Genomic DNA, 72,089 nt, shown 5'->3' with positions numbered 1-72,089 from the left:
GAGTTCTCTTTCCTCCACATCCTCACCAACACCTGCTGTTTCTTGATTTATTGATGACAGCCATTCTGACAGGTATAAAATGATAGCTCATTGTTTTTTAATGCACATCTCTCTAATAATTACTGACGCTGAGCATCTTTTGGCCATCTGTATGTCTATTTAGGTTCTTTGCTCATTTTTTAATTTGTTTTTTGGTGCTGAGTTTTATAATTTTCTTGTAATTTTGGATATTAATCCCTTATCAGGTGTAGCATTGGCGAATATGTTCTCCCATATAGTAGGTTGTCTTTTCATTTTGTTGATGGTTTCCTTTGCTGTGCAAAAACTTTTTAATTTAATATAGTTTGATTTGTTTATTTTTTTCTTCTGTTCCTCTTGCCCAAGGAGATATATCAGAAAAAAAAGAAAACTGAATGTTTGAGATTTTGCTGGCTATATTTTCTTCTAGGATTCTTATGATTTCAAGCCTAACATTTAAGCCTTTAATCCATTTTGAGTTTATTCTGATGTAAGAAGTGGTATAAGAAGCTGGGCTAGTTTCATTATTTTGCCAGTATCAGTCCAATTTTTGCAACACCATTTATTGAATAGGCTTATCTTTACCTCATGATATGTTTTTGCCTTTTTTGTCAAATATTAATTGTGTTTATTTCTGGGCTCTCTATTCTGTTCCATTGACCTATATGTCTGTTTTTATGCTGGTACTATGCTGTTTTGATTACTATTGCCTTGTAATATAGTTTGATATCAGGTAGAATGATTCCTCCAACTTTGTTCTTCTTTCTCAAGGTTACTGTGGCTATTTGGGGTCATTTGTGGTTTCATATACATTTTTGGAATATTGTTCTAGTTCTGTGAAGTGCACATTAGTATCTTGATAGGAATTGCATAGATTCTATAGATTGCTTTGAGTAGTATGGACATTTTAATACTGTTAGTTCTTCCTATCTATGAACACAGTACAGTGTTCCCTCGTCTATCATGGGGGTTAGGTTCCAGACGTCCCCCCCCCCCACAATAGGCAAAAGTCTATGAAGTAGTGACCTTATATTTATTTTATTATTTATATATATTTTAAGGCTTTATAAACCCTCCCCACACTCTTATAAACCATTCCCACACTGTTATTAACCTTTCCAACACTTATTTTGCAAAAATAATTAAAATAATAAATATATAAAAATACCTATATACTGAAAAATCCTGCAATACAGCAAAAAATCCGTGATACAAAATTAGACATGCAATTTAAAAATCCACGATACAGTGAGACTGCGAAAAGTGAACTGTGATATGGCAAGGGACAACTGTATATACTTGCACTTTATCTTTTAAATTTTTTTTTCTTCAGTGTCTTGTAGCTTTTTGAGTATAGGTATTTTATATTGTTGGTTAAATTTACTTCTAGGAATTGTTTTGAAGCAATTTTGAATGGGATTGTTTTCTTATTTTTCCTTTCTGTTAGTTTACCACTGGTGTACAATCTAATACTTTTTGTTACCATTGATATTTATATTTCCTACATTTTTGTGAGTCTTACAGTAGAATTTTTATTTTTGCTTTAAGGTCATCTTTATACATTAAGAAAGGAGAACAAATCTTTAAAAATTATTTATCTACATATTTTGCATTTGTAGCATTCTTTATTTTTCTCTATGGATCCTAATTTCTATCTGGCACAGTATCTCCCCAGCCTAAAAACTTTCCTTTAACATTTTTTTAAAAATATTTTATTTATTGATTTTTAGAGAGAGGGGAGAGAGAGACAGAGAGAGAGAGAGAGAGAGAAGGGGGAGGAGCAGGAAGCATCAACTCCCATATGTGCCTTGACCAGGCAAGCCCAAGGTTTCAAACTGGCAACCTCAGTGTTCCAGGTTGACGCTTTATCCCACTGCGCCACCAAAGGTCAGACCCCTTTAACATTTTTTATAATCCAAGTCTGCTGACAACATATACTCTCACCTTTTCCTCATTTAAATTTTTCTTTAATTTGTTTTCTGTTTTTGAAGAGTATTTTTTCTGGAGAGTATTAGCATTCATCTTTGCAGATAGTAAAATACATTGTTTCACTTATTTTCTGGCTTGCTTTGTTTCTGATGTGCGGTCAGCTTTGAGTCTTATAATTGTGACCTGCATGTAAGAATTTTTTTATTTTTGAGTGCTCTTAATATTTTCTAGTAAGTATTAGTTTCCTGTAGTTGGCTATAATGTGCCTTAATGTTTTGTGATGTGTTTATTCTGCTTAGGATTAATTTAACTTCTTGGATCTGTGTTTTATCGACTTTTGAAAATTTTGCATCATTTCTCTAAATAATTTTTTTGCTGTGTTTTTCTCTTCTTTTTCCCCATATTAATGCATACTAAATAGACAACTTGGTATTATCCCTACCAAAGTTCACTCATGGTCTTTTTTTTTTTTTTAAAGATTTTAATTATTTATTTTAGAGAGAAGGTAGAGAGACAGAGATAGGGAAGGACAGAAAGCATCAACTCATGGTAGTTGCTTCTCATATATCTCATATGTGCTTTGACCGGCCTAGAGTTTTGAACCTCTGATCTCAGCATTCCACTTTGACAATTTACCCACTGTGCCACCATAGGTCTGGCTACCAGCCCGATGTAGATCTCTTTTTTATTGGATAGCTATGTTCACATTGGATTCAAAGCATAAAACATAACATCAGTTAACGTACTGTTTCTAGAGCTTATTTCAAAATATGAAATTTTACAATGAACTTTAGAGAGTTACTTAACTTTAGAAAGACTGCACAGAATGCACACTCATGCTATTTTTAATTATTCAATCTTTTTTCTCTATAATTATATTTAAATAATTCATAATAACCTGTCTTCAGTTTTATTAACACCTTTTCCTGCTATGTCCAACTTTCTGCTAAGCTCATCTTATAAGTGAAATTTATACTTTAACGTATTACATTGTAAATTTTTGTCTTATTTTTTCTTAGATATTATGTTTTTTCAAGTCTACAATTCTATTTGGTTTTGTTGCAATTTTTGATATTTTTTCATAGAAATGCATTTTCTTACCCATGATATCATCTTTTTAAAAAGATTCTTTAATATACTTCTAAAAGTTGCTCTAAAGCCTTCGACTTCTAACTTAATAATGGAGTCTTATGTAGGCTTGCTGTGGTGACTGCATGCATTAAGGGTTATATTTACTTTATTCTTTATGCATTTTATAATTTTGTATTGTATTCCAGACTTTGTATATAAAACAACAATGGAGGGTTATATTTTTTGTTTGTTTTACAGAGAATGCAAGTCTTTTATTTTAACTTGAAGGTAGACCAGAGGCTGATTTCACTTGGTCCTCCTAGATTTGAATTTAACTATGACTGTTCTCTGGTTTTGATTATACTGAGTTTCACCTATGAGTAGCCCAACTTCCATTTGACAGCTTTTTGATTTTGTTAATATTTGGACTGGAATATTTGAACTGAAGCCTCAGATATTTGTATTTTAACTTTGAATTAAACTACAGAAAGGCCCTGGAATGTAAGTCCTGTGCAATGCGTGAGTTTCTGAAATAGTTCTTAGATTTTTCGCCCCTCTCTCACTGCTACTTTTTCAGCAGAGTGCAAGGAGGAGCACTAGCAATGTATATGGGTGAACTGTCAGGCTTTGATTTTCATTTGGGACTCCCCTAGATTTGAATTCACTGCTAGCTTACATGGTCATTTAAGGCTCTGCTCACTTCCCCTCAATGCTTCAGCACCTTTCTTTGGCAGAGATGCTCTTCCATCTGATCATATTTAAGCATCTCCCATGTATCAAAGTTGCCATAGCTTTCTGCTAACCTTTGAAGAGCTCCTTTCTCTCTTGAATTTAGAAGGCTTCATTGTCTCACTTTTCTTTACACTTCCCATAAAAAAAATACAATTTTGTTTTGTCTGGGTTTTCTTTAGTGTCCTAATTCGTAATTGGGCTTAGAATATCTTTTAATAAGAATTATTACTTAACAAAAAAATATAAATTCAAAACCTAAGACTCATGTAAATGATTATGAATTCTCAGGGAAGACTTGTTTTTTTTACTTAGAGTTTAAAGTCAAATTTTATTGTCATTTCTTTGGGTTTGTTGGTAGATATTGCTTCCTGTGAGTCCTGAGCTTCTGGTTTAGATGGAATTCTCAGCTGTAACCACACACTTCTGGATGACCCTAAATCTTATAACCTATTTATCTATGGCTTGTAAAAATACAGGCTCTCTGGTGACTGAAACTGACATCTGATCTCATCTCTCATCCCTAAATGTTCACAGATTCAAGCTCTGGTGCTCTCTCTCTTTCTTCTCTGTACTTTTCTTACTTTGTGTGTGTTTGTGTGTGTGTTAATTTGTTTATGTACTTTAGAAGTTATTTGTTATATTTCATCTATGACTTACAGGGTTTTCCATAGCTGTGAAATGTTTGGTTATTTCAATCATAATATTATTGAAATGATTTGGTTTATTAATTTTTCCTTCCTACCTGTGGTAAACAAATTTAGATGTTTACTCTAAGTGGTGTTGGGGCCAGTGGAAGTGAATTTTACCTGTGTGAACTTCATCTGTGTGTAACTGTGAATAAGTATCCCTGGTGATTTTACAAAGAGAATATGCTCACTTTGGACTATCCTAGTTTGAAATCTGATGAGAAATGTCCCAGCTGTACATCTTGGCAGTGTATACTTACTTGGTCCATCTGAACCCTGGACAAGTCTTCAGGGGTGATGGCCAAGTCAGATAAGTAAGTATGTGAAGGAGACAGCATGGTTCACTTTTTTTCTGACTTCAGAAGAATCCATAGCTGATATCTTCTTATACCCAGAGCACTGCTTATAGTCTTCTCCCTCTTTCTACCACTTACAGGAGGAATTGTGAGGAAGTTTAACAGTAAAGTCTGGAGTCAGATTGGCTTGACTATTTACTTAAACTCTTTACGTCCTAGTTTTTCCCCTGACCCCCAGCTTTACTGAGGTTTAATTGACAAATAAAAATATACATATTTAAAGTGTACAATGTAATGATTTGATATACATATACAATGTAAAATATTTGTCACAATCAAATTAACACATATTCTCACATATTTACCTTGATTTTAAATTATTTTTAGTGAGATCTACTCCTCTAGCAATAGTAACTATCAAGCATACAATACAGTATTATTAACTACAGTCTCCATGTTATGCATTAGACCCTTGGAACTTACTCATGTTCTAACAAAAAATTTGTACTTATTGACCAATATCTTCCCACTTCCTCCACCCCCAACTCCTGGCAACTACTATTCTACTTTCTTTTTTCATTAGCTAATAAGTCCTAAGTTTTTTTTATCAGCAAAAAGAGAACAATATTAATATTTATAGCAGAATTTCCCCTTTTTATGAGGATGAAGTGAAGTATAAGATAATGCTTGCAAAGTACTAAGTAAATAAGCCCAGCATATGGTAATCTCTAGGTTGATGTTAGTTTTTATAATTTGTTATTAGTATTGATGTCACAAGTAATTAGTATGTAACAAAACATTTTGAAATATTATGTTAGGTTACAATATCAATACCGACATCTCTGATGCACAATGATTGTAAATAGAAGGCTTATGCTTTTGAAACCCTATTGTGCTCCCATGATAGCCAGCCAACCTATTATCACAAGTCAGACTTTTATGTGTGGGAAGACATACAGTTGTTTCTCACTTGGAAATTATTTATACTGTATCTGGAATGTGGGTAGATATCTTTAAATGGCTGCAGTCTACTATTTATACACAAGTCACTATGGAAAAAAATTGCATTGTGTTATAATAAAAGAACCCTTTCAACCAGAACTGAAGTGTTGTTTCCACAACACTGAAAAAGCTACTAAGCAAAGCAAACTGGAAAAGCTGCTTGCTGTTGTGTGAGCAGTTCATATTGTTTTCCTTTTTATTGTACTGTTTTACCACTGGCAATCAGTGTGGGGCCTTTACTTATGAAAATATAACTGTTGGCAGTTTAGGCTCAATTTCATTCTCAAGCTGTCATAAATGATCACATGGGAAGATGGAAATTTTGTTTTCGTTCCATTAAAAAAATTTTTTTTTTTCTTCGAGGCAACTTCTTAGGAGAGCCGATAAGATTGAGATCTATGGTATATACTACAATGCTTAGAAAATATAATCCATTCTCAGAAATTCTGTTCACACAACAAAAAGATAGAGGCAATGCTCAAATTGAATTAAAGCATTTTCAATCATTCCCACTTGTTACCTTTATTGCCAAAGACTCTTGAGGAACTAACATATAAAATTCTGTTCGATATATTTAACCTTGCAGCAGAAGATCTATGGTTTTGTTGACCCATTGTATAATAAAGACTATTGTCATGTATTCTTGCCACAGATGATTAATCTGAATTAAATGGAGATTTAACCCTAAATTCTGATTTATAGGACATATATTTTAAAAGAGGAAGCAACCAGGTATAGTAAGTAAGGTATTCTAAAGGACAGTTGGCTTGATCTCTTTGATAAGTCTTGTCATGAGAATAATGAGGGGGAAGAAAGAGAGGGCACTCTCTAGATTAAAGGAAATTTAAGAGACATAAAAACCAAATTTAAAGCAAAATGTGGTACTTATGTGGATTCTATTTTGATGATATCAACATTTTTAAAAAGTTGTAAAATTTAATACAAACTGGGTATTAGTTTTTATTAAAGATTTCTTGTGAATTTTGGTAGATGAGATAATGTTGCAGTGATTATAGAGGAGAATGTTCTTATTTATTTATTTTTATTAATTAATTAATATATTTATTTATTTTAGGACTGCATACTGAAGTACATAGAGAAGAAATGTCATTATGTTTATTATTTACTTTACACTTTATACTACTTCAGCGTTACAGTACATGAAGCAAGTAATACGAAATGTTAAAAAGTGGTTTGGTGTAGGCCTTGAGCATGCAGGATTCATTATATCATGCTCTGCTCTTCTGTAAATTTGAAAATTTTCTCAATAAACTGTAGCAAAAAAAGAAACAACAAAACACCTTCATGGTACAACTCCTCTTAAGAACAAAGAGTTCTATTTATAATAGTATTTTCTGAAGAGAATTTATAATGCATAAAATGAAGAGTTACAGAAGTAGACTAAAGCAAAAGTTAACAGAATGAAAAATGTCCTTAAAGCAGAACCCTCCAATACACGGTTAAAAAAGAAGGTATTTGCCTTTTTATTTTTTAGAGGAGTGATGCCTTTTATAGATATGGAGACTAGTAATATTTATTTGATGCATCCCTTGTAATAAAAAGAATTGTAGGGAACAGAGAATTTCAGTACTGAGCCTGGTGCTTTAGTAGAAGGAGCTAACCTCATGCAAAGGGAAGAATACCTGTTTTGCCTCCATATGGCACTGACTGTTATTTACTAGCAGTGTGGACTGTAGCAAGTTTCCTAGACTGAGTCTCAGATGTCTCCTGTGCAAAATAGGGATAATCACATATATCTTGTAGGAACTGTTTTTAGTATTAAATGAGGTAATTTGTGGAAAGAGTTTAGCACAGAGATGTGTAAAATAGAACTCATCTGTCTGTGAGACTGTCATTAGAGGTTCAGGAAAGGCAAGTAGAAGAGGAGTGGTCAGGAACTCAGAGGAGATAAAATTTGAGCTGAGCTTTGAACAATGAAGATTTCCAGACATGAAGATGGCAGTGGAGGGAGCATTTCCGGTACCTTGAAAAGATGAAGCTGGAAACAGCAAGTGGTTCAGTTTAATTTCAGTATAGACTTATGGGAGTGTAGTAATGAAAAACTAGGGTGAGGCCTGTTTATTAACGCCTTTAATTCTAGTTTTATTTTGGATGCCCTGTAAAGAAGCACTGAGTGATTATTTTTTTTGTCTTTTTTTTAAATTATTTTTTTATTAAAATTTTAAATTTATTGTGTTAACATGGATTCAAGTGTCCAACTCACTATAACACCTTCACCCCCAACAACATGCCCCTCATTACACATCCCTGGTCTCACTCAAATCCTTCCCCCCTTCCCTCTGCGATTTGCTGTCCTGTTATCTGTATCTATGTGTTATGTATATATAATTTCACTAATATATTCACCTTCTCTGATGACATTCCCTCCTCCCCCTTCCCTCTGACAGTTATCCCTCTGGTCCCTGTGACCCTGCCTCTGACTCTATTCCATTCCTCAGTTCACTGTGTTCATTAGATTCCACATATAAGTGAGATCATATGATATTTGTCTTTCTCTGCCTGGCTTATTTCATTTAGCATAATAATCATCAAGTCCATCCCTGTCATCACCAAACATTAGATTTCCTTCTTTTTCATGGCCATGTAATATCCCATTGTGTATAGGTACCACAGCTTTTTTATCCACTTGTCTACTGATGGACACTTGGGCTGTTACCAGATCTTTGATATTATAAACAGTGCTGCAATAAATATAGGGGTGCATATCTTCTTTTGAATCAGTGTTTTGGGATTTTTAGGATATATTTTAAAAAGTGGTATAACTGGGTCAAAAGGCATTCTATTCTTAATTTTTTGAGGAAATGACATAATGTTTTCTACAGTGGCTGCATAAGTCTGCATTCCCACTAGCAGTGCAGGAGAGTTCCCTTTTCTTCACACCCTCACCAGCACTTGTGTGTTGATTTGTTAATGAGAGCCATTCTGACAGGTGTGAGGTGCTATCTCATTGTGGTTTTAATTTGCATTTCTCTGATGATTAGTGACATTGAACATTTCTTTATATGCCTATTGGCCATCTGTATGTCCTCTTTAGAAAAGTCTCAGCCATGGCCAGTTTGCTCAGTGGTAGAGCGTCAGCCTGGCGTGCAGGAGTCTCAGGTTCGATTCCCGGCCAGGGCACACAGGAGAAGCGCTCATCTGCTTCTCCACCCCTCCCCCTTTCCTTCCTCTCTGTCTCTCTCTTCCCCTCCCACAGCCAAGGCTCCATTGGAGCAAAGTTGGCCTGGGCACTGAGGATGGTTCTGTGGCCTCTGCCTCAGGCGCTAGAGTGGCTCTGATTGTGGCAGAGTGACGCCCCAAGATAGGCAGAGCATCGCCCCCTGGTGGGCGTGCCAGGTGGATCCAGGTCGGGTACATATGGAAGTCTGTCTGACTGCCTCCCCGTTTCCAACTTCAGAAAAATACAAAAAAAAAAAGTCTCTATTCAATCCCTTTGCCCGTTTTTTTAATTGGATTGTTTACCTTCCTGTGTTGAGTTTTAGAAGTTCTTTATAAATTTTGGTTATTAAACTCTTATCAGATATATTTGTGAATATGTTCTTTCATTATGTGCATGGTCTTTTTACAATATTTCGTTAATGGTGTTTTTTGCTGTGCAAAAGCTTTTTAGTTTGATTAGTCCCATTTGTTTATTTTGTCCTTTAAATTCACTTGTCTGTGGAGATATATCAGCAAAAATATTACTACTAGAGACATCAGAGAGTTTACTGCCTATGTTTTCTTCCAAGATTTTTATGGTCGTGTCTTTCATTTAAGTCTTTTATCCATTTTGAGTTAGTTTTTGTGAATGGTGTGAGTTGGAGGTCTAATTTAATTTTTTTTTGCATGTACTAGCCCAGTTTTCACAAAACCATTTATTAAAGAGACTGTCTTTACTCCATTTTGTACTCTTGCCTCTTTTGTCAAATATCAATTGACCATAAAGACGTGGGTTTATTTCTGGGTTCTCTGTTCTGTTCCTTTGATCTGTATGCTTGTTCTTATGCCAATACTAAGCTGTTTTGATTACAATAGCTTTGTAGTATAACTTGATATCAGTAAGTGTGATACCACCCACTTTGTTCTTTGTTTTCAAGATTGCTGAGGCTATGTATGTTTTTTTTGTTTCCATATAAACTTTTGGAATATTTGTTCTAGATCTGTGAAGTATGCCATTGGTATTTTAATAGGAATTACATTGAATCTATAGATTGCTTTGGGTAGTATAGACATTTTAATGTTTATTCTTCATATTCATGAACAAGGTAGATGCCTCCACTAGTTTGTATCTTTCTTGCTTTCTTTTTTCAATGTCTTATAACTTTTTGAGTACAGTACAAGTTTTTTATCTCCTTGGTTAAATTTATTCCTAGATACTTTATCTTTTTGTTACATGAAAGGGATTGTTTCCTTAACTTCTCTTTCTGACAGTTTATTGTTGGTGTATAAAAATGCAACTAATTTCTGAATATTAATTTTAGATCCTGCCACCTTGCTGAATTCATTTATCAGGTCCAGTAGTTTTTAAACAGGGACTTTAGGGTTTTCTATGTATAGCATCATCTCATCAGCAAATCATGACAGTTTTACTTTTTCTTTTTCAATTTGGATGCCTTTTATTTCTTCTTCTTGTCTGATTGCTATAGCAAGGACTTCCAGAACTATGTTGAATAAGAGTGGTAAAAGGGGTCACCTTGTCCTGTTCCTGATTTTAAGGGAATTGCTTTTAATTTTTGCCCATTAAGTATAATATTCTGTCAACTTGTCATTGATGGTCTTTATTATGTTGATATATCTTTTCTGTATTCCCACTTTGCTGAGAGGTTTGATAATAAATGGGTGCTGAATTTTATCAAATGCTTTTTCTGCATCTATTGATATAATCATATAATCATATAATTTTTATCCTTCATTTTGTTTATTTGATGAATCACATTTATTCATTTGTAAATACTGTACCAGCCTTGCCTACCTGGAATAAATTACAATTGATCATGATGTATGATCTTTTTAATGTATTGCTGGATCTGATTTGCTAATATTTTATTGAAAATTTTAGCATCTATGTTCATCAGGGATATTGGCTCATAGTTGTTGTTTTTTTTTCTTTGTAGTAGATTTACATGGTTTTAGAATGAGGATAATGCTTGCCTCATAAAATGATCTTGAAAGTTTTCCCTCCTCTTGGATTTTTTGAACTAGCTTGAGAAGGATAGGTATTTGTTCTTCTTTTAATATTTGGAAAAATTTGCCCATGAAGCCATTCAGTCCAGGACATTTGTTTGCTTAGAGATTTTTGATGACTGTTTGATTTCATTTGTTGTAATTAGTCTGTTTAGGTTTTCTAATTCTTCCAGATTGAGTTTTGGAAGATTGTATGTTTCTAGGAATTTATCCATTTTGTCTAGGTTGTCCAATTTTTTGGCATATAGATCACCATAGTACTTTCTTACAATCCTTTGTATTTCTGTGGTGTCAGTTGTTACTGCTCCACTTTCATTTCTAATTTTATTTATTTAGGTCCTCTCTCTTTTTCTTGATGAGTATGATTAAAAGTTTGTCAATCTTGTTTACCTTTCAAAGAACCAGCTCTTGGTTTCATTGGTCTTTTGTGTTGTTTTTTCAGCTTCTATGTCATTTATTTCCACTCTGATCTTTATTATTTTCTTCCTCTACTTCCTTTGGAATATATTTTTTGTTCTTTTCCTAGTTTTTTTTTTTTTTTATGTGCAGGGTTAGGTTGTTTCTTTGAGCTTTCGCTTTCTTCTTCATGTATGCCTATAATACTATATATAAACTTCCCTCTCAGGACTGCTTTTGCTGTGTTCCACAGATTTTGGGTTGTTGCATGTTCATTTTCCTTTGTTTCAAGGAATTTTAAAAATTTCTTCCTTGATCTCATTATTAACCCGTTTGTTATTTAATAACATGATATTTAGCCTCCAAGTTGTTTGAATCTATTTCAGTTTTTTCACTGTAGTTGATTTCTAGTTTCGTGCCATTGTAATCAGAGAAGATACTTGATATAATTTCAATCTTCTTAAATTTTTTGAGACTTGTTTTGTGTCCTAACATGTGGTCTATCTTAGAAAATGTACCATGAGCACTTAAAAAGAATGTATATTCTGCTGCTTTGGGGTAAAAAGGTTCTGAGGATATAAATTAAATCCAGTTAATCTAGTGTGTCATTTAAAGCTGCTGTTTCTTTGTTAATTTTCTGACTGGAGGACCAATTGATGTTAGAGGGTTATTGAAATCCCCTACTATTATAGTATTGCTGTTGATTTCATACTTTATGTCCATCAAAATCTGCTGTATATATTTAGAAGCTCTTATATTAGGTACATAAATATTTACAATAGTTATATCCTCCTGTTGGAATGCTCCCTTTATCATTATGTAATGACCTTCTTTGTCCCTTACTATAGCCTTTGTTTTAAAAGTTTTTTTGTCAGATATAAGTATTGCCACCCCAGCTTTTTTTATTTTATTGCCATTTGCATCAAATACTTTTTTCCATCCCTTCACTTTCAATCTATGTGTATTTTTTGTTCTTATTTGGGTCACTTGTAGACAGCGTATATACAGGTCTTTTTTCTTTTTCTTTTTTTTTTAAAGATTTTTTATTTATTCAATTTTCAGAGAGGAGAGAGAGAGAGAGAGAGAGAGAGAGAGAGAGAGAGAGAGAGAGAAAGGCAGGGAGATAGAAAGGGGAGGAGCAGGAAGCATCAACTCCCATATGTGCCTTGACCAGGCAAGCCCAGGGTATCGAACAGGCAACCTCAGCATTCCAGGTTAACGCTTTATCCACTGCGCCACCACAGGTCAGGTTGTCTTTTTTCTTATCCATGCAGCTACCCTATGTCTTTTGATTGGAACATTTAATCCATTTACATTTAAGGTTATTATTGATATGTACTAATTTATTGTTATTTTATTCTTTAAACCTACAATCCTCTTTCTCTTGATTTTGCTTTTTCTTTGCTCTTTTGAAGCAGGCCCCTTAACATTTCTTGCAGTACTGGTTTGGTTGTAATGAATTCCTTGAGTGTTTGTTTTTTGTTGTTGTTTTTTTTTTGTCTTGGAAGCATGTTATTTCTCCTTCAATTTTAAATGATAGCTTTGCTGATAAGATAGTGTTGGTTGTAGGTTTTTCTTTTGCATCACTTTGAATATTTCTTGTCAATCTCTACTTCCTGAAATGTTTTTGTTGAGAAGTCAGGTGTCATTCTTATGGGGGCTTCTCTTTAGGTAATTAACTGTTTTCTCCTGCAGCTTTTAGTATTCTTTATTTGTCTCTTAAGTTTGGCATTTTAATTATAATATGTCTTGGTATAGACCTCCTGTGTTCATCTTTAATGGGACTCTGTGCTTCTTAAACTTGTGTGACTTTTTCCTTCTTTAATCTAGAAAAATTTTCAGCTGTAATTTATTCAAACAGATTCCTATCCCTTGTTTATTCTCCTTCAGGAACCCCTACAATGTGAATATTGTTTCTTTTCATGTTGTTGCAGAGGTCTCTTAGAGTTTCTTCAGTCTTTTTGAGCCTGTTTTATTTTTTGCTGCTCTGCTTCTGTGCTTTTGTTTGTCTTGTTCTCTAAATCACTGATTTAATCCTCTGCTTCATCCAGCCTGCTCTTGATTCCTTCTAGTGCAGTCTTTATTTTTGATATTGTATTTATCATTTCTGACTGGTTATTTTTAATGATTTCAATGTCCTTTTGATGCTTGCTATCTCTTTGTTTAAGTTTACATTGTGACCATCTATTGTTGCTCTAAGATCCTCGAGCATTCTAAAAATCATTATTTTATACTCTGCATCCATTATTTTGGTTACTGCTGCTTTTTTTTTGTTGTTGTTGTTCTTTTTCTCAGGATTTCTCTTGTTGATTGAATTGGGTCATATTTCTTTGTCTGCCCATTTTGTCTGTGTATTAGCTCTGTCTTACTTTGAAATTTGTGGTGATATCTTTATGCAAATGATGGGCTCAGTGGTACTGACCTCCAGGCTACTTGAGTTCCTTGCTCTAGGAATGCTTCTTGTGGGAAGAATTTACCCTTCTGCTGTATGTGAAGATTGAATGCAATTGGTCCTTTTGTGAGTGTGGTTATTCCTTCAAGCTAAGTAGCAGTAAGGAGCAACCTTGATGATGTATATTAGACACTATGCAGTGTCTGTTCTATTCAGCATATTTATTCTCTGCAGTGTCTGGTGCCTGCTGGACTCCTCCTTTTGACGTGCTGCTTGTGTAGCAAGCTGAGTCCAGCATTGGTGCTCTCTGCCACCAACTACTGGTTATGTTGGTTCTGGGTCTTCTTCGAGTGGTGTTAACTATTGTTTGTAACCTGCTATGGGCTACCTGTCTGGAGCTACTATGCTGTTCTTTGTGTTTGTGTTTCTTGTGCCTGGGTAGTATGGGAGGAACCAACCTGTATATAAAGATTATATAAAGCAGGAGGTCCTGCTTAGAGATGACAGCAGCTCCATTAAAAACCCCAAGCTCCATAAGATTTGCCTCTACTTTTCAGCTCTTCTACCAATTCTTACAGCTGCTTGGTCTTCCCACAGAGTCTTTAGTCTCAATGTGGCTTATTCTGTCATCCTTGGTCATAGACTCCTTTTTGTTTAGTTCAAAGTTGGTTTTTCCACATTGAGTGGTTCTGACAGGCTTTGACATGGCCAGAGTTGTGCTTTGGGAAGGTCACTGGCAATCAGGTTCACGTTGCCATGTTCCTTGGACAGTCTGAAGGCAAGGGTGCTATTGCAGAGTCTCCTGATTTTCTACCCAGTAGTCATCTTCCTCCTTTTTCCATATAGGGTTCTGGTTTTACTGGAGAAGAAGACACAGCAGCTTGAAATGGAAACAATATAAAAAATGCAACTGCATTTGCTATTTTTCTTTGAAGTAAGTGGTGGCATTATCAAGTTTTGGCCATGTAATATAAGCTGATGTAGTAAGGTAGGTCTTCTGAGAATGCTCTTTAAAAGTGTGAGACAGCCTTTTAAATGTGATTAAATTGTCTAAGACCCTAAGAATGTAACTATAGAAAGCCAACATTTTTGTGTGTGTGTGTTCTTATGATTTTCTGGAATGGCCAGGCTAATTTTTATGTGGGGAAAGGAAGAACTATTTTTTTCAAAGTGCTGTACATATGGGTAAAGGTTTGTGTTATGTGCAGCTGAATTCAATCTGCAACTGATGTAAGCACCAATTAAAAAGTCTGACAAGGGTGAGAAGCAGTAGGGAGCTGGACTGTGTCAGGGGCAGCATCAATGGAAATGGAAAAAAATGGTAACTAGGAGACACATTGGAAATAGACCTAAGAAATGACTGATTTGATATGTGCCTGAAGGGAGAGGAAGAAATCCAGTATGACTTTAAAGTTTAAGCTTGGGTGATCAGGAAAATGGTAACATTATTAACAGACCAGAGATAGCTATAGGAAGAGAGAGCCCAAGTGACATGTAAATGAAGATAAATTAAATTCTAGATGAGTGAGTTTGATTCAAGAAAGCAAAGTCTAAGCAAGCTGGGAGCTGAATTGGTCATCTGGACTCTGATAGAAAGAAAAAATTATGGTATGATAGCAGGTCTCCCAAAGATTTCAGGGTAGAAAATATGATCTGGTAGGAGATCTATTTTTATTTATTCTTCCCAGTATGAAGATGGGCTGTTCTTATTGGTCAGAATTTTTAAACATGATTTTAAACTATCTTTGGAAAATACATAATCATTTTCTCTGGGGCACAGCAGCTAGAAAAATTCCTTGCTTAGCCAAGGCATAGGTCTGATTTGAGAGTAGAATGTGAGCCAGGTGACCTCTGGGTATGTTTTATGATTCTATGGTTCTATAATTATCACAGGCTTCAAATCACTTTCTAGGGAACAGCAAATAATTCTCACTAATAAAACACAATTTGAAACTTGGAATTGAAATTACACACTTTCAATAAAGTGTTGCAATAAAGTTAGCGACTGGAGACTCCCCTTAGGAATAAAGAGCTAAATGTATTGGTTGGCCACTCGTGCAAGGCAAGCTAAAGTCTACACTGATTCATCATGTGGCAGATGTGAATGCTTTATATAAGATTTAAATACAAACCCAACAGCAAATGAAAGAACTAAAGGGATGTTGTTATTTAACCATGGAATCTGCAGTTAATATCGATAGGTGCTATAAAGTCTAAATTCTACATCAACCTTCCTGAAAACCTGCAGCTTGATTCTAATTCTTACATTTAGTTTTTTTCTGAAAACTTTTTAATGGTAATGTGGATGGAAATTCATCTCTGGGTTCTTTATAATTTTGCCAACAATAAGGGACGTATGTTATCAGAAAAAGGTAGGAAGATATAGAGAGCTTTATACTAATAAGGGTTCATTCTAAGTTCCCACAGATTCAGAAAAGCAATTATTTGGGTGATTTTGTTTTTCAGAGACTTCAGCATATGACCGAGAAAACTTCTTAAGTTATTTATAGTACAGTTATTGTTTTCTTAAAAATTGTATTTCCCTGAAGCATAGTGCTTTTGTTCTGAAATGTAGGTTCATACAAATAGTAAAGTGCAGTGATTCCCAAACTATCATTAGGTAATAGGTGTTCCTCCAAAAATAATTCCATGGTTAGATAAGTTTGGGACATTCTTTTTAAACATAATCACTAAGTTTCTTGCAGTTCTTCTTATAACCTTTATAAAGTGCTCTGACTAACCAAGAAAGGAATAGAAGAAATAGCATTTTTCACCAAGAAAGGAACAGAATAAGCAACATTTCTAACATTACATCTTGTAATTATTTTTATGAGATTATTAGGAATAGTTTTTATTTCTGAGAGATTGAGAGAGAAAGAGAGAGAGAAAGAGAGAGAGAGAGAGAAAGTGAGAGAAAGAGAAGCATCAACTTGTTCCACAGATTTCTTCTTATATGTGTCCTGACCAGGCTTGAGCTGGTCATACTGGCAACCTCAGCACTCTGGGCTGACCTTCATCCACTGTGCTACTAGACAGGGAAGGGATAGAGCAGGGGTCGGGAAACTTTTTGGCTGAGAGAGCCATGAACACCACATATTTTAAAATGTAATTCTGTGAGAGCCATACAATGACCCACGTATGTTACGCATTATCCAATAAAAATTTGGTGTCCCGGAGGACAGCTGTGATTGGCTCTAGCCACCCGCAACCATGAACATGAGCGGTAAGAAATGAATGGATTGTAATACATAAGAATGTTTTATATTTTTTACATTATTTATTTATTTTTATTAAAGATTTGTCTGTGAGCCAGATGCAGCCATCAAAAGAGCCACATCTGGCTCGTGAGCCATAGGTTCCCGACCCCTGGGATAGAGTCTTACTAACATTTTTTCTTTAAGCAAATACATTTTGGAAACTGCTCCTCTGTAACCTTCCTCCCATTTCAAATGGTTACATTGATGGCTCATTCATTTGTATAGCATGAACCCAAACTTCTTGCCAGAGTGTATTGGACTATCTGTGAGCTCCTTATCCAGTTGGCCTAATTGAATTTCTTTTCTTGGAAATTTGACATTGAGATCAAGAGTCTCCCTTTCTCTCTCTTCTTCTTCTTCTCTGAGGCTGGATGTGTACATGAAAGTTACACGTGACCATGTTTTCGGTGTATGTAAGTTAAAGAGGCAAAAGAAGTTGTCTGGAAACACAAAAGAACAGCACCCCCTCCCCCATACACACACAGAAAAAGAGAGAGAGAGAGAGAGAGATATCTCTGAAAGTGCTTTACGTCTCTCTTTGCACATTTTCAGCAACATCTTCCCCTAGAGGATGGACTGCTTTTCTCTTAAGGTGAAAGCATTTCCTGTTTACTCCAACAAAAGTTAATGGAATAATTAAACCTAGAAAACAGGTCACTTACAACCAGCTCAATGCCTTTCCAGTTATAAGGTTTGTACAAGTCTTGAATAACACTTTACAGATATTAGCTAGTAGCTAATTCTTTTTTAATGTTAGGAAATGAAAAAAAAAAAACACTAATTTATCCATTGCAATAATATATAAAAGTTACTCATATTTGCCTATATCTATGCATTGTGTTTAGTTTACTTAAAAATTAATAGAGAAAATTACAAAATAAAAATGACACAGACTTACCTACTATTTCAAATAAGGAGTAAATGTCATTGCTCATAATACTTGCTTAAAATGTTGATTTTTTAAGAAATAAAAGATAGATAAATTTTCTATGTCTCCTATTTCTGATCCAGTCACTTTAAACTCTCCACAGCAGCAACTCCTCCCATGAGTTTAGTGTATATCCAAATAATATTATGCTTTTATGGTCTAGGAATCTCTAATATACAAGTGTTTTTTTAACAAAATGAATTTAAATGGCATTATGTAATTTATAACACTATTAAATTGTCTTTTTTTTTTTTTTTTTTTTTTGCATATTTCTGAAGCTGGAAACAGGGAGAGACAGTCAGACAGACTCCCGCATGTGCCCGACCGGGATCCACCCGGCATGCCCACCATGGGGCGACGCTCTGCCCACCAGGGGGTGATGCTCTGCCCATCCTGGGCGTCGCCATGTTGCGACCAGAGCCACTCTAGCGCCTGGGGCAGAGGCCACAGAGCCATCCCCAGCACCCGGGCCACCTTTGCTCCAATGGAGCCTTGGCTGCGGGAGGGGAAGAGAGAGACAGAGAGGAAGGCGCGGCGGAGGGGTGGAAAAGCAAATGGGCGCTTCTCCTGTGTGCCCTGGCCGGGAATCGAACCCGGGTCCTCCATACGCTAGGCTGACGCTCTTTAAATTGTCTTTTTACACTAACATTATGCTTACATATATATTTATAATGTTTTTCTATTTTATTTTTATTGAGCAAGATATAGCATTATTTTATAAACATCATTCTCTCCTTGAGTGAAATTTTGCCATATTGTTGCACGGTTTTAGTATTTATTGTTTATACTGTCTGGATAACCTCCCACTGAGCTGACATATGATAGTTTGCTTTACTCTTCTCATATGGTTTGAGTAATTACATATATCTTTGACCATTATAAATAAGTAACAAAGTAAGGGTGTGATACAATTTAGGATGTTTGTATCTGAAACTAAGAGGAACCCTCATTAACCCTGGCTTAAGCCATATTGATATTTGTTGTTTACATAACAGGCCAACAGGCTGCTGGCATCTGAGTCAGTTTTTCTGTCATTCTTATGCTTCAAACATCACATCATGACAGACGTAATGCTCCAAACCAGATGAAATAGAGTGGGAGAAAAAGGGGCTTTTTCTTCATGTTTCTCTTTTATCAGAGAGAAAATCCTTCTCAGGAACTCCCAGCAGACTTCACTTTAGGTTTTAATGTCTGGAATCAGGTGATATGTTCAAATAAGACTCAGTTCTGCAAGAATTGTTATGATTGACTTGGACAACCATTATTTCATTCTAGGGCTGGCCCCATTACTCCCCAAACCACAATGGGTTTCATCTGGTGAGGAGGCGGTAGAAATGGTGGTATATTAGTTAGGTTTCTCTAGAGAAACAGAATGAATAGAAGGTTATCTCTCTGTCTCATCTATCTATCTATCTATCTATCTATCTATCTATCTATCTATCTATCTATCTATCTATCATCTATCTATCTATCTATCTAGTCATCATCATCATCATTTATGATTTATTATAAAGAATTGGCTTTCATGATTACGGAGGTAGGCAAGCCCAAAGATCTGCAGGGAAATCAGCAAGCTGGAGACCCACAACAGCAGATTGTTTAGTTCTGAGTCCCAAGCCTGAGAACCAGGAGAACCAATGGTGTAGTACCAACATGAAGACCAGCAGGTCTGAGACCCAGACTTAGGAAATACCGATTTTTCAGTTCAAGTCCAAATGCAGGAAAGAAAACCAATATCTTGGTTTGAAGGCCATCAAACAGAAGACTTCCCTCTTACATGGAAGAGAATCAGAATTTTTATTTTATTCAGGCCTCTCTCCACATTATAGAGGGCAATCTGTTTGCTCAGTCTACTGATATAAATGTTAACCTAATCCAAAATCACACTCACAGAAACATCAGAATAATGTTTGCCCAAATACTAGGCATTCCAAGTTCCAGTTAAGTTGCCACATAAAATTAGCCATTCTAGGTGGCCACCTATAACAGTGGCTGCTTCAGAGATAAGGAACATCACTATATATCTTTTTTGGTGTTTGAAGTAGGACTATTTTTCCAAAGATAGGTTACTGTGTTACTATTGTTTAGAAATATTTTACCACTTTTGATATATATTTCCCAAAAGCTTTTTTAAAAGACTTTTATAATTTGCATAGTCTATAGCAATGTTTTAGAACATAAAATTCTGGTGTTAGCCCTAGTATTAAGTTTTTTTTTAAAAATTGTTTATTAGGTGCAAAATATTACTTAGTATTGCTTTAAATTTTTGGTAAGTGTAATACAATTTTGTTATATTTGTTAATTCATATTTATACTTTCTTTAATATGCATTTTTCTAATGGAGTCTTAGTGGTACTTAAGCATTATATGGATTCCTTATGTCAGGGGTCAGGAACCTTTTTGGCTGAGAGAGCTATAAGCGCCACATATTTTAAAATGTAATTCCGTGAGAGCCATACAATATGTTTAACACTAAATACAAGTAAATGTGTGCATTTTAGGTAAGACCAACATTTTTAAAGTACAATAAGTTTCTGAATTCTTTTTAATAATGTTGTTATGCTGTTGCTAACCAATGATGAATAAAGTATTTCTTACTATTAATGCAACTTCTGGTGCTGCATGGTTTTGCTGATGGCTTTGTAATCTGGTTGATACGTGGTGAGGTTAAGCTTCATGCAGGCTTTGAGACTTCCATCCGTTAAACGTGATCGTAGGCTGGTCTTAATGTTCTTTAGATGTGAGAAAGACTGCTCACATGCATACGTATAGCCAAACATTGTCAGTACAGCAATACTCACATGCTGCAGTGTGTGGTATGTGACAGGAAGCATGTTCCAAGTTTTGACAATCAGCTGGTCCGTGGGTTGAAGTTTTTTCATTTCTCCCCACTTGTGTTTGCTCGCCAACTCTGCTTGCTGTTGTGCAAGTCTTTCCAAATCTTCATTCAGTGACTTGAACTTATTCATCCACATGTCTGAGGCCTTCAGGTCAGCAGCTTGTAGCTCAAAATCTCTGATGGAGACACCGGGGATGTAACTCAGGTCAGCACTGTCCACTGCACACTCGTGTGGATGGGTGATGAACTTAAAAAGACGAGTGCACTCACGAAATTCTCCAAAGCACACTATGAATGACTGCAGGAAATTAGATGTGAAGCTCACTAGCTGCTGCAGATCAAGATGTTGAGCAGGGTCACTCGCTGTGCATGCATCTTTAAACCCTCCCAGTTTTTCAAAGTGTAACAAATGACCTGTTTCAATGTTGGTGATGAAGAGTTCCAGCTTGTTTTCAAATGCAAACTCTACTTGTTGAAGGAATAAGACTGTATTTCCAATGCCTTGCATTTTCACATTGAGCTGGTTCAGATGTTCTGTCATGTCCACAAGATAGTAAAACTTCAGGAGCCACTCAGTGTTAGCTAACTCAGGATGCTCAACATATTTCATTTCAAGAAAAATCCAGATTTTGCTCAGACAAGCCGTGAAATGGCTGAGCACCTTCCCTCATGACAACCAACGCACATTGCTGCGCAGAAGCAGACCAGGATAATTTTCCCAACTTCACCCAGCTGTGTTTTAAACTGGCGATCATTTAAAGCTCGAGCAACAATAAAGTTGACCACCCGAATGACCAGTGACATCACCTCACCAAGCTACTCACCACACATCTGAGCACAAAGCTCCTTTTGATGTAGGATGCAGTGAAAACTTAGGATGGGTCTCTTTTCATGTTCATGAAGAAGCGCTACAAATCCTCCTCTGTTCCCCCCCCCCCCCCCCCCATGCACGGAGCACCATCAGTACACACCGAAATAAGTTTATCCATCGGTAGATTTTTTTCTTTAGTGAACTCAGTGAAAGATTTAAATAAATCCTCCCTTCTTGTTGTCTCTTTCATAAGCAAAACAGCAAGACTTTCCTCACATAGTGTGTCACTGACAGCATACCTTGCAATCACGCTGAACTGGGATAAATGGCTTACATCTGTTGACTCATTCAAAGCGAGAGAAAAGAATGGTGCTGCATTTATGTCCTTCACTTGTGTTGCCTCAAATTGATTTGCCATCATGATGGTACAATCGTGAACAGTTCTTGCTGACAGAGGCATGTCTTTTATTCATTTGATTATCTTGTCTTTATCTGAAAAGTCGTCAAAAAGTTCATTGGCGACATCAAGCATGAATGTTTTGGCATACTCCTCATCTGTGAATGGTTTTCTGTTTCTCATAATTGGTAAAGCACCAGCAAAGCTAGCCAAATTCTAATTACCTTGTTGGGTCTAAACACAGAGTTGCTGCTGACTAGCTTGCACTCTGCACAGTAGCTCTTGACATGCTTTCTTCCTACTGTCCCCCGCTGAATATTTTGATGCAAATGCAGTATGGCATGTGTTGAAGTGCCACTTTATATTTGACCATTTCATCGATGCAATTTTATCATTGCATATTAGACACACTGCAGAACCTGCTCTCTTCACAAAGGCAAATTCCTCTATCCATTCCTGCTTAAAAGTATGATACTCTTCATCGTTATCCTTTTAGCCGCCTTCCTCGTCAAAAGGGTTTCTGCAATTAACTAGCTGACTACTTGATTAAAAGGAGGGAAGTTTACTTACTGACCTCACAATGACCCATGTACATTAGGCATTATCCAATAAAACTTTGGTGTTGTCCCGGAGGACAGCTGTGATTGGCTCCAGCCACCAGCAACCATGAACATGAGCGATAGGAAATGAATGGATTGTAATACATGAGAATGTTTTATATTTTTAACATTATTTATTTTTTTTTATTAAAGATTTGTCTGTGAGCCAGATACAGCCATCAAAAGAGCCACATCTGGCTCATGAGCCATAGGTTCCCAACCCCTGCCTTATGTTATGTATAAGCATATAATATATAAAAGTATATATTTATCTCTATTCTCTTGCTATTCCTTTTCCTATTTATGTCATTTCCACCAACATGCTACTTTCCCCTTTATTGAAATGTTACCCTTTTTATATAGGTGTTTTACTTTTTGTATTCTTATCTGAAAGGCAGAAACAGTGGGATAAACCAAAAACATGAGGCCAATGTTTTCCAAAAAGAAAGTTTATTTTAAATGCACTTGGGTGCAAGTGAGCTGAGACCAGCAAAAGGGTGTCAGCTTCAAGCTGGGGGAGGGAGTGGTAGGTATAAGGGTTCATGCATTTGCAGGCATGGGATTATCTGCACCTGGACATACTTAGATTAGCATATCGGGCTTGGCTGCCTTGATTACAGACTGTCTCCTTTTCCCAATCCTCAGGCCCTTCTTGATAGGCTTGTCTAAAGGAAATTTTTCAGAACCTTCCCAGGTCTGGGAAGTGGAGGTTGGGCAAGGGAGATATTTACTAAAGAAGTTACCCTAATGAGAGTTGAATGAGGTGAATTTGAGTTTTAAAGGAGCCAATTTAACCCTAACATTATCTATTTTTATCTTTTATAATTTATCCTTTTATTTTAATCCTTTTAATTATGATAAATACTGTTTCCTCTTTTATAATTTTATGGTTTAATTTTAATCTGTTTAGCATTTCTTATGGTATAAAACATATTTTTCTTAGTATTACTTATTAAAGAAAGACTCCCATTGTTTTTAAATACTTATTTTGTGATTTATAAATGGTATGAACTAAATTGTGCCCCCCCTTCCCAATTTGTATGTTGAAGCTCTAAACTCATGTGACTGTATTTGAAGATAGGATCTTTAGGGAGGTAAAGTTAAATGAGATCTTCAGGGTGGAACCCTAATCTAATATTCTTTATGAGAGCATGAAGAAATACAATAGATCTCTCCTTTCTTGTGCTCTTAGAGAAGAGGCCACATGTGGATGCAGAGAGAAGTTGGCCATCTAGATGGCAGAAAGAGGGGTCTTATTAGAAACCAACCCTGATCACACCTCAGTCTTGGATTTCTAACTGCTATGGTTATGAGAAAGTAAATTTCTTTTTTAAGCCACAAAGTCTGTGGTATTTTGTTATGACCACTCAATCAGAATAATACAGTAACATTCTCAGATTTATCGGGATTTTTGCTTGAGATCTATTGCGGCTTTCATTAATATATTCAATTAGTAGAAATATCAGTTTACATAAGTATATAGGTAAATACATAGTGCCAGCACAACAAATTTTGGGTATCATTGCTATTTTATATTATGTTTTAAGTGTAGACTGTCCTTTCTTACTCATTTTATGCAGACTATAGAATTATACTTTAATGTATGGTATTTTAGTCCTTCTAGGTTTCTCTGTGATATCTAGCACAAAGCCTCATGTAATAGACTTTAAAAGCATTTACTGATGCATATAAAATGTGCCAAATACTAGGCATTCCAATAAAATCTTTTTAAAAGATTTTATTTATTGATTTGAAAGAGAGAGAGAGAGAGAGAGAGAGAGAAAGGCAGGGAGGAAGAATGGGAAACATCAGCTTGTAGTTGCTTCTCATATGTGCTTTAACTGAGCAAGCCTGAGGATTTGAACTAGTGACCTCAGCATTCCAGGTCAATGCTTTATCCATCATGCCACCACAGGTCTGGTGCATATAAAATATAAGGGGTCAACATGTCTGTCCTGTGCTAGGGAGCTAGAAAATGTAAGCAAGAGCTGATGCAGAGGGAGGCAGAATTCCCTAGGATCATCTGAGGCAAATAAGACAAAGCTAAGACGGAGGAGCTAAAATTTGCAATTGTTATCATTCTATGTAAAGCCAAGAACTGAATGCAAATACTTAGCATTTTGATTCTGTAAAACATTTAAATATTTTCTTATTGGGATTTCTACCTGTGAGTACACTATTTAGATAAAACATTTTATATAACTTTTAAAAATGCAAATGACTTTTAATAATTTGTTTGGCATTTACCTAAGGTCTTATGAATGTGGGGTTCTCTGGGAGATAAAAAGTGACCTAGATATTGTGCTCAATGAGACTGCAAGAATAGTATGTAATTAGAATATCATGTCATGAAGATCCTGCCTCAGCTGTCCACAGAATCAACTCCTTTGTCTGAATTGATGGGACAGTTCAGCTCAACTGCAGACTTATTTTCTAGTTTCTTCAATAGCTTTGATTGAATAATCAATTAATTTGTTGGCATTATAGAGATAGGGCCCAAAATAACCAATTTCCTGCTCTGCAAAAATTGAGTTTAGGCTGTTCATTATCATTTAGGAAGAAAGAGTTTCTATGAGAGAATAGAGACCCTGGCCAGTTGGCTCAACAGTAGAGTGTTGACCTGTTGGGTAGAAGCCCCAAGTTTGATTCCCAGTCAGGGCACACAGGAGAAGTGGCCATCTGCTTCTCTACCTCTTTCCCTCCCCTTATCTTTCTTGTTTCTATTCTCTCTTTCTCTCTTGTCTCTTCCTGCAGCTGTGGCTCAAATGAGCAAATTGGCTCTAGGTGCTGAGGATGGCCCAGGCACTAAAGATGGCTCCATGGCATCACCTCAGGAACTAAAATAGCTCAGTTGCCAAACAACAGAGCAGCGGCCCCAGATGGGCAGAGTATTAGCCCCAGCTGGGGATAGCTTTGTGGATCCCGGTCAGGGTGCATGTGGAAGTCTATCTCTCTGCCTCCTTGCCTCTCACTTGATTAAAAGAAAGAGAGAAGGAGAGAGAATAAAAATGACTCAATACTTATGAGTTTTATTTAATAAATGCTATGATAATGAAAAAAAGGTTAGAAGCAATTGGGAGATTTGCCTCAACTCTGAACACTTCTTGGTGACTCTTCAGTACTGTAGAGGGGTCCAAAAAGCTCGATGGTTGGATGAGAACCTTGGACATGCAAGGACCATGTTCTGCTGAGAACATTCCTGGAAAGAGGTCATTATTTCAGCAGTAGTACCAATCTGGCTGCTCTTTTATCTTCCTCTTTCACCACACAGAGGATTTCTGATACTATTCTCTGTCCAGATGATGTTCAGCCAATCCCATTCTCGAGTCTGGTCTCTAGGTCATCTGATACCTCCAGGTCTATAAAGCCTTTTTCACTAGGGCTGAGTAAGCACGCCTTAATTTTTTATTTTGGACTCCAGAGTAACTATACCTTGAAAGACACCAGGTTCAAGTATAAAAAAATTAATAGGGCTCAATAGAATTTATTTGTTGGTCAGAATTTAACTAAATTTATTACTGATCCCTTGAGAAAGAAGAAAAATAACACCCTAATTCAACACCCAATTATTTTTAAAAAATCAGATCTAAAAACATAGCAGGAAATTAGACCAGTCAGTTTGACATCAGTTAAGTCTCAGAAGCATTTTAAAAAGATCAAATGCTGGAACATTTAAAAAGCACAGCTTGATAACAGTCAATTAAGGTAGCCTCAGGATGTGGCCAAGGAGGTTTTAGTAATTTGTGTGTGTACGGCATGGATGGAAATTCTAAAAGGCATTGCCGTAAGAATAAAAAAAAAATAGTAAAAATCATAACACAGGATATAGCTATTTGACAAAATCTTTTTTCCTTTTTACTTAATAATGGAAGCATGAAATCCTGGTGAACAAAAAAGCCTGGCAAGTTGAATTAATAATTGAGTAAATTTAGGTATAAGTCAAATTTAATGTCAAAATCTTAGAAACTTAGTTTTGTTTTCAAACTGCTATTATTCAGAGATACTAAGGTTTAGGGCCAAAGGGATCTGGTTATGGTGGAATCACCTAGGACAGTGTTTTTCAACTGCTGGTCTATGAAAGAGTTAACCACCCTAACGTATGAAGATTACAGACTCAATGATCTTAGTTGAATTCACTTATGCTCAGGGTGATTTCTCCTTAATGGTCCCTGAAGTAATTCTCCTATTTTCACCGGTCCCCAAGTGTAAAAAGACTGAAAACTATTGTCTAACAGTGATCGGCAAACTCATTAGTCAACAGAGCCAAATATCAACAGTACAATGATTGAAATTTCTTTTGAGAGCCAAATTTTTAAAACTTAAACTATATAGGTAGGTACATTCCCTATCGAGGTAGTGCCCGCACATGGTATTTTGTGGAAGAGCCACACTCAAGGGGCCAAAGAGCTGCATGTGGCTCACAAGCCGCTGTTTGCCAACCAGGGATCTAGGACATGCTTTTCAAAGTGTGATCCATGGGCTAATCCTGTTCTATAAACTGTTAATCTTAAGATAAGGACAAAAATTGAGAGAATTTGGAAACATATACATATATGACCAAGTACTTTCTTAAAAACATGGGCTTGAATTTATATGGCTTTATTTATTAAAAGAGTCAGTCTTACGAATTTATTTTAATCTTTTATGAAATTATAGGTCTATGGCTTGTTGAAATAATAGAAAAGCTCTCCTCCCACAAAATAGTTTAAGAAACACTGATCAAGATAATTTTTTAAATGTCATTTAAAGAATGATGTATACCATGTTATTAGAAAATACCAACCTATTTTTCCTGTTAGTGAAAATACCCAAGCAGAATAAATGACTTTCCAAAATAGACATTTGAAGAAACTGATTGGGTTGAAAGATTATAGCATCTGAGAAAGGTCTTTCGTTGTAAGCTGTAGCTATAGCTAAAGCTATATAGTATGAGTTGAAAGGTAGAAGGGCTTGTCCCAATTTTTCAGGCTCTCCCTGTATTAAAAATACACATGCCATGTGATTTTGCCTTTCCTGTGACTATATGTTAGATATGTTCCTCTGCCCCATTGATATTGGGCTTTAGCAGGTGACGTGCATTGGCCAATAGAATATGAATGGAAATGACAGCATACCAGGTTCTGTCAAAGCATTATAAGGAATTGCATATTTCCTCTGGCTTTCTTAGGTTCTGTGGTCATCTTGGTAAAGGCATGTCCCAGCTATCTGTTGTCCCCTCAGCATAGATCCTGGAATGAGACATTCAGGACAGAGCTAAACCTGATACAAGGCATAGAGCCAAGCCAGCCACATTACAGACTGGGGTCATCCTGTCAACCCACAGCCCTACAAGCCAGAAAAATACCTGCTTTCTGTTGTAAGCCACCTAGTTTTGAGATGGTTTATTACATAGCATTATTGTAGAAATAGCTGGCCAGCAGAGTTGGATTATGATACATTCCATAGTCAATTAATGGCATTCAATTTACCTTTTGAGCCTGGGAACCTCTTCCACATATCAACTTCACATATTCAACTGCCTTTTTGATTTTGCAACTTAGCTCTCTAATAGGCAACTCAAATGTAATGTATTCAAATCTGAACTCTTGAGTCTCCTCCTCAGGCCCAACCTACTCCACTTCTTCACAAATGGCATCTCTGTTCTATCAGTTACTCAGACTCAGCTTCTTTGTGTCATTCCTGATTTCTCACTATTTTTCATATCCCACATCTAGTGGGATGTGAAATACATTGAAATATATTCTGAATCTGACTCTTTTTCCCCCCTCTATTGAAACTTCCCTAAGAAAAACTCCTTAACGGTTTTGGGTTTTTTTTTTTTTTTTTTCATTCTTGGTTCTGAGATCTATTTCTCACAACTAGAGAGGTGATCCTTTAAAATAAAAATCACATGGTCTCACTTTTCTTTCCCAAGCACTGTATTGCCTTCTCAACTTACTCAGTATTACTTTCAAAGTCATCCTCATGTCCTAACTAGCCCTACATGTGCTGGTGACCGTTTCTCAGATCTCACTCTCTATCCCGTGCTCCCTGGTCACTTTACTTTAGTCCCCTGCCCTCTTTGCTTTCCACAAGTACTAAGTGTGTTTCTGCTGTGGAATTTCTCCCTGAAATGCTCTCTTCGCAGATATCTTCAAGTCTGGCTTCCTTATTCCTTTTAGCAATCTCCTCACATATCACTGCTTCCTTTCAATAGTAACTCCCCCTACATCACTTTCTGTTCTCTTCCTTGAACTTGTTCTTGACCTTAGCACTCCCCGTCTGACATGTTACAGATTTATGCATTTCTCGTCTACCTCTGCTGAGTAGAACAGAGCTCTAAAAGCAGGGACTGGCATTCCGTGACTGTATCCTCAGCGTAAAGGACAGACAGCACCAGGCACACAGAAGGCTCTAAGTAAACATTTGTCGGTGAAAACATGAATTTAATGTCTTTGGAAAGAATATGGCCCTGTTAAGCTTTGAGTTTATTAAGAGTGAAGCAGGTATTCAAATGCTAACTGATGATTGTAAAAGTAAACAAACAAACAAAAAGACTCAACTTCCTTTTTTTCAAGAAGTTGATGGCAAAATAAGCAGGATAATGTTTTAATCATCGATTTTATGGAATAAAAGCACTTGGTTAACATTAGTATGGGGGACATGCTTATTTTAACATTGAAGACATGAAAGTACATTCAATACTTTTAATTTGCATGGGACATTCTATGAGGGTTTTTAGTCTGTTTTTGAACAAGGTCAAAGAGAGAAGGTAAGAAAAAATCAGGGAATTCTAGAACCATTTTTATTTTAGGGGGAAAAATAACACTCCCTCTAAGTAAACTTCAGGGGAACTATGGGAAGACGAGGTTGGCCAGGTAGGAGGTGGTGACTGTCACGCGCAGATTTTGCCCGCGTTAGCAGCTTCCTGGCATTTCAGCGGCACACCGATTTGGTGAGGACTCTATATGTTATTTCAGCAGCGAAATCTCTGCCAAGATCATGAAGGGAGTGCCGACTCCAGGAAATCTTGTAAAAGAAGTAAAAATGTTGTCATATGCTTGGATATCAGAACAGCTGAGGCAAAACGCAGCATACCTAGACTCACATCTTACGAAGTATGGTAATTTCTGGGGCTTCCATCGAAAATTCCTGCTCAGAGATGACAGAATTTTTTTTTTTAATAATTTTATTTTTTTAATGGGGTGACATCAATAAATCAGGATACATATATTCAAAGATAACAAGTCCAGGTTATCTTGAGTTCAATTATGTTGCATACCCATCACCGAAAGTCAGATTGTCCTCTGAGAGATGACAGAATTTTTAACAGTAGTTGACAATCTACCTCTTTGTATTAGGCTGCTAATCTCCAGATGTGTGTACCTATATCAATCAATCCTTTAGTTATTTCTGTCCTGGTGAGCGGGATACAGGAATCTCTGCACGGACATAGGTTACAAAAAAGCAAAAATAAAGGGATGTGTGCTACTATGCCATTAGAGAAAAAAAGCTTTTAATTTTATTCTAACTTTTTTTTGTCTTCAGTGAACACAAAATAATGTATGCTTTTCTCTGGTGAAGAAAGGAGATTAACTAACACTTGTTAAAGAACTAGGGTGAGACAGGCCCAATGCTAGGAGCTTCACATAGGTTTTCTGCTTTAATATATAAATTCATATCTTATGAATAATCTCTTTTTAAGGATTAAAGTGTTTTGGAGTGAGATATTTTCATTATTTCTTAGAATGAAGCTGAAATAAATGCAAGTTTCCCCAGGCACAGCAATATTAAGTATTTTGCTTAAGACCACACAGTAAGTCTGGAGCAGGGCAAGGGAAATATTTCACTCTCATTAGGGATGACAGTCACCATGGAAGTTTAAGCTGTTCTTGTAATTTCCGTGGACAATTAATACTCTCATACTGAAGCAATACTACAATGTAGTAAGTCGTTCTGTGTGATGAATATTCAGTAAAACAGTCATTCCCCCTCAGATAAGAAGCTGCAGATTATTCAATAGCTTTACCTTCATTCTTTTCTTTTGTCTTTTTCTCCGTGCCTTCAGAAGAACTCCTGGAAGCAAAATCCAGTGCAGTTTCTGGCCTTGGTCAATTTAAAATAGTGAAATACGGACATAAAATGTTGTTAGAAGTGTGTGGCTCTTGTCCTGACTTTGGTGTGTTCGCCCTGTTCAGTAGCCATGCTCTTTGGCCTTGCTGCTTCCTGCTTCCACACTGGGGAGCTCCGGTGCCTGATGCCTGGGGTGGCTGTTGGCTGCCTTCAATCTGAGCAGCAGCAGGACACAACAACCATCATCACAGGTACAGAAGGTGTTGTCAGCCCCCTGCTGGGACTGGGTTGGGGACTGTGTTTAATGTTTGTTTACAGGAAGGGTGAAAGAAAGGTTCTTATTATGGTATGTTGAAAAAAAGGAGAGTATTTCTTTCTCCAATGGAAATGCCATTTTTCTGAATTTTTTCTCTTCCACCTGCTTCACCTACACACAAAATTCATGCAGTCTTTTTCTTAAGTACGGTGCAGCATTTGAAAATGAATTGAATACTGAAAGTTTTTTCTTTCTTTATTCTAGTCTTGGTAACGGCACAAATCCATTAGGCATTTTATTATTCCCTAGGGGCTGAGTGATTTATTATTTTGACCCTGCTGGTCAGATAAACAAAAACCTAATTCAGAATGAATGACTATCTCTGTTTCTTTGAGAGATGGGCAGGGAATATTAAATAATGGCCCGTGTTTTGAAAAAAATGGGGCAAACACAAGAAAAAAATGCTTGATTTTTTTCACTTGACAGTATTTACAGGGAACTATAAGCTGAAAACTTTGTTTTTCCTTTATTCTCTGAAAATATGTTCTTCATTTATTTTCTTTATTGGAAATTAGGAACTTTTATTAAGGAAATACATTAAGTTATTAAATAATACAGTTCTCTAATACATTTTCACCCAGAGTTTTTGTTCTTTCTTTCATTTGTTTGTATTTATCTTGTCTGGTCTTAGATTTTCCTGACTTGGGGTGAGTATGATTAGTAAGTAGTTTCTAGTTTGATTTGTGGGTTATTCATCAGTGGCTTTGATTATTTACCTACACCCACATTGATCCTGATACTCAAGAAAATGATAAAATAAGCTCTTCCAACAAAAACAGGGCAAGTGACTCAGCAATGACAGACTCATACACAGTCACACACTGTGATTGGAATGAATGGAGACAGAGGCAGTGCAGTGTGGGTCAAAGATCAGAGAGCCTCAGCATGATCAGGTACTAGGCAAGGATTCACAGAGGAAGTGTTACTTGATCTGAGAGTTGAAAAACGTTTGCATAGTGTTAACACATAGAGAAAGTTGTTGCTAACTAAGGGAAATAACTATACACAGACTAACTAGATTTGGACTAGGGAGAGTACCATCTAGAAAGTACTAGAAAGGCAAGTACCATCTGTCTGTCTTGATTTTCTTTCTACTTCTCTGAACATACCTTTTAAGTTTACTTGTGAGCCTCTCTTCTCATGTCCACTTGCAATTCTATCCCCTTGGTATACCATTTTAGCTGTCATGTTCTTACTCTATACAATGCTCACCTCCCAGTCATTGCACTATATATAGACATTGTATAGAGTGAGAACCTGACAGCTAAAATGGTATACCAGAGGGATAGAACTGCAAGTGGGCATGAGAAGAGAGGCTCACAGGTAAACTTAAAAGATATGTCCAGAGAGGTACAAAGAAAATCAAGAGTGATACTACAGCACAATAATTGAACTTTCTATCAGAGAATCTAGATGGAATCATAGTCTATGGTATTATCTCCTAGGTTGCTAGCTTTCTAAATAAGACAGATTATTTAATATGAAAATACAAAAGTACATGAATTATTTAACACTATTTTATTTATAATTAATATCAACAATACCAAAAATAAAAGACACCTGTACAAATATTTAAATTTAGGAAATAGTTTAAGGGCTTTTATACACCTATCAGATTAGCAAATTATCTATGTATCAGATTAGCAAAGATTATAAAGATTGATACTATTTACAATTTTGGAAGGGCACCTTGAAAAGTACATAAAATATAAATGTACCTGAAAAAACAATTCCAGGAAGACAAGATGGTGATGGAGTAGGCAGACATACCAACTTCCACCTCCCAGAACCAAAGTGGATTACAAACTAATTTTAAAAACTATCATCTTGAAAAACCAACTTTAGACTAAACTAAGAGTTCTCTTCAACCAAGGAACACTGAAGAAGGCACACAAAGACTGGTAGGAAAAGCACAAACATGGAGAGGGCTGCCCAGCTCCTCGGAGTGAACGGCAGCTGGGAGAGACTTGTGTGGCAGAAAGTGAGTTTAGCAGAGAGGGGAAGGTCCTGAGTCCCAGGAAGAAAGCTCCAGCCTGCAGCCTCAGAGCCTAGAAGAAGTGTATGGACAGTATTTAGCTGGAAACAAGACAGGATACTGTTTGTGAGAAAGAGACTGATTTCTCGGACCCAGGATTCTTCTTAAAGGGACCACGCAGAAAACCTCTCTCACAACCACTCACTCGGGGTTCCGGGGGACAGGGAGACAGGAGAGGTCTAGAGTAGCAGGAAGAGAGTGTAATCTAGGAGGCACAGGGAGAAATATTTTGAGAGACAGCCACCCTAACCTCTGGGATGAGTTACTCCCCAAATCTGAAGTGAATATTTCCCCTGGAAACAGAAATACTAGCAAAGGGAAGCAGGACACCAGCCAAACAAGCTTTCCCATGGCACTCAGAGCAGAGTTGCTTAGAACGAGGGAGCTTTTGGGACAACAGTAGTGAGTCTTAGGGTCTGAGCTATAGCGCCCCCACCCACATGGCTGAGGGCTCACCCGAGGTTGAGTAGTGGTGGGACACAGAAGTACAGTACCGTCAGCAAGGGCCGAAGCCAGCTGGCCACCACTGAGGCCCAGGTGTGATCTCAGTCTTGCCTGGCTGGGGAGGAGGAGACATGCAAAAGTGGTCAAGCCCAGCTGTGGGCCACCTGCAATCCAGCCTGCGGGGGGAAGAGCGTGAACCCTGGAAGGGGTGGAGACCTACCCTTGAGCAAGGGTGTAGGAGCACAGCTTTGCCCTGCCCGTGGAACTGAGGTTTGTGGCCTGACTTGGGAGCCGGCTCCTCCCACGGGGGTAGAGCCAAAAGCCCGGAACAGGAGGAGTCCTGCTACTGAGTGTGGGCATGCAGTCCCACCCAGCCTGTGGGGCCAAGACTTGTAGCTGTCCCACGAGTGGGCTCCTCCTGCAAGGGCAGGGTGAAAGCCTGGAATCAGGCAGAGACCCGCAGATAAACAAAGGTGCTTGCCCCTGCCATCAGGGCCGAGCATAACACTACATGTGGGGGCAGGGCGAAGAACAAGGCCACTGAGGCTTGTACACCCAAGCACGTGATCACAGCCACTCCCGAAAAGGAGAGGCAGAAACCACAGCAACAACTCCAGTGGGCAGGCACCGGCAACACCCATACCCAAAGCCTTAGGCAGCAACAGGAGAGGGAGTGGCGGGCCTGAAGACAGACCACATCTAGGGAACACAGAGGCCACAACCAGGGGACTCTAGTGGCCAAAAACTTCTTTTACACAGACAAAATGAGAAAGGAGAGAATTGCAACACATATGAATCAAAAGAAACCCCCAGAAAAGGACCTGAATGAGTCAGATATAACCAAATTACCAGATGCAGAGTTTAAAATAACAATTTTTAGGATGCTCAGAGATATTAGAACAACAATAGATGGTCATTACCAACACCTAAATAAAGAGATAGCAAATATAAAAAAGGACATTGAAATAATAAAAAAGAGTCAGTCAGAAATGACAAATACAATATCAGAAATGAAGAACACAATGGAAGAATTTAAATGCAAGATAGATGAAGCTGAGAATCAAATCAGCAAGTTAGAGGACAAGATAAATAAAGGCAAGAAAGCAGAGCAGAAAAAAGAAAAGAGACTCAAAAAATCTGAGGAAACTCTAAGATATCTGTGACAACATGAAGAGAAATAATATCTGCATCATAGGGGTTCTTGAAGAAGAGAAAGAACAAGGGATATAAACTTTGTTTAAACATATCATAGCTGAAAACTTCCCTCAATTAAGGCAGGAAAACATCTCACAAGTTCAAGAAGCAGAGAGAACTCCATTAAAGAAAAACTCAAAGAAATCTACACCAAGACACATCATAATTAAAATACCAAAGCTAAGTGAAAAAGAGAAAATATTAAAAGCTGCTAGAGAATAAAAAGCTATCACCTACAAAGGAACCCCCATAAGGATGACTTCTGACTTCTCAACAGAAACAGTTGAGGCCAGAAGGGAATGGAAAGGAATATTCAAAGTAATGCAGAACAAGAGCCTACAACCAAGACTACTTTATCCAGCAAGGCTATCATTTAAAATTGATGGAGAAATAAAAAGTTTTCCAAAAAAAAAAACAACTCAAGAAATTCACTACAACCAAACCAAGACTGCAAAAAATGCTAATGGGCCTGTTGTAAACAGATCTAAGGAGAAAAAGAATATAGCAAAAGAGGAATACAGCTTTAAAGAATAAAATGGCAATAAACAATTACATATCAATAATAACCTTAAATGTAAATGGATTAAATGATCCGATCAAAAGACATAGGGTAGCTGCGTGGATAAGAAAACAGGACCCATACATATGCTGTCTACAAGAGACACACCTTAAAACAAAAGACACACATAGACTGAAGATAAAAGGGTGGAAAAAAATATTTCATGCAAATGGAAATGAAAAAAAAGCTGGGTTGCAATACTTATATCAGAGAAAATGGACTTTAAAACAAAAACTATAGTCAGAGATAAAGAAGGTCACTACATAATGATAAAGGGAGCAATCCAACAGGAAGATATAACCATTATAAATATCTACGCACCTAATATAGGAGCACCTAAATATATAAAGCAGACTTTGATGGATTTAAAGGGCGAGATCAACAGCAATACTATAATAGTAGGGGATTTCAATATGCCACTAACATCACTAGATAGATCCTCAAGAAAAAAAATTAACAAAGAAACAGCAGACTTAAAGAACATACTAAATCAACTCGATTTAATAGGTATCTTCAGAACCTTCCACCCTAAAGCAGCAGAATATACATTCTTTTCAAGTGCTCATGGTACATTCTCTAGAATAGACCACATGTTAGGGCACAAAAGTGGTCTCAACAAATGTAAGAAGATTGAAATCATATTGAGCACTTTCTCTGATCACAATGGCATGAAACTCGAAATCAACCACAACAGAAAAACTGAAAAATACTCAAACACTTGGAAACTAAATAGCATGTTATTAAATAACAAATGGGTTAACAATGAGATCAAAGAAGAAATAAAAAAATCCTAGAAATGAATGATAATGAGCATACATCAACTCAAAATTTATGGGGCACAGCAAAAGCAGTCCTGAGATGGAAGTTCATAGCATTACAGGCATACCTCAAAAAGCTAAAAAAAGCTCAAATAAACAACTTGACCCTTCATCAAAAGAACTAGAAAGAGAACAGCAAGTAAAGCCTAGAGCTAGTAGAAGGAAGGAAATAATAAAGATCAGAGCAGAAATAAATGACATAGAGGCTAAAGAAACAATACAGAGGATCAATGAAACCAGGAGCTGGTTCTTTGAAATGGTAAACAAGATCAATGAACCTTTAACCAGACTCATCAGAAAAAAAAGAGAGAGGACTCAAATAAATAAAATTAGATATGAGAGTAGAGAAATAACAACTGACACAACAGAAATACAAAATATTGTAAGAAAATACTATGAAGAACTGTACGCCAAAAACTAGAACCTAGATTAAATGGAAAAATTCCTTGAAACATATAATCTTACAAAAATTAATCTGGAAGAATCAGAAAACCTAAAGAGACCAATTACAACAAATAAGATCAAAATAGTTATCAAAAAACGCCCCCCCCCCAAAAGTCCTGGGCCTGATGGCTTCACAAGTGAATTCTTCCAAATATTCAAAGAAGAACTAACTCCTATCCTTCTCAAGCTATTTCACAAAAAATTCAAGAGGAAGGAAGACTTCCAAGGTCCTTTTATGAGGCAAGTATAATTCTGATTCCAAAACCAGACAAAGACAACACAAAGAAAGATAATTATAGGCCAATATCACTGATGAATTTAGATGCTAAAATCCTCAACAAAATATTAGCAAACTGGATCCAGAAATATATGAAAAAAATCATACACCATGATCAAGTGGGATTTATTCTGGGGAGGCAAGGCTGGTACATTATTTGCAAATCAATCAATGTGATTCATCACATAAACAAAAGGAAGGAGAAAAACCACATGATAATTTTAATAGATGCAGAAAAAGCATTTGATAAAATCCAGCACCCATTCATGATCAAAACTCTCAGCGAAGTGGGAATACAGGAACCATTCCTCAACATGATAAAGGCCATCTATGACAAACCCACAGCCAACATCATACTCAATGGGCAAAAATTAAAAACAATCCCCTTAAGATCAGGAACAAGGCAGATGTGCCCCCTTTCACCACTCTTATTCAACATAGTTCTGGATGTGCTAGCCACAGCAATCAGACAAGAAGAAGACATAAAAGCATCCAAATTGGAAAAGAAGAAGTAAAACTATCATTATTTGCAGATGATATGATATTGTATATAGCAAACCCTAAAGTCTCAGTCAAAAAACTACTGGACCTGTAAATGAATTCAGCAAGGTGGCAGGATATAAAATTAATAATCAGAAATCAGAGGCATTTTTATACACTAACAATGAACTGTCAGAAAGAGAAATTAAGGATGCAATCCCTTTTACCATTGCAACCAAAAAAATAAAGTACCTAGGAATAAATTTAACCAGGGAGATTAAAGACTTGTACTCGGAAAATTATAAAACATTGATAAAAGAAATCAGGGAAGATACAAATCAGTGAAAGCATATACTGTGCTCATGGTTAGGAAGAAGAAACATCATTAAAATGTCTATATTACCCAAAGCAATTTATAAATTCAATGCAATACCAATTAAAATACCAATGACTTACTTCAAAGATATAGAACACATATTCCAAAAATTTATATGAAATGAAAAGAGAACATGAATAGCCTCAGCAATCTTGAAAAGGAAAAATAAAGTGGGAGGTATCACACTTCTGGATATTAAGTTATACTATAAGGCTATTGTACTCAAAACAGCCTGGTACTGGCATAAGAACAGGCTCATAGATCAGTGGAACAGAACAGAGAACCCAGAAATAAACCCACACCTTAATAGACGATTGATATTTGACAAAGGAGATAAGAGCATACATTGGAGTAAAGACAACCTCTTCAACAAATGGTGTTGGGAAAATTGGATAACTACCTGCAAAAATTTAAACTAGACCACCAACTTAAACCATTCACAAAAATAAACTCAAAATGGATAAAAGACTTAAATGTAAGCTGTAAAACCATAAGCATCTTAGAAGAAAACATAGGCGGTAAGCTCTCTGATATCTCTCGCAGCAATATATTTGCCGATTTGTCTCCACAGGCAAGTGAAATAAAAAACAGGATAAGCAAATGGGACTATATCAAACTAAAAAGCTTCTGCACAGCTAAAGACAATAAGAACAGAATAAAAAGACAAACTGCACAATGAAAAAATATATTTGACAATACGTCTGATAAGGGGTTAATAACCAAAATTTATAAAGGACTTTTAAAACTCAATACCAGGAAGACAATCCAATAAAAAAACATGGGCTAAAGAAATGAATAGACACTTCTCCATAGAGGACATACAGATGGCCAATAGGCATATGGAAAAATGCTCAACATCACTAATCATTAGAGAAATGCAAATTAAAACCTAAATGAGATATCACCTTACACCAGTCAGAATGGTGCTCATCTACAAAACAACACAGAATAAGTGCTGGTGAGGATGTGGAGAAAAGGGAACCCTCCTGAACTGCTGGTGGGAATGCAGACTGATACAGCCAATGTGGAAAGTAGTATAAAGATTCCTCAAAAATTTAAAAATCGTAGTGCCTTTTGACCCAGCTCTACCACTTTTAGGAATATACCCCAAGAACACCATAGCACTGTTTGAAAAGAAGAAATGCACCCTCATGTTTATGGCAGTATTTTTCACAATAGTGAAGATCTGGAAACAGCCCAAGTGTCCGTCAGTGGATGAGTGGATTAAAAAGCTTGGTGCATATATACTATGGAATACTACTCAGCCATAAGAAATGATGACATCAGATCATTTACAACAACATGGATGGACCTTGATAATATTATACTGAGCGAAATAAGTAAATCAGAAAAAACTAAAAACTATACGATTCCATACATAGGTTTGACATAAAAATGAGACTCAGAGACATGGACAAGAATGTGGGGGTTACGAGGTTGGGGGGAGGAGAGGGAGGGGATTGGGGGAGGTGAGAGGCACAAGGAAAACCAGTTAGATGGTGACGGAAGACAATTGGACTTTGGGTGATGGGAAGGCAGCATAATCAAATGTCAAAATAACCTAGAGATGTTTTCTCTGAACTTATGTATCCTGATTTATCAATGTTACCCCATTAAAATTAATAAAAAATGTAAATGTACCTATCTCTGACCTTGAAATTCTACTTTCAGAAATTAACTTTAAAATATATATATATGCATTCATTGTTCAACAAAAGATTATGTAAGTGAATTATGTTTCACTGTACAATAGGATATTCCATTAAAAATGATGAGTCAGAAATACATGGAAGGATGTCCTCATACTGAGCGAAATAAGTAAATCAGAAAAAACTAAAAACTATATGATTCCATACATAGGTGTGACATAAAAATGAGACTCAGAGACATGGACAAGAATGTGGGGGTTACGGGGTTGGGGGGAGGAGAGAGAGGGGGTTGGGGGAGGTCAGGGGCACAAGGAAAACCAGTTATCAAGGTCCATATTATTGCTAAAGTATACAAAGCAGATTATAAACAACATATATAGCTTACCTTATTTTTATATACAATACATTAGAAAGAGTCTGAAAAGATCAAACTGTTAACTGTGTTTATCTCTAGTGACTGTTCTCTAGGTAATTTTCACCTTGTAATTTTATAGTATTTTGTAGTGTCTTTGTTGTTTTTGTAATAAGCATATATAATTTTCATAATTTGATAAAAACACTTCCAATTAAAAAATCATGCCATTGACTTGGGAATTGCATGTATGTATCCTTACAACTGGAAAAAATCTAGTGCTTCACCACCTTTCATGTGTATATGAATCACCTGTGCACACACATATTTCATTCAGCAAGTCTAAGGCGGGACTCTGCATTTCTCAGAAGCTCCCAAGTATTGCCTGTGTTGCTGGCTGTGGACCACGTTTGAAATAGCAAATTCTTAGTAAACTATAGAAAGCCTGGTATATGACTTCATTGCTTTCATTGTGCCTACTTTATTACAAGCAGACAATTCATGGAATAGCAATAGATTTCTGGAAAACTAAACTGAAATAACTGTTCTCCTTCAATGGTTCTCTCAAGTAAGTGGATTCTACCTCCATCTTGACCAGTAATACTCATGGTCCTCCTGAATGCACATGGCTGTCCTGAACCACTTACTTTCATAGCATAGCCTTCCTCTCAAATCACTCTCATTTTACAGAGCTTCTTTGGTAACCATCCCCATTTGAAGCTTGCTATTCATGTTTTTTTCCCTTAGGATATTGTATTAGTGACTTTTCTGTGATAAAATCTTCAATGCTTAAATGTAAACCTTTCATTGATTTTTAAAGCTTTTTTTCCCCCTCCAAATTGCTTTAATATTTTAACATGTCTAGGAGTTGTTAATTACAAAACCCAGGAAAACAAAAAACAAATAAAGCAGCAAATTCAGTTCAGACAGAGTCAAGAGAGAGAGCTCGTCCCAGAATTTAACTGACTCTACTACCAACACAGCTTTAGTTAAATCCATTCCCTAATAATAATGTAATTCACACCCTAATATATCAATTATTTAATATAGATTATTATGCCATTACAAGTTGGCTTAGATGTTTTGGTAGTTCAATTAAAGGCCTAATATAATTTTTAAAAAATCACCAAAATCTCCAAACTAATTCTGTCAGCTTGTTTGACTCATCAACCAAAATTCCTATTTTATATTTATTGTCTTGTTAGTCGCTGACTAGTAAAGCTGTTGGTGTTAATAATATTTAGTTTTTAACCTCTAGTTTTAGTATGAGCAATGGGCACAACTATGACCTTATGCCAGGTACAGATTTATTGTGAATTCATTTATTTGATATAGTTTGTTCTTCTACAACTTGGATTTCTTTAGTGCAAATTAGTACTTACCTGATTGGTAAATAGAGAAATGATGTCAGCAGAGGAAGGTATACCCTAAAACTAAAAAAAGCTTTCTGTTCACATGTTTTTTGCAAAATTTACTAAAATAGTAAGTTCTTTAACCTCCATGGATTAAGGTCTCTCTTTCTCTTCCTGTAGCTCTTTCTCCATACTGCTATCTCTATCACCGTCTATCTCTCTCCTCCATTCCTCTCTTTCCTCCATTCCCCTCTCTCCTGTTAGACTTCTCTACAAAGTATGCAATAGCAGAAATTTAGGAGTTGGGGCCTTTGTAATGATTCATTGGTCAAGTCCGGCAGTTAGTGGATCAGATCCAGGAGATACCAATAGCAGCAATGCATTGAGAGCTAAAGATAACATTTTTAAAAGAATTAAGGACTGGGCTCTTGGGTTGTTTGATGATCCAGCTAACAAAAGAAAGAAATAATATAAACACATTAGATAAGTATTTAAATTTCTTATTGATTTAACCCAAAAGATGTCATTGAGAAAGATAACCGACTCACATTATGCCACCATAGACAAATAACTTGTTAATATGTATTGAAAAATCCACAAATATTTAAGATTAGTCTCTGCAGAGGGAAACTTGAAAAACTCTGCAGTTCTACAGATCATATATGAATGACACTTGATATTTTCCCAAAGTTGGCAGTAATTCTAAACACATATAAGACATAATGGAGCTGAAAGAAATGTTTCTAAATTATTAAAAAATAAATTTTGGTCAAACTTGCTTGAGAAGAGATTTTATTTTTTTCTATAGAGAATATTACATTGTGTTGTTGCATTGTGTGCCCATCACACAACACAATCGATAGTTCAAATACTGTGGAGATGTTTATCTGACACCTATGTACTCTTATTGATCAAAGTCACCCCATTAAATTTAATTTCTAAATAATATAAATGAATAAAAAAGAAAATATTACTATTTTGTTGTCATACAAAGAGGCAATGAAAAAGATACAACCAAAATTATAGTTAGCAAGGTATTGTAGAGATAGGCCAGGCAATCAGTAAAAATATGTAATTTTTTCTGGATCTTATAAAGTTCTTGTCAATCAACAGCATTTAAAACTTGTAAGTTGTTGATTTATTTGCCACTATTCTAAATAAAGTTACTTCACTACCAAATTTTATATTTATTATTTTCCCATTCTTTTCCTTAAAGAAGGACCTCTTAAAATTAGAAGCTTTAGGTATCACAAAATTTAAGTATGTCACTGATACTGCGGTAACTTGAAAATCTAGGTGGCTCATATGAGATGTTTCCTAGCATGTTAGTGTTTTGAAGTCAGAAGCAAGCTTTTTCATAATAAGAGGGAACACTTTAGAAATGTATGAAGAAGTTAAGAAAAACCTCAAAATATAGGTGTCCTACTTTTAATGTAAAAGTGGCTAGTTTTATGTCATCCTGAACCACTATACTTTCCCAAACTTAGCTACCTGGGGAGGCAACAAATGCAGATGAAAAAAAGCTGTGAAAACTATTTTACTGTGTTACTGCCCTCTACCCCTTAAAAAACCCAAAGTGAAGATTGATGAAGATGGATTTTGCTAAAATTGGTTTCTGCTAGAACAGAGCATTATCAAGGGCTGACATCTCAAAGGAAGAAACAGGAGCCCAGAGTCTAGACATGCAAAGAAAGGGTGAGATTCTAAGTGCTTGTGCTGAGGATGCCTGAGGCAAGTCAACTGGGCTAGAATTTTATTAATATCACTGTTGCTTGGGATAGGACACTTGGTACAATGCTTCAGTTATTGAGTCATCTGCCCCAGTCCCATTTTCCCCAGAGACCCCTATTATTTTTAGTGCAGGATTATGTTGAATGTGAGCTTTTTCCTCAAAGCACAGTATATATGACAGTAGAGCAGACACAGTTGTATTAATCCTTTGCCTATTTGTAAAAAATTTGGCGTTACTTCTGATAAGCATGATGCAAAACAAAAGCAGGGATTAAAAGAAGAGATAACCTGTGGGGAGGAGAACACAGAAATGTTACAAGCAACACATATAAAACAGTAGCAAGAATAACATCATAAACTGGCAGCCCTCATCAATACAACAGAGTACTGATTTAACTCTTCCTCTTGGCACCTAAGATAGAAAGGAAAAATGAGTCTTAATGATGTTCTCATTTTTGGATGAAATGAATCACAGAAATCAAGATTTAAGATCATATGGAAAAAACATCCCAACACTGTGCAGGGGTCATAGTAGGTGATTAGAAAAGAGAGGCAGCTGGCTGTGGCTGGGTAGCTCAGTTGGTTAGAGCATCATCTTGATAAGCCAAGGTTGTGGGTGTGTATAAGACTCAACCAATGAATGCATAAATAATTGGAACAACAAATTGATGTCTCTCTCTCCCCCTTCCTCTCTCTCTAAAATCAATCAATAAAAAAAAAAAAAGAAGGAGGTTGCAGAAATACAGTCAGATGACCAAATTTTCATTCTAGTTCAGCTGCCTATTAGCTGCCTGACCTTGGACATGTTACTTAACTCTTTGAACGTTGCTGCATCGGTTACAAGGAGACAATAATAACACTATCTTAGAAGTACATGGCAAGAACCTAATAAATATTTTAATATTGTTGTTATTTTAAAAAAGATGTGGAAAATATAATCTAGTTGTACAGGTTATTATATACCACGTCAGAAAAATAAAGGCTTTAACACTTAATTATTTCCCAGAAAAAGCATTTATGTGGGTACTTTGCTTTCTGAATAAGTGTCCAGCACTTGACAATTCCAGATGAAAAAATGTCCTTCCTTGGGCAGAGGCTTTGACATCTGTTTTCTGAATGCCTTGAAATCTGGTCTACAGGATGATTTTCATAACTAATGAAAAGAACCATACTCACTAAATTCTGGCCCTGATGGTTACCACAGAGTCTGTGGTTTTGATGCAGCCGGAGTGTTCCAAGGCAGTGAACTTTGCCAGCTGGATTGTCAAACTGTGACAGTGGGAGGTTCCCAAGTCAGTTAACAAGGTCCCTGCAGAAACTCCGCGTACTGGCTTGTAGGAAAGAAATACCTGGCCTGCCCACCTCTCCTTCCCCCTGTGACTGAGGTCACTCACTGCACTTGGGTTCAGAGGACTCTTCAGATTCAAGCAACATAATTAAATCTGCCCACTACTCCATGCAGATAATAATCAGCCTTTCTTTGTCTTCGGTTACTGCCTGGCAAGGGACAGCAGGTGCCAGACAGGAGAGAGCTGCCCTGTGAGACATTGTACCCCCCGCACTTTCAGCTTCAGGTTTCACCTTGCCCCTGCACATTAGGGCGATGGCGTTGAGTGACTTGTCTGCTCCCACATGCTCTGGAGCCAGGGAGGTTGAGAGCGTGTCGCTGCCATCGTGGAGCCATTAAGGGCTGCGACTGTTGCTATCTCTATAAAAATGGACTGGATATTGCCTAGTAGACTGAAGGAGGGCAGCGAAACCCACCAGATTTTATGTCTGTTTTATATTAGCTTTCAACCTTAAACAACTATATTAAGTGGCCTTTGGGTTAGATTGAAATGCTTGAAGAACCTCATTACAGAGTTAATTATCATGCCATTTTATAAAGGAGAAGGATGAGTCTGGCCTCAGCATTCTGATCTCCAAGTGCTGATGACGCTGGTTTGGATTTCAGGAACCACTAGAAAGTGCAGTTTGCATTTCTTGCAAAGGTACTTTGCAAAAGAGAAAACTGAAAGGGACAAGGAGGAAAACAAAAACCCACCACTGATCTGTTTTCTTTTTTCAAATTGTAAATTACATTTAAAAAAAAAGAAAAAGAAATTGAAACATGAATAGACAAAGACTTTATTTATTGCCAGGAGAGACCCATTAGGATGCTGTGCAGTGTTTCCATGGCATTGTGGAGACATAAACAGAAAACACGGGCTAATGCATTCAGTTAGGCACAGATTTCAAAGTCTAATGTGCAATCTAAATATATATCACATGTATTCTTGCTATTTATTTATCTATTGTGTATCCAGCAGTGAAGGGGGAAACTGCCTAACTAATGGGAGGCTGTGATCCGTTTGTAAATGTGTCTGCACGTTTAAGCCTTGACTTGTCATGTGCCTGTGGCTGCTCCGTGTTCTTTGTTCCCTGCATTTGCCTCTTCTTGACTGGAGGCAGCAAGCACAGATGCCTTAACTCCCCTTCCAGGCAGGTAACCTAAAGAAGGACGTGAGCTGGGATGAGTGTATATGAATCATTGTGAGTAACAAAGATGCCACAAATTGGAGAGCCCCATACTCTCTTAACAAGCAACAATTCTTGACAAGCACAAATGTAGGTTTATTTTATAATATCTGACAAATTTGCAAGAGAATTTGTAAATCTGCACTGTTACATAAAATTTCTTGATTAAAAAATTAGCATGTCTTCCAAATGTGATAGACCAGAAAGAACACTAGGGCTGCCAGTTTATGATATCTGATTTGTGATAGTAACTTTGCTGGTTTATTCTATTATTATTATTTTTAAGACAAAAAGCTTTTATCCCTTCCACGATGCATATTGCACTCTGCATATGATGCAACTGAGTCAGTGCCAGAGCAGAACCCAGACCCAGGGCTTTTGACTCCTAGTTTAGTGCTCTTTCCTCACTGCCATGGTTCTGCTTGCTGTGGATACTTAAGAATTTTCAGCTGCCTCTTCCTCCAAGAAAGGCATCAAGCAGAAAAGGGATAGAATAGCACAAACCCAAAGTAGGGAATCATGTGGCACAGTGTTCCCAAGAGCTCACCAGTGAGAAAACTACTGATCAGAACAGGACAAGTGGGAGGAATTTGATTTTGATAGAGTTTGTGCTTACCAATAGGCTGAATGCCACTCAAAGATTTCATAACGCCAGTTAATCATAGAACCAGAAAATAGAACTCTCCGGGTTCAGGGATGCAATAATTGTTACTGTTTGGATAAAATATACTGGTATGATTTGGATCCCATCCTTAATTTCAGGGATCTTATGCCATTTCTATATGGATATATGCTTTTAGGGGAAAGTCAGTAGTGTAAGAGACAGATCTCTGTTCTATGCTCTGCTGTAAGCAAACATGACAAACCTTCACCCACTTTTTCTAAGCTCAGATGTGAAGTAAATTTTTTTAAGGCAATATGTTTTGGTTCAGCCTAGCTGTGACATGTAGTATAAGCCTTTAGGGACAGAAGTATGACTCATTTTTGCCTGGAATCACATAAGAAATAAAAAACAAATACTTTGGAGATAATATATTTACTCCATCTCTAAAAATAAATAAGAGAGATAAAAAGCATCAACTCATAGTTGCGGAATAGTTTTTCATTGATTGCTTTCTCATACGTGCCTTGACCAGGGGGCTCCAGCTGAGCCAGTGACTCCTTGCTCAAGCCAGTGACCTTGGGCTCAACCCACTGACCTTTGGGCTCAATCCAGTGACCATGGAGTCATGTCTATGATCCCATGTTCAAGTCGGTGACCCTGAGCTGAAGCTGGTGAGACCACTCTCAAGTCAGATGAGCCTGTACTCTAGCCAGCGACCTCGGGATTTCAAACCTGGGGCCTTAGCATTCCAGGTTGATGTTCTATCCACTGTGCCACCTCCTGATCAGGCAAAATGATTTTTTTTAAAATATCTAAACATACAACACCATCAATAGTTCAAATGCTATAGAAATGTTTACCTGAAACCTATGCATTCTTTTTTTAAATTAAATTAAATTAAATTAAATTTTATTTATTCATTTTTAGAGAGGAGAGAGAGACAGAGAGAGAGAGAGAAGGGGGGAGGAGCTGAAAGCATCATCTCCCATATGTGCCTTGACCAGGCAAACCCAGGGTTTTGAACCGACGACCTCAGCATTTCCAGGTTGATGCTTTATCCACTGTGCCACCACAGGTCAGGCTTATGCATTCTTATTGATCAATGTCAACCCCTTAAACTTAATTTTCTAAATAAAATTATAAAAAAATAAAATATCTAAACAAATGAAATAATTAGCTTGAAAAATATAAAAGTCTTTAATGGAATTATATTTTCATTCTTTTGTACTTGGTTTGCTGAAATTTTGTAGCCAAAAACAGGGTCACTGTTTTGGGCCCTTTGCCTCATTGCCTTTCATGAGGTCATGCTTACACTGTAATTGGAACCACTGTTTTTTCTTGGGTCTTCTCTTGTTATTTTTACTCTCAGATGTCCATTAAATAGGAAACACCACTTTATAGCTACAAAGTGAGTGTGCTTCTTTCTTACCCCCCTAGCTTGTCACAAAGAGGATATTTTTTTTGTTTGTTTTTTATATGAAGATGATTTCTTGCTACCAGTATCACAGTGTGCTCAGATTACCTGCCAATCCTTGCTGTATATATTATAGCTGCCTGATGGGAACTTTAATTCACATGCGTGATGTTTTTAAAAACACAGTTTCAAGGTTGAACTCTATAAATTCATGTTTTTTGACTGTGTTATGATTGCTCCCATTTTTTCTTTTCTTTCTCTAGTGTTTAGAATTAAATCTCCTTTAGTGGGAAAGGGAACAAGATGCAGAAACTCTATGAGAAAGAATATTGTGTTTTGATGAATCTCAATTAATAAATACCACATTATCATAAATTAGTGAATAATATAGGCTAGTAATCTTTACTTCACCACATTTCTTGCTTTGTTTTTCTCTTCCCACAGCAAGTAAACACAGACTGAATTTCCAGGTTAAATAATTGACATTGGACTGAGGGCAAGTTTATTGCAGGATTGATGGTTGAAGACATACAGACAGAATGAGAATGTCATATAGGTCTAGAGAAATGGTTGGAATAGGACTGAAGAGCAAAGTTTTGTTAATAAGTAGTTTCAAGAAGAGAACGAATGAGAGAATGAAAGAATCAATGTGAGGTTGAGTTATTAGTTGAGTGAGATTAGAACTAAATATCATGGTGGTGATGCAACTAAACAAACTACTTAAATTATTGTCTTTGAAGAGAGTCTCTTTTAGCTCAAGACCCTTTCTTTGATGCTGGATGGGTTATGTAAATTAGAGTCAAACCTTGGGCAGTTGAAGACTTGGACTGTAAAAGAGAAGAAGCAGTTGTGTCTCCTAAAATCATGAAAGGGAAGAAAATAGCAAGGGGATCTGAGGTGTGGGAAGACAACCAGTGAGGCTGGACCAGGCTCAGGGAAAGGCAAAGGAGGAAATAACTGACTGGCCAGGAGAAAACTCATGTGTCTGAGTGGAATTTTGTAGACTTCAGTCTCAGTAATGTGATTTAAAGGCTTTCGTGTATTGTGTTTTTGGTAATTCTTCACTGTGTCTGAGTGCTTTGAGTGCATGTGGGTTACTCATGCAGCTGAGGTTGGCATTAAGGTCAAATGCTAACACAGAGTGTCTAAGCAGGGAGAGGCCTCTCTGGACTGAGAGCAGTACTGGGGACAACCAGGATGATGATGACGGTGATCATTGTATGAGCTATCTTTTGTTGAAGTCCTACTATGTTTCAGGTACCTCATCTGTGTTATTTAATTTAGTTTTCATACAGTTCTGCAGAATAGGAATTGTTGACCCCCTGTTTGTCTTTGTCTTTACCCAGCCTCTTGGAGTGTCCTGAATCCTTTACAAGATCCCAGGAGAGAAAAAAATCCTCTTTCCCAGCTCTGGGCTGCTTAATTTTGGCATCTTCTTCTAAGTAATGACTGTGGTACAGACTTGACACTAGAACATAAATTTATTGCCCAACTCTGACTAAACACTGTGAGTAGAAGCAGTGGCATATAAACACTCTCCTAGATGCATAAGCTCAATTTAACCCTTTAATAGAGGTCATTTTCTTCAGCTTTATGATATTTATAAACTTCTCCTCAGATACTTTCAGAGGTGGAGCTAAGTAGACTTTGGTAGCACCCCTAATTTTATTTTCATGTGGTGCCTCATTATAATGTAGTTATCACATATCAGCAGTATTTTGCATTAGAGTATGTTCAGGACAGATTAAACTAAAAATATGACCTTGACTGGGTCTCTTCATTTTTGCTTTGGAGGTAAAAGAATGCAAACTATTCTGATTTCCTCTTCTATTTATTTTGTCTTCATCCTCCAACCTCCTCCTACCCTCATTCCCAAGGATAGGCTGCCCTGTGAAGTTTCTCCTCCCAAACCATAGATTCTGCTCTGATCAATACTTCACCACAATTCAATGATATGGAGAGGTAATATCATTCCTTGTTTTACAGATGAGATTTAGGGAGGTAAAGTAAGCTGTTCAAGGTCACACAGCTGGGAAGAGATGGAGCTAGAATTCTACCCTGAGTCTACCTGGCATCCAAGACTAGCCTCTTCCTTTCCCCTTCTGGCTGTCTTCACTTGGTACAAAGGAGTTATGAAAAGCAGCCTATAAATTTATGACATCTCTCTCCTTCCATCATGAGCATAGGCTGGACAGTTGGGGGCGTGGTGTAGGCTAGCATTTTGTATCATGAAGTTAATTTGTAACATCTATTTATCTCATTTCCCTGGGATACTTTTTTCAGTTGAAAGATTTTTTTTAATTAAAAATATAAAATCATCATCTAAGTTTAAGGTAGTGCTGGTAAAAGTTGGATTTGATATTAAATTTTTGTAATAATGCTTACATTATTAATTCTTTTAAGCAAGAATTCAGGACAACATACTTTCCACGCATCTTTTCAAAGTTTAAGTGCAAACTTTCTCCACTAAACTTATTGTAGGAGAGAAATAAAAAAATCTTGTTGAATAAGAGGAGTATATTAAATACCTTCAGCACAGGAAACATCTTTTATTTTACTCTCAGTCCAAAATATCAAACATTAGAAAACAACCATGACAATAAATCTTTAAAAATGTATTTCTTCACACACAGACAACTGTTATATTATGTTATTATAGATACTGTAAAGGATGTTAAAATGCATCCCTGGAACCACACAAGGCTGCCTTGGTCATGTAGTATCTGCTTATTTTACTACCTAGCAGGTTACACTGGGGTTTTTTTTCTTTATGATACATTGGGCAAGACTCTCATTAAAAAAAACAAAACAAAAAACTTTCTGCTACAAAACTGTTCAAACATATATAAGTATGGAGAGAATTTTAAAATACTTATACTACCCCCTCCCCTGCCATGTATCCACTTTGTTTCAACAATTATCAGTTCATGGCCAATCCTGATTCATCTATCTCTATTGCTCCCTAAGAACTGGGGTGGGGGGAGAATTAAAGGGAAATATAATATTTTAAAGCAAAACCCAAACATGATTGTATGTAAATCTGAATCTCATTAAGTATCTCTAAATCAATTTTGATTTTTCCCAATACTTCTTATGTATATATAGCAGACACAAATTATTTCTCCCTTAATTCTAAGAAGTAATTGGGAGGTTTCCAGGAAGATGCAATGAGTGTGCTATGGGTTCTTTTGTCCTGTCTCCCCCTTCTCCAGATGTCGGCTGAGTCCCACCTGTGAATTAGGTGGGTCCAGAAGTGGCGGTGACTGATGATGGCTCAGCGTGTGCCGGCCATTCTTCTTAACACTGGCCTCGCCTCCGCCATCTTCCCCAGTGCCCAGTAGGAGTCTATTTCTCAGACAAGAGAGGATGTGATGATAATGGGTTGAAGTTGATTCTATGAAACACATGAATTTTTCATGTAATTTAAATACAGATTGGACTGCCAGGGACATGGTTCACTGAGGAGTACTCTCACGCTGAGTCTAGGCATTGTGTCCTCAAAGGGCTAGCCTCCCCCATGGAGATGCGAGGAAAGAAAATATGAAAAGAAAAATCTAACTTTGTCCTGCAGTCCTGGCTTCTGTGGTTCCATTTTCCTCACAGCTCCGGATTCAGGGCAGAGGGGAAAGGCATTTTACACTCAGGTACTCAGTAACCCAAAGTGTTGGCCACTTCAAAGGTTCTGTTCCCATAAAGGGGACTGGTGGATGGCATTGGGACTTCATTTAGTTAGATAAATTAATGTGTCTATTATTCTCAGTATCTATCAAAGGAAGGTACTTGGGAGATTAGCGCCTGAACAGAAGTTAAGATGTGTAATAGACATTGAAAACACCCTACTTAATGATTCATTCAGTCTCATATTCATTTCATGAACCTAAGCCCTATTTAGAATTTTGGCAGTAAAAAAAAATATAAAAACGCAGTGAAAAAGACAAGGATTGAATCTGTATGTAGTTTAAGTCATAATGGAGGAGACAGACAATATATAAGCAAACAAATAAATAATAACTGTGGTAAGTGAGATGGAGCAAACAAAAATGATGATGAGATAGCACCTGATTGGGGAACAGAGAGGTGGCTATTTTAGTTTAGAGGATGTATCAGTCAGGATTGGTATAGTCAATGCTATTCAAAGTATGGTCTGGGGGCATCAGCATCATCTAGAAACTTTTTTGAAGCCCAAAGATCGACTAGAAATTTGATCTAAAGATATAAGATCTACTGAATCATTATCTCTAGGGTAGGAGATATTTAGAAGTATTGAGTCATTAAGCCCAACCATATCTTTTATGGTTTCCTTTGAGACTGGTGTGTTTTAGGGAAGTGGTATGGCATAGTAGAAAATGCATAGACCTTGGGTCCAATTTTGCTATGCCACTTGGGCAATTTATTTAAACTCTTTGACACTCAGTTTCTTTTTTATCTGAAAATTGGGGGTTATAATACCTTCCTTTCAGGGTTATAGCACAGATGAAATAAGATAAGGAGTCTAAGAGGCTTTTCTAGTACAGATTGTGGCATTTGTGTCTAATAGTAGACACAAAAGATGCTACTCTTTGTGTCTAACAGTAGTCATAAAAGTACTAAATAATGTTACTGATTTAAAGTAGAATAGATTCGTCAAGTCTTGGGAATTGGAAAAGATCTTAGAAGTCTCTTTGTCCATTATTTCATCCAATACAGAAATCCCTGGAAACTTCCTGGAAATTGGTTATAAAATTATGCTTGACAAAAACTCCTCTCTTTTTGCGAAAGTCCATTTCAACCCAGAATTGTATTTTTAGAAGTCCAGTACATTGAGATGGTTAATTTATTCTCAAGGAAAAATGTGTTCTCTGTTCCAAAAAGGTTAGAGAGATCTGAGTTCAATATATTAATACAGATTTTTTTCTATTCTATATAACATTTTAGAGCCCCTCTTATTTTCATGAACATTGTGATTTTCTGAAAGAGTGCTATGTTATGCAGTATTTTCCAAGTAAGACTCGGGAGAGTAGTAGTTTGAGGAACATAAATGTTGATATAGATATTAGACATTTCTTGTCTACATAGAAGCACATTCTGCTGTCTAATAACTGGCAATTCTCCCTCTTTTCATGGCTCTCTGGAACAACAGAAACAAGTCTGCACTGCTCTCCATAAAACAGATCTCATAGCATTGAGGTGTGAGAGACGTGGTCTGACATAAAAGACAATGCATCTGAACGGTGTTCCCATATATCAAGCCTTTTAATTCCAGAGTCTCTGACCCCTGTTCTGCATATAAATTGATTACACCAAACCAGAAAATGAGACAAATATCTCCTGATAGTTCTAATTTAAACACTAAAGAATGTATTTATCTCAAGGAGAAAGGCAGATTGTGCAGAATCTTCCCTGAGTGCTTTTGATACCTCTCATCACTCAGCCACCCCTCTGTGGCCGATATTACCGTGGGGTCCAAGATGAACAAGGCAGGGAAGGGAAGGTAGTGGCCAAGGCCACTGAGGGAGTCTATGTGTCAGATCCCAGAATAGAAGGCAAAGGTGTCTGGCTCCTGTGGTCTGGGCCCGCGAGCATACTACATCTCCTAAGAGGTCATTTGATGCTGGGTGGGGAAAATGAACTGGCGACAGAATGCAAAGGTTTCAATGATACCCTTTCCCTCCTATGACATCTCTGTGATGAGATCGTCTGATGTCTCCAAATCCACATTAGTTATGCAATGAAAGGAGAAATTGCTCCAGTCATCAAAAGCATAGGCAATTATAGATCTACTTTTAGCATTTTATTTGAGCATTGAGTAACCCTTTTTCAAACAACAGATTTATTCTTATAACTTACCTTTGCAAAAAATGAAGCTTTATAGATGTAATACAAAGAACTCTGGAATGGGAGTCAGGATACCTGAATTCTAGCCCTAGCTCTGACAATTATTAACTGTGTAATCATAGGCAAAAAGTTGCCTTCTCTGGAACCAGACTCCTTATTCTTAAAACAAGAAAGTTGAAACACATTATCTCTCAGTGTTCTCCCACCTCTACAGTACTATAGCGATGTCACAGGATTTTCTTTTCAATGAAAAAAAATCTTTTTAATTCACACAATCAGATATGTAAGACATAATTTTTATTACTTTATTTAAATCTACTGAAATGTGACCCTGAGTTCTCATTTGACGAAGGTGAAGTTCAATCTCAGAAATTATAGGTGTTAACACTTCCTACATAGAAATGCAGTTATATTTCAGTACTTTGTCAGTGCCAGAACATCAGCAAACCCTCAGGTGATCAGTTATAGGACCACATCTATTAGCATTCAGAGGCCACTGTGCCCACCGGCCTGATGGCACGACACCTTATGGTTTTAGGGTTCACTGCTCCTGTGTTGTTCTGAAGACATAGGTCTTTATGCTGAGGCTAGGAGCCTGTGTCTAGAGTCCTTCTACCCTGATGGGTCAAGACCCATTTCCTTCTTGGCCACCTTCCAAGAAGCGATCATGGGACTTATAACTTCTGTCTTAGTCAACAATCTAAGAGAATAAAAAAAATTAATTTTTTTCTAGTATTCCCCAAAGCCATGCTTCATTCTCCCCATCTTCTTCAGAGGTTTATTCAGAAGATAAACAATCTTTGAAGAGTTTTTGTCTCAAGTAGCTTCTGCTTTATATCAATATGCCCCTGGGCCCTGGCTGGGTGGCTCAGTTGATGAGAGCATCATCCTGACATGCCAAGGTTGCAGGTTTGATTCCCAGTTAGGGCACATGCAAAAATCAACCAGTGATGACATGCATAGATGGAACAACAAATCAATGTTTCTCTCTCTTTCTCTCTGTCTCTCTCTCACCCTCTCTTTCTAAAAAAAAATAATAAAAATAAAAATTTAAAAATTTTGAAATATTCCTGAAGCAAGGAAATACTAAGTACCTGGCTACCTGCTTAAAACACAGTTAAGGAAAAACATGGGGAGACAAACACCGATGAACATTCTGAAAAAATCAGGCTGACCAATTGATTACAGACGCAGCTTTATGATCTAGGAGGGAGAAAGCTAAAATTTTAAAAACACTTCTTGTTCCATATACAACAGACTTTCAAGATAGGATACAAAAATCAAGATAAGGAAAAATAAAGTACATATTTAAACCATCTATGATTCAATTTCTTAGAGAAAACTCTTTATTATTTTGATGTATATACTTTTACACTTTCTCCATGCATATCTGCTGTTATTATTATTCTTAAAATTAGCTCACATTGATTGTTTGCTGAGATATAAGAGGCGTGAGAGAAATCTAACTTAATATTGATACAGAGGCCAAATCCTTAAATAATGGAATATTTTAAATAGCTAATATTTATTAAGAATTTATTGTATCCATATGCCAACCCTTATGCAAAATGCTTAGGTGTATCTTTTCATTTGATCTTTGTATCAAATCCATGAGCTACAGCTGGTCAGCTACAAAGTCTCCATCTCCTTCCATTTCCTATCAGAACTGCAAGTTTTATTCAAGAGCTTATCTCTCTTCTTTGCAACCTACAAGAAAAAGTTCAGAGATAATAAATGCCCTTCATTCATTTATTCAGTTAGCGAATATTTCCTAAACACAGCCTGACACTGTGAGAGTTGCTACAGATACAATGATGAACAGTTATAGTTCCTGTTTACAGTAATTTAATAGCTAAGTGACAAAGACAAACAAGTAAACAGGCAATTATTAAAGAATGAAATTTAGTGAAGCATTGGCAATTATGGGAGTAAAAAAGAGGCATACCTGCCCTGGCCATTTGGCTCAGTGAATAGAGCATCAGCCTGGCATATGGAAGTTCTGGGTTTTATTCCCAGTCAGGGCACACAAAAGAATTGATCATTTGCTTCTCACCCTTACCTCTCTCCCTTCTCTCCCTCTTTCCCTCCAGCAGCCAGTGGCTCAACTGGTTCAAGCGTTGGCCTTGGGCACTGAGGATAGCTTGGTTGGTCTGAGTGTCAGCCCCAAGCACTGAAAATAACTCGGTTGATTTGAGCATTGGCCTAAGATGGGGGTTGCTGAGTGAATCCTGGTCAAGGTACATGTGGAGGTCTGTCTCACTATTTCTCCTCATTTTACTTAAAGAAAGCGGGCCATCTGTCTAAAATGTGGCAATTTGGGAGGGTGTCTTTGAGGAAGTCACATCTGATTTGAATCCTAAAAATTAAAATAAGAGGTGATCAGTTAAGGGGGAGGGTGTGAAGCCAGACTTCTAGGGAAAAGGACCCTATGCTCAAGTCTCTGATTGATGCACATGGTGAGCATGGTCATATTCAATGAGGTTAGAGAGTAGGATGTGATAGGGGATGATTAGAGATAAATCTAGAAAGTAAGTCAAATTTTTTAATTGCTTTAGTAGATGTACTAAGAAAGTTGAATTTTGCCTTATAAGAATTTGGGAGCCCTTTTCACAGAGGAGTGATTTATCTTGTTTCTATTTTGGAAAGGGCAGAGAATGGCTTAGAGTGGGGTATGATAAAGTTTTTCTATAAAGGACCAAATCATAAATATTTTCAGCTTTGTGGGTCATATAATGTCTCTCTTGCTTGTTATTATAGCAACAAAGCAGCAATAGATAATATATTTATATGTAAACGAATGGACTTGGCTGAATTTCAATAACACTGTATTTACAAAATAGTCAGAGGGTCAGGTTTGGCCAGTAGATTTTTGTTTGCTGAACTCTAGTTTGAAAGGAACTGAAAATCAGGAGACAGGAGACTATTACAGCAGTGGTGGTGATCTCAATGATAGTAGAGATAAAGAAAATGAAAAGCAATAGACTTAAGAGATATAAGGAAATGTTATCACCAGATCATAGAGATTGATTCAACCTGTATGTAGCAGAAGGAGATATAATAGCTTTATGGGACTGATATGAACCTTGGCATGGATGACCGTGCACTAACTGAAAATAAGACTCATTGGAAAACTAGGCTGAGAAAACAATGTGTGTGGGGAGTAAAAGTTCCATTTCAAATGAATTGAAGGTGAAATATGTGTCAATCAATATGTGGTTGGAGATGTTCAGTGGGCAGTGGGACCTGTTAAGTTTAGGGACTCGGGAGAGCAGGTTAGCTACACAGATTTGTTAGCCATTGACCTATCTAAGTATAATTGAAGGTAGGAGGGAGTAGAAAAGATCTTTCGGGAAGAATGAGAAGAAAGAAAACAGCAGAGGACTGGAAATACAACCTCAGGGGACCCTGATACCTAAGGTAGAGGCAGAGGAATTGGTTTATAAAGAAAGTTGAAGAGAAGTACCAGAAAGGTATACAGGAACTAGAAGAAGTAATGTCATAAAAGACAAAAGATTGAACCAAAAAAAAAAAAAAAAGACAAAATCAATAGTAATACTGTATCCATTAATTTGGGGTCCATAACTTTGGATGTAATGCCATCAGAGGAGTAATGGAGAGTAAAACCTGTTTGTAGTGAATTGAGGATGGCGGTAGAGGGTAAAAGTTGACATGTCTTTTGAAAATATAATTGTGAAATGGAGAAAATAAATAGATGAAATTATGCAGGATGTGTTTTAACAAAAAAAAAAAAAAAAGAGAGAGAGAGACTGAATCATATTTACATTTCTGATGGGAAAAATCTTGTTGAGACCAAGTATTGAGTATACATAAAAGGCCAATTGATGGAGGAAGGTCCCAAAAGAAGTGGACAGAAATGGGTGCCAGGGCCAAGGTATGGGCTTACCAAAAAGCAGGAGAAAGGTCACAGCTGTTGGGACTGAGAAGCAGGAGGCGGGAAAGGTAAATATTTTAGTGAGTAGTAGGTAGGGAGTAGGGCAGGAAGCTGAGGGAGGTCTATATATTCTAAGAAGTTTGAAGCTAAGTCTGCTGAGAGGGAATGGTTTTTGCTGTTTAGGAGCTTTGAAAGATGTGAAGAAGGTTAAACACATTCTTTTTTAATGACCCAGAAAGACAATGTTTTTGTCAGGTCATCAGTTCATACATGGCAAGCCCGGTATTAAAATTCATATTTCTGTAGGTCTGCAACCACTGATTTGCCCATTAAACCATGTTGCCAGGGAGAACTTAGGCAATTTTATGTTTACATATATCTACACTAGTTACAAGGGACCACAGGCATACTGGTATATATTTCTAAGGACTTAATCCTTTGCTCTAATTTTTCTAATATAGCATTTATGAAGTGCTAGTGGAGGCTTGTCTAAAAGGTACAGGGTCCACAGAAACTTCTGTATGTCCCCTCTGCTATGAAGACAACACACTGGATCGAGAATCATTTTAAGATGCACTTTTTTTTCTTTAAACTCCAAGTGAGTAGCCTATTAAGGCATGGCTCTAAGTCAGGGGTTGGGAATCTTTTTGGCTGAGTGAGCCATGAACGCCATATATTTTAAAATATAATTCCACGCAAACCATATAACGACCCGTGTACATTATGCATTATCCAATAAAAATTTGGTATTGTCCTGGAGGACAGCTGTAATTTGCTCCAGCCACCCACAACCATGAACATGAGCGGAAGGAAATGAATGGATTATAATACATGAGAATGTTTTATATTTTTAATGTTTTTTTTTTTATTAAAGATTTATCTGTGAGCCAGATGCAGCCATCAAAAGAGCCACATCTGGCTCGCGAGCCATAGGTTCCCGACCCCTGCTCTAAGTGTTTGAAGAAGGTAGCAGAAAAAAGCAAAAATAAGAGATAAAGATTTAAGTCAGAGATAAATAAAAAAATTTTCTCCCTACAAGAAAAGAAATGTCCCAGATGAAAACCTCAGAAATTGCTAAGTCACTTTCACAATATTGTGCTTTCTTAGCAGGTTTTAGGATTGTGAAAATGACCCTTCCATGTACTACAGTCCACAAACCAGAGAGGGAGAAGTAGGTTGGAAAATTTACTCACTCAATGAAAGTTTCTCACTACCTCTCTAGTATTTATGGCCACTCTTCTTCTTCTGGCTCCATAAAGTAGTTATTTTATTAGCAAATTTGAAAAAGTCCAATGTAAACGCAGAGGTTAGTGATAAATCCATACAGATCAGGTGAGGAGAGCAAGACCCTGGTGGGCTGATCTATGCATGAAAAGGCTACAGGGAATGCTTTTTGGCTATTTCCCTATAGGGTGTGATTTTTGTGTAATCCTATGTTATAAGATCCACTCTCTTGTTCTTATAAACTGGCTGGGTCCTCCTAATGTGCATGAACAGTAGAGAAACATCAGAGGAAGTATAAGGAAGTTGAAATTAGAATAGATATTGTAATTACTTTTAGGGGGGGTAGTGTTAAATGACGGAGCATCTCACCAAGTCAGTCTCTATCAGCGTACATACACGTGGTTAATTTTTGGACTGCCCAGTTATGCACCGCACTAATATTTTATGTGCAGCACACTGCATTTCATATTGTCACTAAAATTAAATCTGACTACTACAAACACTGGCAGCAAACCAAGTGGTGTAAACCGTGGTTATAGAATCACTCACTCAGATGTCTACCCTGTTCCAATCATCTTGCTTCAAAGCAACAGAAGGCCACATTTCTCCCAATAATAATTTGATAACTTAGATAATATTTCAAACATGAAGATTCGACCTTTACTCAAACTGAAGGTTAATGTGCCCCTTCCGTCAGGATTCCATCACTTAGTGATGCTCCCTTCAGAGATGCGGGGACAGGATTAGCTGTGGAGGACCAGCAATGTCAGCCCCGTCTCACAGATCTCCCACACGTCCCTAATGGGCTAGAGCTGAGAACCACAGCTCTAGAAATTGTTGAGATTGGGATATATTTGTGAGGCCTTTTTATACTAGTAAAGTATTTCTATATTGTATTTGTGTATATATGACTTCACCTATGACTGCTAAGGAGAAAAAATGATTAGCCAAGTTATAAACTACCCCTTTCTTTGTATTTTACTTCTGATTCCAAAATGCTTTGTAAGAGACTTAGTGTTGTTTGAACTTTTGAGTAGGCCACAAATAAATTAAAATTTGTTTTCTTATACGTCTTGCTTTCATGTCTTAGAGCCAGCTGAGCACACATGTTCAAATTTTTACATCAGCTCTGTTCTAAACTTTTACATCTTATGCCACAGGCCAAAGATACAAAATGTGACATTAATGAGAATATTTTCTTAGGCAATGTTTTAATCTACGGTACATGTTGTTTTCATGGATTTTATTGCTGTTACTAAATATTCATTTAAGGAATTAATGATTGAAAATTATTTTTCTTCTTCAGTTGCATTGAATATGTTGAAGATATGACTCGAGTTTTTTATTTTTTACTTTAGCAAGATGTGAGCAATTTTCTTAAAGTTAAAAAAAATTTTAAATTACAATTAGTCCACACACACAAAAAAAATACAGAAAATCACATAACAGACTCTTGTGTACCCACTACTGAGATGAAATTGAAGATGACCATTGTTAATATTTGCTTCAGAAAGGAGGTCTGGGATCTGAACAGTACATTTATGAGCTTGTTGTATGAATGATGACAGCTTTGTTTATTTTCTGTGGTATGTTTATTTCTTTTTCTTATTTCATTGACTTGGCTAGTGTCTTCCATATGATGTTAAATAGAAATCTGCTGTTTTACCATTAAGTTGCTGTAGGGTTTAGAGAGATTCTTTTTACCAGATTGAGGGTGTTTCTTCTGTTTCCAAGTGCTCTAAGTGTTCCTTTCCCATCCTCTTCCATCCCAAAGAAGAGGTGTTGAATATTATTATATATTTAACATTCTTCTAGAGATGGAGACATTAATATTTTGTTGTTATTAAGACTGGGTTTTTAGAGCCGTTTTAGATCCACAGCAAATTTGAGGTTAAGGTATAGAGATTTCCCTGTATATCACCTGTTCTCACACATCCATAGCCTCCTCATTATCAGCATTTCCCACAAGACAGTATATTTGTTAAACTGATGAACCTACATTGATCCACTGCAAACACTCAATGTTCATAGTGTACATCAGGTTCACTCTTGGTGTTGTAGAGTCTTTGGGTTTGTACAAATGTATAATGACATATCCATCGTATGGCATCAGACTGAGTATTATCATTGCCCTGAAATTCCTCTGTGCTTCACCAATGTATTGCTCCCTTGCTCCTCCAACTCTTGGCAACCACTGATCATTTTATTGTTTCTATAGCTTTGTCTTTTCAAGAATGCCATATAGTTGAAATTGTATAGTACGTAATCTTTTCAGTTTGGCATATTTCACTTAGCATAATATGCATTTAAGTTCCTTTCACGTCTGCTCACCTACTGAAGGTCATCTTGGTTGCTTCCAAGTTTTGGCAAATATAAATAAAGCTGCTATAAATATCAGTGTGCAGGTTTTTATGCAGACATAAGTTTTCAACTCTTCTAGGTAAGTACCGGGGAGTATGATTGCTGGATTGTATGGTAAGAGCAAGTTTAGTTTTGTTAAAACAACCAAACTTTCTTCTAGATTGGCTATAATATTGCATTCCCACCAGCAATGAACAAAAGTTTCTGTTGCTCCACATCTTTGCTTTCATTTGGTGTTATCAGTGTTTGTATTTTGGCCATTCTAATAAATGTGTAGTGGTATCCAGAGATTTTAAGAACTTCATTGCTAGTTTAGTTTGTGTTTGGGCCTGATTCATATCTCTGAATCAATAACTGTTTTTCTACACTTTTCTCATGTAACCCTACATGAAATGCCTTTTATAGAACCTCCCAATCTTCACTGAGATGCTAACCTGATTTCTGTCACTCCTTAGTATCAGAACAGACATTTTTTTGCATTTGAATATATACTTATTTAATCAGTTGAAACCCAGAACACTCTCATCACTTTTAAATCAGCCTTAACCCCAGGAAAGTAACTTAGCAAAATAAAATAAAATGAAAAAGTAAGTAAAATGTGTGAATACTGGAGACATGTGGGCGGTGGAAAAGCAGTGTTTGTACTCCGAATAGTGCCTTTCAAAATTGATTCAGCAGCAAACTGTATCTTCAAACAAAGTATAACCAGAAGGCTAACGTGAAAATGGATAGAGTGGAGAGCCTTGTATTGGCAGTTCCAGGGTGGGCAGAGTGAAATGGGGACCTGGGCTTTTCCTTATGGGCAACCCCCCAAGTTTTTATTTTTCTTGGCTCTGAGAGGTCCCTCAGACTTTCAGGGGGCGACACAAAGCATTTTCCATAAAGCATTTCTCTAAGATAAGAATATATATATTTTTTGACAAATATCATTGATTTTATACAATTAAATAGGCATTGTTTTAAACAATATATTGAGAACTTACACATTTTCTCAGTACTTTTTTTGTGGTTAAAAATAATACAAACAAAAAAATAACTTAGTATGACTATTTCTACTAATTGATTTTAAATATCAATATCTAAACTTCTGTACTTTCTTTTTTATTTATTTATTTATTATTATTTTTTTTTTTGTATTTTTTCTGAAGCTGGAAACGGGGAGAGACAGTCAGACAGACTCCCGCATGAGCCCGACCGGGATCCACCCAGCACGCCCACCAGGGGCGCAGCTCTGCCCACCAGGGGGCGATGCTCTGCCCCTCCGGGGCATCGCTCTGCCGCGACCAGAGCCACTCTAGCGCCTGGGACAGAGGCCAAGGAGCCATCCCCAGCGCCCTGGCCATCTTTGCTCCAATGGAGCCTTGGCTGCGGGAGGGGAAGAGAGAGACAGAGAGGAAGGAGGGGGTGGGGGTGGAGAAGCAAATGGGCGCTTCTCCTATGTGCCCTGGCCAGGAATCAAACCCGGGTCCCCCGCATGCCAGGCCGATGCTCTACCGCTGAGCCAACTGGCCAGGGCTAAAACTTCTGTACTTTCTTAAAGCCACCACTACAGGAAGTTATATTTTTATCCCAATTACAGTAACTTTGCTCAAAATATATTTAAATTACTCATTGAGTCTGTTTATGAACCACAATATTAAACATCAATAGATTAAATAAGAACGTGTTTTGAATGCAAATGAACGATCTTCACTGGATGGATCTTTTGACTATTTCCAAAATTCAAAGCCAACATCAAAATGATGAAGTTTTTGCCACCATTACAGCTATTCAAAGCCAGAGGAATTGCAAATGCCAAATGTAGTTCTAAATGAAAGTTCCTAATATGATATGACTCTGAACAATTGCAGCATCATTAGAATAAATGTATATAAACTTTTTTATGGTGATTGCTCTAAAGAATTCTTTGTTCCTGTGGCTGTGTGAGTTGTAATATGCTTGTTCAAGGAGAGTCATGCCTGGTAGAGTCAGAACAGACTTCAGTGTATGGAAGAGAGACAGCGAGCATGAAGGAAAGGATTTCCTAGTTGGGTAAGACAGCTTAATAGACTAGGGTGGCCCCTGGGGCTTAGTGGCCAAGACTAAAAAGTTAAATCAGTACATGGGCTTAAATGGAGAAAGAAATTTGAGGGATAGGTGCAAAAGAGAGCAGATTAACAAGTTTATAAAGAATAATTTTTAAATAATTGAAAGGAAACTTGATGAGGGTCTAGGAGTATGGTTGATATAAAAGAGTAGCCTTGGTACAGTAGAAAACATTCCAGATTTGAATGAGAAGCTATAGATTTTGTCTCTTCTTCAACCACATATCAGTGATATGACCTTGGGATAGTTGCCCAAGCCCACTGTGTTTGTGTATTATCTCACACATATCTCTATAACCCTTATTATGTAACATCATTGTGAGCCACTTAAGTTTATGCCCCATTTTTTTTAATTAATTAATTTATTTTTTTAAATAATTTTATTTTTAATGGGGCAACATCAATAAATCAGGATACATATATTCAAAGATAACAACTCCAGGTTATCTTGTCGTTCACTTATGTTGCATACCCATCACCCAAAGTCAGATTGTCCTCTGTCACCTTCTATCTAGTTTTATTTGTGCCCCTCCCCCTCCCCCTTTCCCTCTCACTCCCCCCCCACCTACGTATGGAATAATGCAGTTCCTGGTTTTTTCTGATTTACTTATTTCACTTTGTATAATGTTATCAAGATCCCACCATTTTGTTGTAAATGATCTGATGTCATCATTTCTTATGGCTGAGTAGTATGTTTATGCCCCTCTTCTTGGACTCTGCATATTGAAAGACAAATTTCTTCAACTTACTCATCTTTGCATTTCCTAGTGGCAAATAATAGGTGATCAGTCATTGTTTGTTGAAGTAAAATGCAGAGTTGTAAAAAATTAAAATGACAAAAGCTCTTTCTGGACTGTAGAAGACTCTACAATTGTAGACTTTTTTTGTTAAAAATAAAAATCTGAGAACTGAGTTGCAACAAAGGAAATGAATTTAATAAAATATATGGCTCAACTTTATATTTTAATCCTTTCAAGTTCAAAAGAGTTGAAATATTAAAGTGTTTCCTGTTGTGCGAGTATAGGCAGAGGTTGGCATTATTTCTAAGCAATTGAAATGGCTGCAGTTTTATTGGACTACTTAGGGATCACAGTCACATGTTTATGAATATCACATATTGTTCAACTTGCTACTCACCTGGTACTAGACTTTTGCTATGAAAGAACTAGATTTCATACCTGATCCTTCTTCAGTGACTTCCATAAACTTCTCCTTTTCTTCATTCCTTTGTGTTCTAATAGAGAAGGGATTGGTATTATTACCCTGAGCTTGAAGTGAATTTGAGTCATCCTTCGGCATTGAAGAGAGTCTCTTTGCATACTTTGTGTGGCAGCAGGTTCCCATCCGAGGGCTTATGTTTCATGTTTTATCAGGCATCCCACAGTGCAGTTATCTTTACCCAGGCAGAAATAAGATCCACCTCTGCCTGAGCTGGCCTGGAGACTTTCTGATGATGCCAGCCTTCTCTAAGAGACATAGGAAATGCTTCAAGATGTTATGAATCTTAAGGATAATAGCTTTGACCTATAGTAGGCCTTCTGAACTCAAGCTGTGAGCTTCTACTGGGATAACTCTGGTACAAATGACATGAATGGAAAATAAAACATTCAGTGATCATTTTGACAACCATCAAACTCTCAAATATAATTGCCAGCTAAATTCCTAGTAAGGATGCTGAGCTATGGTAGTTCAGTATCTTATCAGGTTATGCTGTCTCATTTAATAAGCCCCTCCCCATTTATTATTCTTTCATTCCATCCTTGAAAAGCAATTGTTCCCAAGGATAACTCCAGTTGATTATCCAGAGGTGTCAGGCATGATTAATACCCTACCTTATGTCATACATCATCTTTTTTTTCTTTTCTTTGGGTCCCTGAAAGCAATGTCCTTTTCTGCTCCTTGCTGCCACAACAAATAAGTTCCCCTGTATAGTGTTTACAGAAAGACATATTTCCTGATGTCTGTGCCCTGCACAGTTTAGCAGATTGGATGGCAGTAGTTAGGATTGTCATAAATTGAATGCTGGCATGACGTGTCTGGGGTGCTGCCACCGGTTAGACTTATGGAACCGCCATAAATGACTGTCTGAGAAATGATAACCAGAAATAGCATGAAGGTTCTTCCCTCGCCTTCCAACTGAATCGCAGCAGGAAACAAAATAGAATCCAGGAAGTCTGACCATCACTGTGTGAGCTGAGAGATGTCATCATCTCTCACCGATACTGGGTGTAAAGCCCTGTGGTGTGATAGAAGAGTGTGTTTGGGTCAAGACCAGAAGATCTGGGCTCAGCAGTGGTCCCCTTTTTCTGGTTTATACTGAATCAGGCAAGGAAATGCTGAGCTTCAGTTTCTTCATTTGTAAATGAGGTTAATAATAGTAACTCACTCACCATTCATGAGGATTAAATCCTAAACTATATACGAAAGTGCTTTATAACCTGCTAAGTGCTATAGAAACACAAGGAGTTGGTGTCCTCGGCTCTGTCCCGGAAATTTAGGCCCTGTCCCCTCTTGACCTCCACGTCAGAGTGAGGGATACTGTGTCTACTGTCCTGATTGCTTGTCCAGCCTGCTCTGCTGCATTTCCCTGAGCTCTGGTGGTGGCATGACTCCTGGCTCCAGACAGACATCACTGCCATATTTGACTTCGTGCGTGCCCTGACCCCAACTGCTTTGCTCTCTACTGTGTTCTTAGCCTCTGTTCTCTGTTCCCTCCTTATGGCTCACTGACCCATCTATCTCTTTTTCTCAGGTGGCTATGGTTTTACTTGATAAAATGTTTCAAGCACTTTGTCAAGTAGTTATAAATGGGCTTCATGATGTACTTAATCCTTAATCCAAGTGGAATTTGATTGTGTATGTAGTAGAGGTTAGGAAACTACTTTTTGTCTTCCATGTGGGATGTCATAAGTTTTAAGTAAGGATTCTTGGATTGGGAGGGATGTAGAGTAATGAAAAGCTCCGTAGTAGCCTGACACTAAATTCAGTTAGTGAAATCTGAATTTGGAAAGGGGCCAGAGAGGAAAGAGAATAAAGAAGCAAAACCTTTTCAGAGTTCCATGTTAATGTATGGGCGTAATGTTAATTTTTAATTTTGATATAAAAATATAGGAACATACCTTTTATTGACATATGAATAGAAAATGAGTAGACTGAATAGAAAAAATAACCACTAAATATTGACAAAAATCTTAAAACTTCTAAATAAACCAGGAGGAGTGTGAGAGAGATAAATAGAAATCTGAGTAAGCCAGGAAAAGAAAGAGAGAAAGAGGAACTAGAAACAAAATAAATAAACACTAAAAGAGAAAGAAGATGGCAGGTAGACTTCTGGCAATGACTAAAGTAGGGATTACACACATGAACTCAATGGAGTAAAAATAAGAGCAAATCAAATAAGAGTTAGATAGGTATACCCACATCTACACGGCACATCCTTGGTGTGGCTTTACAGCAGGCCCACTCCAAACCTTCGAAGAACCCACAGCAAGCATTCAGATGGAGGCCCATACCCTAAAGTCTAAAAAATATATATATTCAAAAGTAATAGCCAAAAAATACATCAAACTCAAAATTGATAAATATAGTGTTTTTCTATCAGCCAGGTCCAGAGCAGTTGGAGGTTGTTTGGGCAGGAGAGACTGGGTTTGTGGCCTCAAAAGAGGCAGAGTGGGCATGTACCCTTAGCCTCACAGACATCTGCCTGTTTCAGGCACCCAACCACAGGAAGCAGAGAGTGGGCTCTGGGATGTGTGAGTCCCAAGACACAGGCCTTTGTCATGCTCTAAGTGCTGTACTCCAAGTGAGAGAACAGTCTACATTTTATTAGAACTCACAAATGACGTAAAGAGCATTTTGGTAACAGCATCCCCATTCCCTAGGCCAGGAGGGCTAGACTCCCAAATGGGGACATATATGGACAAAATTTTATTATTGGCTCAGATAACACATCAGCTGGCTTTTCTATTTCTGTTTTTTCTCATTTACAAAATGTTCTCTGTTCTAGGGCTATTTTTAAAAGATACATGTTGAGTTTCAGGAATCTGAAGGAGTATACCCTGAGTTGGTGAATGAGAGGGAATAACAGTCCTTCTTCCAGTCCCAGCAGGTCAGGCTCCAGGATGCACTTCCTGTGGGCCTAGAATTCCACAGGCTTCTCAGCAGGAAACCCACTTACTCTTAAGAGCCAGGATGCTAGTGCCGCCCATCATATTCTTCTCTCATTACTTAAATACCCAGGGCTTAAGTTTCCCCAGGCACTTTCTTTTTTTTCCCTTTCGTTCACTTTCACTTTCACTTTTTCTTTCTCTCTCTCTCTCTCTCTCTCTCTCTCTCTCTCTTTCTTTCTTTCTTTCTTTTAGATGAGAAGAGAAGAGATAGTGAGGTAACTCTCATATGCACCCCACCAGGACCCACCCAAGAACCCCATCTAGGGCCGATGCTCTAGTACTGAGCTATTTTTAGTGCTTGAGGATGATGCACTCCAACAGAGCTATCCTCAGTGCTCAGGGCCTTGCTGGAACCAATAGAGTCACTGGCTGCAGGAGGGGAAGAGGGAGAAAAGGGGGAGGGAGAGGGGTGGAGAAGCAGATGGTCATTTTTCACATGTGCTCTGATCAGGAATGGAACCCAGGACATCTAAATGCCGGGCCAGATGCTCTATCCACTGGACTACTGGCCAGGGTCCCATGCACTTTCAGTCTCTATGAGTTTCTCTGCTTAGGTGTGTCTCAGCCGGCCAGGTGGCTTTGCACTGGGGATGCCGATGGGTACTGCCAGCTGCCTGGCTTCTCTTAAGAGCAAAGGCAAGGGCAACTTTAGCGCCAGTAACAAACTGAACATTTGACTCAGGCACTGGCAATCATCTTTCCCTAATGGCAGAGAAAAACGTGTCCCCTTCTTGTCAAGAAGGAGGAAAATCACAGATGCGAAAGTGATGAGAGGAGGAAATGATTGGGTTCATTCAAAAGACTGAGCCAAGTTTTCCTCCTTTCCTGTTAGATCCTCCTGAGTTTATCCCTTCCCTGCAAATAAGCACCTTGAGGCAATTAGCAAGGCTGAGCTCTCCGGTGCTATCACACTGATTTGGTCTTTATGGGAGGAAATTAGTTCTGAGACAACAGTCAACAGCCTGTCCTTGGAGTTTGCTCAGGGAATACAAACCTCACACACGTTAAGAGCCTTTCTGCTGATTAACTGCCTCGGAATGGAAGGAAGGCTTTGCCCAATGTCTTTGTTTCTTAAAAATGTCAAAAGTAATTGTGACCACGACAGGATTATCTGTAGAGTCAAAGTCACCACTTTAACTGGAGATGGAAATACAAATGAATGCCTTAAAGTGCTAACATTTATTTTTCCATCTAAAGGTTACAATTTAAAAAGCATCTTTCAAATAACTGCGTATAGCCCCCAAATTGCTAAAACAAAAGGCAAACCAAAACAGGCCAACGGCCACCAAGAGAGCACAATTTTCCCCTCTTCTGAGACACTATTTACTGAATTGCAGCCCAGGAGTGATTTTTATACTCAAGTTATTAATGGCTGGAAATCAGGAGGTTTTGATGGAAATGCGAACCGACCTTTAGCTGTATTGATGCTTGTGAGTGCCGCTATGATGAAAATGCCCTCCTTCTGCCACTGGACTCCCCAAGCTCTTTAATTCTTGTAGGTAATGTGCTCAGATCTCACACTGAAGCTGGTCCATGAAGCAGCTAGGGGGATATGATTAAGGAATAAAATTCAATTCTGGGTCAGAAAACACGACTGTGGGTTTGATTTCAGAGCATTCAACTGGGACAGAAAACAAAACAAAAAAACCCTTTAATAGCACAATTATCTCTGACCAGCAGTGAAATGGTTAATTGCCTCCTTTTTCCTCCCCCCATCAACCAGGATATGGAGCAGGAACAAGGCTCTAGCTGACCTCTAAGCCTGTTCATCCTCTTGGCAAACGTCTTTATGTGGAAAATAGCAGTGCCCTTCAGCTTCTGAGTGATTTGTGTGGATGTGTGTGTGTTTCGCAGTATCAGTGATGAGAGATGCTCAGTGTTGATAAATGTTCTGGCACCAGGTTGTGGTACAGACTCAGAAATTCTGTCTCTTAGTCAACATTTGACTGCTACATATTAAGCAGAGATATTCACTGTTATGTTTGAGGGACAAAATTCTAACCTCCCTCCCATGAAACCAAGGTCTTTTCCTTTGCAGAGCTCATAAAAATTTGATGCTTTTTGTCATTGCTTTCAATCACAGATTGTTCGTAAATTGTGGTCCACACACTTTTGTTACTCTTCACTTGTCCCCCCTCACCCCCAAATTAAGCATATGTTCCAATCTATTAAGTTTTCTGCACATCAGAACCACCAAAAAAAGATCAAATAATACAGTTTGGCACATTTTCCACTTTGTCACTTACCATTGAGGTGTTTTTTTTTTGAGAAAAAAAGTTGACAACTGCCCTTGAAAGCATGAGAATGTGGAGATTTTCTGCCTTGACAGGTTTCTTTTTTTTTTCCTCCCTTAGTCTCACAAATCAGGCAGCCTCTGTGTTCTATGAAATGTAAAGCTTAGTTGGATTACTTTTCATAAACTTCATTTTAAACACATTTTTCTCCTCTTGTATGTCTATAATATATGCAAAATGCCAGTCTCCTCAAAAGAACGTTACAGGTCATTTTCCTGCCATAATAGTCGAATCAGCAGCAAATGCACTTCATAGTTTAAACGCAGTGACGGAAGTAGTCTGACAGCAGAAATATGTACTAGAGAGTAACTTCCACAAAAGCCTTGAGATTTTCACATGAGTAGAGATTATGGCTTTGGAAATGGCTTTAAAAAAAAAAAAAAGATCAGTTCTGTGTTAATATGAACAAAAAGCATTTATTGGCTTTGTACTACCAAGTGCCCTTGACCTAGTGACATTATTGATTTCCCACCATTGTCTTTATAGGTATTGGTCCAAGAGAATACAACTATAATAGCTGCCTCCATTAACAATTAATTTTTATCTTCTCTATGGGATGAGCTGTAAGGAAACTTGAAAGAATGACTTCCAGGTCAGTACATGCATGTGGGTACACATTATATTTTTCAATCCCAAAATTAGTATACCTGGTCTGATGAAGTTATTTCTTCTCATTTGTTTCTTTTTCATATGTAAACAATTAATTTTCATCATAAAGATTACAAAACTACCAAAATATATAAAAATTAAGCATGGTCCTGCCTCTTAACATTTTCCCTATTTGTTTCCATCTTTCAGTTGAAAAAGTCTGGAATTTTTGTAAGGGGGGTACACATTCCTCTACCAAGCCATTCAGATATCTTCAAAATATATTTTGACTAATTGCTGCCCATATCAGGGAAGTATAAAGAAGAAAATAAAATGAAAACAACTCCATTTTCTGTTGGATCACAACCCTCTAAACCTTATAAGGAGTTAGAGAATAGGATTATTCACTTTAAGCTACTCTATAATAATTTTAATTCTTAAATTTAACTGACTTGTGTGAGAAATAGATTTGATATACCTATTGAGCTCAGAGCTCTGTGCATCTGAAATACAACACAATTATTTCACTTGTATGAGGATTGATGGAAAAATGTATCAAAGTTTTCCATTTTTTGGGGGCAGCCTACCTTCTGTTTGTGAATTTCCAGATGGGGAGAGTTACACAAATCAAACTATAAAATTATCTGAATTATTACAATATGAGGTGTCTTTATCAAAAAAGGATAAAATTAAATTAAATTGCAATGATTGAGCAAAATTTGAAATGCTTATTTCCTCATTGGTAGCAAAATAATCAACTAAATCTTTCTCAACATTAGAAACTTTTCAAATTGTTTTTAAAAAATAAATTACCGGCCCTGGCCGGTTGGCTCAGCGATACAGCATAGACCTGGTGTGTAGAAGTCCTGGGTTCAATTCCTGGTCAGGGCACACAGGAGAAGTGCCCATCTGCCTCTCTCCCCTCCCCCTTCTCCTTCCTCTCTCTCTCTCTCTTTCCTGCCCTGCAGCCAAGGCTCCACTGGAGCAAAGTTGGCCAGGGCGCTGAGGATGGCTCCATAGCCTCTGCCTCAGGCACTAGAATGGCTCAGGCCACAAGGGAGCAACTCCCCATATGGCTAGAGCATTGTCCTCTGATGGGCATGCCAGGTAGATCCCAGTAGGGTGCATGCAGGAGTCTGTCTGACTGCCTCCCCGCTTCTAACTTTGGAAAATTACAAAAAATAAAATAAATAAATAACAAAGCTATAAATACTATATAAATTTCTTCATGTAATTATATATATATACATATATATATATTTAATTAGTGCACAAAAATATTACTGGATGATTGTTTTTGTCAGTTTTGGGCTGCTATAACAGAATACCGTAGACTGGGTGATTTAAACTAAAATCTATTTCTCAACATCTCTGGATATGGGAAAGTCCAAGATCAGGGTGCCAGCATGGTTGAGCACTGCTGAAGGAACCTGTTTCTGGTTTGCAGATGGTTGTCTTCTGGCTGTCTCCTCACATGGCAGAGAGAGTGCTGGCCTATTCATCATCTTATAAGGGCACTAATCCAATTTGTGAGAGCTTCACCCTTACAATCTAAATATCTCCCAAAGGACCACCTCCAAATACCATCATTTTAGCGATTAAGGTTTCAACATGTGAATTTGTGTGTTTGTGTGTATGCAGGGGGTGAAAACAAACTTTTGGTCCATAATAATGAGTAAAAAGATTCCCATTATCAAATCTCCTCTGACTAGTCTGGAAGATTTGGGCTAGTAAAACTTAATTACTAAGCTCCTATTTCACAAATCTTGGCATTGTTATTTTTTTCTCTTCCATTATTTAATATGCAGAACAGAAATAGCAACTGTCTACTTTATGACCATTTCATCCCAGGGAATAAGTGCAGATTAATTACTGTAAGCGTTTTGTGTTCCTTGGATGAAAGCTAAGCATCAACAGGTAGTCATTTTCTAATGTGCAATTTCCTATTGTAATTAATGCAATTTGGTTATTTTGATGTTTAATAACTGTATTTGAATCAAAACAAAAGCCCTCCTTTAAAGTACAAAGTAAATACTTAGAAATACTTATCTTAATAAGTATCTGTGGAAATTTATTACTTATGATAGACAAAATAAGGACCAATTACCATTTTAGGTTTTGAAACTCTCATAAATGTGGTTTTAATTCTTTTTTCTTTCCAATTTTCCCTTTATGCCCTTTCTTACCTTGAATAATTATTGAAATACAAAAATGTTCAGAAAATAAAATAACCAGCATTTTGTATCCGTTTATATTACTATTTAATATACCAGCTCAAAAATTCAGGGGCTACATAAGAAATTCTGCTCATCTGGGCTGGGCTTGTTCATGCATGGGTGGCATTAAAAGATAAACTGAGGTATATTAAAAGTTTTGGGTAATTTGAGCAAAAATCGATTCAAATCAGGCAGTATCCAATCAAGCAGAGAGAAAGGAGCTACAAATTTCTTGTATGAAAGATTTTTATAGGCAGAAGGGAGTAGGAACAAGGAAGTTATATGAGACAAAGAAG

Source organism: Saccopteryx leptura, chromosome 2 (assembly GCF_036850995.1).
Source record: "Saccopteryx leptura isolate mSacLep1 chromosome 2, mSacLep1_pri_phased_curated, whole genome shotgun sequence".
NCBI classification, from domain to species: Eukaryota; Metazoa; Chordata; class Mammalia; order Chiroptera; family Emballonuridae; genus Saccopteryx; species Saccopteryx leptura.
The sequence above is the reverse complement of the archived record's forward strand: the minus strand, read 5'-3'. Positions refer to the sequence as shown.